The 65,241-nt window shown below is 59.6% G+C and overlaps 7 protein-coding genes across 10 annotated transcripts; 4 read left to right on the plus strand and 3 right to left on the minus strand.

Annotated features, from left to right (window-relative positions):
• Positions 1 to 5,051: 5,051 nt before the first annotated feature.
• On the plus strand, positions 5,052 to 12,538 carry ATP6AP1 (ATPase H+ transporting accessory protein 1). Its single transcript, XM_082864748.1, has 10 exons — positions 5,052 to 5,214; positions 5,462 to 5,588; positions 7,974 to 8,048; positions 8,324 to 8,517; positions 8,946 to 8,986; positions 9,804 to 9,889; positions 10,294 to 10,535; positions 11,021 to 11,068; positions 11,150 to 11,381; positions 11,600 to 12,538. The coding sequence occupies exons 1-10, from the start codon at positions 5,060 to 5,062 to the stop codon at positions 11,807 to 11,809; spliced, it is 1,410 nt and encodes a 469-aa protein (XP_082720874.1). The 5' UTR covers positions 5,052 to 5,059; the 3' UTR covers positions 11,810 to 12,538.
• A 619-nt stretch (positions 12,539 to 13,157) lies between these two features.
• GDI1 (GDP dissociation inhibitor 1) lies at positions 13,158 to 19,027 on the plus strand. 2 transcript variants are annotated; one of them, XM_082865189.1, is made up of 11 exons: positions 13,158 to 13,265; positions 14,452 to 14,559; positions 14,707 to 14,806; positions 14,948 to 15,082; positions 15,539 to 15,737; positions 15,997 to 16,128; positions 16,699 to 16,798; positions 17,133 to 17,304; positions 17,585 to 17,729; positions 17,854 to 17,908; positions 17,999 to 19,027. In XM_082865189.1, exons 1-11 carry the CDS (start codon positions 13,221 to 13,223, stop codon positions 18,149 to 18,151), a joined length of 1,344 nt encoding a protein of 447 aa, XP_082721315.1. In that variant the 5' UTR covers positions 13,158 to 13,220; the 3' UTR covers positions 18,152 to 19,027. The 2 variants fall into 2 exon arrangements, with proteins under 2 accessions (XP_082721315.1, XP_082721314.1); XM_082865188.1 differs by having other exon boundaries at positions 17,854 to 19,027.
• A 708-nt stretch (positions 19,028 to 19,735) lies between these two features.
• On the plus strand, positions 19,736 to 25,773 carry FAM50A (family with sequence similarity 50 member A). 2 transcript variants are annotated; one of them, XM_082864553.1, is made up of 13 exons: positions 19,736 to 19,873; positions 21,079 to 21,163; positions 21,262 to 21,361; positions 21,633 to 21,778; positions 23,834 to 23,910; positions 24,021 to 24,087; positions 24,243 to 24,304; positions 24,530 to 24,606; positions 24,834 to 24,888; positions 25,063 to 25,111; positions 25,204 to 25,274; positions 25,369 to 25,479; positions 25,590 to 25,773. In XM_082864553.1, exons 1-13 carry the CDS (start codon positions 19,763 to 19,765, stop codon positions 25,596 to 25,598), a joined length of 1,020 nt encoding a protein of 339 aa, XP_082720679.1. In that variant the 5' UTR covers positions 19,736 to 19,762; the 3' UTR covers positions 25,599 to 25,773. The 2 variants fall into 2 exon arrangements, with proteins under 2 accessions (XP_082720679.1, XP_082720680.1); XM_082864554.1 differs by having other exon boundaries at positions 24,024 to 24,087.
• Positions 25,774 to 34,587: 8,814 nt separating this feature from the next.
• On the plus strand, positions 34,588 to 46,784 carry PLXNA3 (plexin A3; the record flags this gene model as incomplete). Its single annotated transcript, XM_082864103.1, has 32 exons — positions 34,588 to 35,184; positions 35,515 to 36,054; positions 36,469 to 36,651; positions 37,625 to 37,753; positions 37,822 to 37,922; positions 38,188 to 38,311; positions 38,397 to 38,553; positions 38,630 to 38,729; positions 38,902 to 39,016; positions 39,136 to 39,336; positions 39,539 to 39,635; positions 39,765 to 39,955; positions 40,035 to 40,180; positions 40,267 to 40,387; positions 40,503 to 40,639; positions 40,722 to 40,892; positions 41,040 to 41,133; positions 41,219 to 41,458; positions 41,537 to 41,680; positions 41,758 to 41,992; positions 42,076 to 42,218; positions 42,305 to 42,561; positions 42,644 to 42,710; positions 42,806 to 42,952; positions 43,038 to 43,197; positions 43,359 to 43,462; positions 43,692 to 43,788; positions 44,065 to 44,255; positions 44,533 to 44,702; positions 45,209 to 45,421; positions 45,573 to 45,723; positions 46,689 to 46,784. The coding sequence occupies 32 exons, from the start codon at positions 34,588 to 34,590 to the stop codon at positions 46,782 to 46,784; spliced, it is 5,619 nt and encodes a 1,872-aa protein (XP_082720229.1).
• A 5,132-nt stretch (positions 46,785 to 51,916) lies between these two features.
• On the minus strand, positions 51,917 to 54,171 carry LAGE3 (L antigen family member 3; the record flags this gene model as incomplete). Its single annotated transcript, XM_082864344.1, has 3 exons — positions 51,917 to 53,201; positions 53,457 to 53,585; positions 53,939 to 54,171. The coding sequence occupies 3 exons, from the start codon at positions 54,169 to 54,171 to the stop codon at positions 53,087 to 53,089; spliced, it is 477 nt and encodes a 158-aa protein (XP_082720470.1). The 3' UTR covers positions 51,917 to 53,086.
• Positions 54,172 to 59,750: 5,579 nt separating this feature from the next.
• UBL4A (ubiquitin like 4A) lies at positions 59,751 to 62,365 on the minus strand. Of its 2 annotated transcripts, XM_082864693.1 has the most exons (5): positions 62,235 to 62,365; positions 61,955 to 62,060; positions 61,525 to 61,739; positions 61,304 to 61,410; positions 59,751 to 59,885 (listed from the first exon to the last, which is right to left on the minus strand). In XM_082864693.1, the coding sequence occupies exons 1-5, from the start codon at positions 62,280 to 62,282 to the stop codon at positions 59,774 to 59,776; spliced, it is 588 nt and encodes a 195-aa protein (XP_082720819.1). In that variant the 5' UTR covers positions 62,283 to 62,365; the 3' UTR covers positions 59,751 to 59,773. The 2 variants fall into 2 exon arrangements, with proteins under 2 accessions (XP_082720819.1, XP_082720820.1); XM_082864694.1 differs by lacking the exon at positions 59,751 to 59,885 and having other exon boundaries at positions 61,272 to 61,410.
• A 705-nt stretch (positions 62,366 to 63,070) lies between these two features.
• SLC10A3 (solute carrier family 10 member 3) lies at positions 63,071 to 64,787 on the minus strand. The gene is made up of 2 exons (XM_082864692.1): positions 64,333 to 64,787; positions 63,071 to 64,245 (listed from the first exon to the last, which is right to left on the minus strand). Exons 1-2 carry the CDS (start codon positions 64,666 to 64,668, stop codon positions 63,259 to 63,261), a joined length of 1,323 nt encoding a protein of 440 aa, XP_082720818.1. The 5' UTR covers positions 64,669 to 64,787; the 3' UTR covers positions 63,071 to 63,258.
• Positions 64,788 to 65,241: the final 454 nt, after the last annotated feature.

The following is a 65,241-nucleotide window of genomic DNA, read 5'->3' on the forward strand; positions in this document are numbered from 1 at the left end:
GTGATGGGAGGGGGATGAGGGGGTTTGGGGAGGTAGACATTTGAGTTCTTGACTTTGGTGATGCCAAGGGAGTGTTTTTGTTTGCTTTGCTAAGTCATTGCGCTGTACACCTGGATTTTGCAACTTTTCTTTTTTGGGCCAGTGTAGGGGTGGGGGGCAAGGAGTGTGTGGGGAAGGCAAGCCTGGGAGGGCTGAGAGGTGGTCTGGGTGAGCAGGCTCAGGGTGTGGACTCCACCTTGCCTGGGGACACACTCGAGATGATGTGGGATGCAGGGGTGAGGCGATGGCGCCCTTCCCGCCCCTTCACCTGTCTCACGCCCAGCACAGCATGGAGTTCAGTGTTTCAGCAGCAACGTTCCAGTGCCTAGTCACTTGCTGTGCGGGTGTTGTAACACTCCCACAGGGACCCTGGTGGTCTCCTGATCCCCGGATCCCAGCTACGGTGGGGTGCCCTGGAACCTGTCTCTTCCAGTGTGTCTCCTGCCTGGAAATGGGCAAGGAGGGGTGCTCCTAAGGGAAGGGGGAGACTGAATCACTGTGAACGACGGTGCCGTCTGCCGCGGCCCCTGAGACATCTTGCGTTCGTAGGTCATGAAAAGCCTCCCGGCAAACAGGGACGGTAGGGAGCACTGGCACCTACCAAGGAAAGAGTGAAACCAGGGTCGCGGAAGGCTTACCACCAGACTAGCAAGGATGGCACGATGCTACCCGCGTCCCCCGCGCAGGATGATGCCATTTCGTCAAGCTCAAGGACGAGCAGACTGAGCACTAGACTGTTTAGGGGGACATACTGAAGTGGTCAACCTGTAAGAGAAAAAAAGAGAGAATGATAAACAACAAATTCAGGGTAGCCATTACTTCTGGGCGTGGGGCAGGAAAAAGGGATTGGGGGAGACAGATTCTTGCCCAGGAACTGGCAGCACTCTGTGGAGTCTGGGGTGGGTGATGAGGGCTCCTTTTCTTGTATATTTCACATAAAATAACGCATCATGTGTAACGTGTGTAAGACACAGGCCACAAGTGTCTACGTAACATATGTAATCTACGTAGCACACAGATATTACACATATTTTGGAATGTGTCCAACATTATATTAAAACAATTTAAGCAGACATGGAGTTGATGGGGGCCCAGAAGGGTTTTAATGAAGCACCGGACAGAAGGTGCTCGTGGGCGCTGTCAACAGTTAGCGAGTGACTCAGCTTAGCTGTCACCTTGTGGTCAAAGCAGACTCAGGTGGTGCCCCCCTTTGTGGCTCCCTCCCAGCCCCGTGTCTCCCCCTTTGGAACATCCATCACCCTGGGCTGTGGCTCACTATTCTGCATCTCCTCCGGATCAGATTGTGAACTTGAGGGGCAGGGTCCGAGTCTGACTCAGTGCCTGGCCCATAGCAACCGCTTCAGGAAGCCTCGAGGTCACCACTCCAGGGACCTCCGGGAACTGAGGGAAGAAGAAAAGTAGCCACGGGACTTTCTCCCTTAAGGATGGTCACACTTTTGAGAAAGTCTTTGCCTTGAAACTTTATTTAAATGGTGCCCTTTGTGTTCCTAAGTCTGCCCATGGCCACTGGCTCCTCGTTTTTTTTTTTTTTAATATTTATTTATTTATTTGGCTGCATCGTGTCTTAGTTGCGGCATGTGGGATCTTTAGTTGCAGCATGCGGGATCTTTAGTTGTGGCCTGTGGGATCGAGTTCCCTGACCGGGGTCAAACCTGGGCCCCCTGCATTGGGAGCGCAGAGCCTTAGCTACTGGACCACCACAGAAGTCCCATCGGCTCCTCTTGTCACCCTGTGTCACTGTTCTGATCCCTGGGGCCTCTGTCCCTTCCCTCGACAGCTTTCACTCCTGTGGCATCATTATAGAACTTTCCTCTCAAAACGTGTCCCTTGCCGGGTCTGTCCTGGGCCTGGAGGACTTTGACTTTACTGTGATGCCCCGATTGGGGGTCCTCATTTTGTTTCCCCCCCAGGTGCTGGGCCGAGAAAGATTTCTAGGACTTTGGTGAGTGACGGAATGACAGACTGAGGGGATGCAACTGACCCCCAGGGCAGCGAGTGACAGCAAGAGCAAGGCCAGGGGAGGGCTTGAGCATGAGGGGCTCTGGTTTCCCCACCCCCCGCTGGCTGCCCTGGCTTCGACCTCTCACTTCAGATGCTCCTGGGGCCCTTGCCCCACCATCATGCCACCTGGTCGAACCTTGGTCCTGCACCAACACTGAGGCAGTGACCTCTGCAGTCTCTTTTGCCTTCCCTCTCTGCCCCTCCATTACCCTGGCCAGGCCCCCATCATCTTTCTCCCAGATGATGGCAACAGCCTCCTCCTGGTTTCTGCTGGCACTCCCATCCCTATCATCCGCTCTGCTCCCACAGCCAGATCCGCCTTTTCAAATACAAATCAGATCGTGGCACTAGAACTTCCAACCTCTCCCAGGGTTTTGGGGGCACAGCAAGCTCCAGCACAAACCTCTCCCCCCAGTTGGGGGCCCCACAAACAACCCAGACTTAACTGTCCCCAACTGATCTCATCTCCCAGTCCCCAACTCAGAGACATCCAAGAGCCACCTTCAGCCACTGTCCTCCCTGACCATGCCAAGCCCACCTCCTGTCTTCAGCTCAACTGCCACTGTCTTAGTCAGAGCCACATGTGTGACAACCATGACTACAATCTCATAAGCAGTTTCTCAGACAAGTGCAGGTGATCGATGGTCTGTCAGCTCCATGGGGCTGGGTGGGAGTCATTGTGTACACGGTGCAGCGGCTCCCAGCATCGTCCCCCTTCTCGTGTGCACGCAGATTGAATCCTGCCAGGGAGATGGTGTTTGAGGGGCAGGGGCGGCAGCAGCAGTGGCGGGGCACAGTGTCCCAGTGTCTAGTCACAAGTGCCCACATCTTTGCAACTACAAACGGCGCTGCAGTGGATCTCTTTGTATGTGCATCTTGTGCTTGGCTGAGTGTTTCTGTTGAATGGATCCTAAGAGGGAAACTGCTTGGTTAAAGGTCAGACACGTTTTAGTTTGTTAGATGCTGCCAAATTAGCCTCCAAAACAGTTCTACCAATCGATACTCTCACCACTGTGTAGGTGAGACTCTATTTCCTGACATCCTTGCCAGCAATGGGCCTGATCAAACTTTCCTCTCTCTCTATATATATATGTATATATTTTTAAATAAATTTATTTATTTATCTTTGGCTGCATTGGGTCTTTGTTGCTACGTGTGGGCTTTCTCTAGTTGTGGTGAGCGGGGGCTACTCTTCGTTGTGGTACGCGGGCTTCTCATTGCAGTGGCTTCTCTTGTTGCGGAGCACGGGCTCTAGGTGTGTGGGCTTCAGTAACTGTGGCACGTGGGCTCGGTAGTTGTGGCTTGTGGGCTCTAGAGCGCAGGCTCAGTAGTTGTGGCGCACGGGCTTAGTTGTTCGGCAGCATGTAGGATCTTCCCGGACCAGGGCACGAACCCATGTCCCCTACATTGGCAGACAGATTCTTAACCACTGTGCCACCAGGGAAGTCCTTCCCTGTATGTTTTATTATGAAAAATATCAAACATATAGTGTGTTAGTTTCCCAGGGCTGCCATAACAGATTACCACAAACTGGTAGGTTTAAACCAACGGAAATTTATTCTCTCCCAGTTCTGGAAGCTAGAAGTCCAAAGTCAACAGGGCTGTGCTCCCTCTGAAAGCTCTAGGGAAGAATCTTTCCTTGCCTCTTCCAGCTTCTGGTAGCTCCAGGAGTTCCTCAGTTGGCAGCTGCAAAACTCTGTCTCCATCATCAATTGGCCTTCTTCCCTGTGTGTCTGTGTCTAAATTTCTCTCTTCTTATAAGGACACTAGTCACTGGATTTAAGGCCCACCCTAATCCAGCATGACCTTATTTTGATCACATCTGCAAAGATCCTGTTTCCAAATAAAGTGACATTTACAAGTTCTGGATACACATGACTTTTAGGGGGATACTCTGCAACCCAGTACATGTACCAAGGTCAAAAAAAGCTTACAGTGAACACCCATATACTCACCCGCTAGATTTCAATGGTCACTAATATGAGAAATAAAAAATGGCACAGAAAGGGACTTCCCTGGTGGTGCAGTGGGTAAGAATCCATGCTCCCAATGCAGGGGGCCGGGGTTCGATCCCTGGTCAGGGAACTAGATTCCACATGCATGCCTCAACTGAGAGTTCACATGCCACAGCTAAGGAGCACGCCTGCTGCAACTAAGGCCTGGCGCAACTAAATATGTATTTTTTTAATGGCACAGAAAAAGATGAAAGTCTCCCAATTTATTTGAGGTGGTGTCTCTCATCTTCTGACTCTAGCTGTCACTCTGTCTCTTTCCTCTCTTTAAGGCAAACTTCGAGAAAGGACATCTATACCGTGTCTCCACTTCCTCACACTGACATCGCTCTCACCAAACTGGTGTTGCTAAGTACAAGAAAGTTTTCTGTCCTCATCCTACCTGCTTCCTGGCAGCAGTCGAGAATGACGTTGTTAACCATGGTGTGCTTGAAACTTCCCTGGGTTTCCCCCTCCTCTTTGATGCTCCTTCTCCGATCTCTCTTCTGGATCCTCCTCCCTGCCCATAGTAAGTGCTGGCGTTCCTCTGGACGCTATCCTGGGCGTCCTCTTCTCTCCCTACCTGTATAAAGGAGGGTCCATCTGCAAGAAAAAGAAACCACTCTTGCTACTTTAAGCACTAAGAAGATTAAAACAGGGAAAGGGGAAGCTGTGCGTGTGGGAACCAGCGGAGCCCGCTCCGCCCTGCTCCTTCTGCAGGGTTGGAACCCGCGGCGTCCGCAGAGGGGCAGGAGGCTGTGGGAGCCGGCGGAGCTCGGTTCCGCCCCCTTTCCTACTTGGAGCTTGCGCGCCTGGAGACACGTACAGCCAACCAGTGAAAAGCAGCGGCTGTGAGTGGCATCCACTTCGTCCAATAACCTGAGGGTCTGGAAAGCGGTCTTGCGCCCGGGCCAATGGCGGCTCGAGGCGGAGCTCGGGCGGGGGCGACGGTCACCTGATCTGCGGCGGCCGCGGTGGGTCCAGGCAGTGGAAGCCGAGAGGTTTTGATGGCGGCGACGGCGGTGGATCGAGTGCGGGCGGGGATGCGGCGGTCCCTGGCGCTCTGGCAGATGCCATGGCTGCCGCTGGTGATGGTGGCGGCAGCGGCGGTGGCGGTGGCGTCGGAGCAGCAGGTGCCGCTGGTGCTGTGGTCGAGTGACCGGTGAGCGGGGCGGGCCGGGGCGGGCTGCGCTGCGCGCCGCGTCGGCTGAGGTGCCCTCGCCCGACTCCGGGGCTGTCCTTGGCGAGGGGCGGCGGGGCCCAGAGGGGGACCGTCCCTTGCTCGGCGGCTCCATAGCGAGTGGGCTGGGTCTAAGCTCTGGGCCCCACGCATCAAGCTGGGAGCCCGTGGGTTTCCGATCTCAAGCCATGAGCCTCCGCTTGACAGCACGTCTTCTGTCCCCTGCCAGAGACCTCTGGGCTCCTGCGGCCGACACCCACGAGGGCCATATCACCAGCGACATGCAGCTCTCTACCTACTTAGACCCCGCCCTGGAGCTGGGCCCCCGCAACGTGCTGCTTTTCCTTCAGGACAAGGTGCGCCTGCCACAGCGCTCTCTCCCTCGGTCATCAAGAGGCAGGCAGGCCCCCTCCCCCCCCCCGCCCCAGGACACTGAGGCCCATTCCTCAAGGGAAGCTTCAGTGACCTTGTCCCAACTCTAGGGAGGTGTGGTTCCTCCCTTGGGAAGGCATGTAGGAGAACGTTCAGTGGGAATGGTGAGGGCCTTGAAATGGCACCCACTTGATTGGGGGAAATAAAGGGTCAGAGGCCAGATGCCCAGTGAGTGCCAGACCCTTATCTGATCTACTCTACATGGTGGGGATGATGAACCCTGTTTACAGATCAGGAGAGTGATGCCCAAGGATGGCAAATGACTTGCCCAAGGTCACACAGCTAATGGGTGGCAGAGTCGTGATTCTAACTGTAATCATCGTAAGAGAGAGAATCGAAGAATGATCACTTACTGAGTGCTTCATTCGCACTATGCTGAGCTGATGTCATTATCTCGGTTTTACTGCCAAAGAAGGATTGGCTGAAGTTGTGTGGCTTGTGCAAGCCACAGCTGGTTCCAGCCTGAGTCTGTTGGACACCCCTCCACCCCAGGTTTGTGCTCATATCCAGCACACTGTTTACCCTCCCATCTGGGTCTTTCTGCTCCTAAAGCAGGCACGTAGACCACAAGAAGGTTCTAGGGCAGTGTAGGACTGTCGTTTGGGAGGTTATCGAGCTTCTGCTTGTCGGTTCCTCATTGATGGCCTGTATGGCTCATTCCCCTTTTGGTCTTGCTCTGTCGTTCTGTGGGCAGGTGGTGGTGGCTGTGCTGGCCTGTAGTCTTTCCAGGAGGTGGTAAATAATGTAGTCAGACTGGAACTCAGTTCTAGTTCTACTACTTACTGGCCTTTGGACATGTGAAATACTCTGCAAGTGCCCCTTTCCGCATCTGTAAAATGAAGACACCACTGACATCAGAGGGCTGTGAGGAACATTTCTCACAGTCCGTGTGAAACATGTAGCTGGCATCCCCACCCTGTCTTATGGCATTCCTTCAATTCATTCATTTGTCAAATATGGACTCTGCCTACTGTGTACCAGGTACTAGGTGTTGGGGACACAGCAGTGAGCAGAATAACCCAAGCCCCCCCGGAGATGCTGACATTGTCGTGAGGGTGACAGGTAAATGCTAAGTTGGTGTATGATATAATGTCAGTTCTATAGTCCTTAGAGAAGAAGGAAGCAGACTAAGGGGACAGAGTGACTGGCAATGCCGTTTAAGGTAAGGGTGACCAGGCAAGCGCTCGCTGTGGAGGTGATATCTGAGCAGAGACCTAAGTGGAGGGAGGGATGGAGCTGTGTGGCTGTAGGGGAAGGGCATTCCTGACAGAGGTAACAGCAGGTGCAAAGGCCCTGGGCAAGGAGCGCTCCTGGTGAGCCCGTGGAAGAGCTGGTGTGGCTGGAGTATAGTGAGCGAGAGAAAGGGGTAGGAGATGGTCAGCCAAGGAACCGGGAGACAAGGGGGGAAGACGTTGGTTGCAGTTCTAAATGTGGCAGGAAGCCTTGGGTGATTTCGAGCAGGGAGTGCCATGAGGACACAGCGGTGGTTCCTGGGCTTTCAGAATGAGAGCTTAGGTGGCCAGACAGGGTCAACATTCCTGCCCAGAAGGGAGAGGAGGCCGGGCAAGTATGTATACTAAACAGGAGGAGGTTAGGGAAGCTGATTAAGATCTCCTCTGGGCCTAACCGGGAAAAGCCAGAGGAAGCTGGGAGTTGGGATGGAGGGGCAGAAGCTGAAGGACATCTCTAGGTTGCAGAGGAAAAGGGATGGGGTTGGGGCTACTGTGGCCCAGAGAGCTCAGAAGCCTTCAGTGCTTTTTCCAGCATGTTCTGAGATCCTCACCTCTCTCTCCCCTTCCACCAAAACCAGGCAGGGAGGGGCACTTCTCCCCCTCCTTTGCAAAGGGTCCCATCCAGACCGGAGGGACACGGCTCTACCTGTCGCAGCTGGCGCGCAGGCTCTCCTTGTCTCTGACTTCTGCCCTGGGGGGCGTGCAACCAGTGCTCCTGGCTGCCCCCCAGCTCCTCCCCACAGCTTCCCTCTTCCCTCCGCAGCTCCTCCTGTCTGCTCGCGGGGGGTGGCTGACTCTTACTCCCGAGGTTACCATGAATCAGCTGCCCACAGACTTCCTTCCAACCCCATGACCACCTTCCTTGTTCCCTCACCCTGCCAAGAGGGTGCTGGAGAAGACAGAACCTTCCAGCGCCCCACCCCACCCCTAAAATACACTGTTGCTCACTCTTCGGACCAGATCAAATTTGACTCTAAATGAGATTCTGCTGGCCCTGCAAACGCACAGGGAAGGTGTCTGCCCCCTGCCCTGGCCCTAGCCCAGCGTTCTGAGGCCATCTCCCTGCTTCCCTACTAGCTGAGCATCGAGGACTTCACAGCATATGGTGGCGTGTTTGGAAACAAGCAGGACAGTGCCTTCTCTAACCTGGAGGTAAGGGTCCTCTCCCAGCTGCAGGCCCTGGAGGCCATCCTGCGCCCCCTCTCCCAGCACAGTAAGAACTGTCCCCTCAGGAGCCAGAGATGCTGGCTGAAGGTAGAAAGGCCTTAGTGTCAGGGCCAGGGCCAGGGGTGTGGCGTGTTTTCTTTGTCACCTGGAATGAGAGCCGGTGTGGGTGTGGGCGTGGCTTTCCAGAGAGGTCTGGGAGGCTGGCCCGGGTCCACTGGCCCCTTGCTAACTCATCCTCTCGCCTGCCGCTCTGTCCCCAGAATGCCCTGGACCTGGCCCCCTCCTCTCTGGTGCTTCCTGCCGTTGACTGGTACGCGGTCAGCACTCTGACCACTTACCTGCAGGAGAAGCTCGGGGCCAGCCCCCTGCACGTGGACTTGGCCACCCTCCGGGAGCTGAAGCTCAACGCCAGCCTCCCGGCCCTGCTGCTCATCCGCCTGCCCTACACAGCCAGGTACGGCCCGGCCTCTAGCCTCAGGGCCCAGGCCCCGGTGGCGCAGCTCAGCCAAGGAGAACATCCCTCCCGTTAGCACCTTGAGGCCCTCCCAGAAGGTGCCTGTGTGTCCAGAAGAGGCGGGAAGGACCTCAGCCCGTCGGGCCTCCTGAGACAAGGCAGACGTGGGCCTTGCTGGCGGGGAGCCGGCCCGCCTAGCGGGGACCATACACGGAGCAGGTGGCAGGGACTTGAACTGGACTCCGGAGCTGGGGGAGGAGGGCCGGGGGATTCCAGGCAGGGCTGTGAGGTGAGCAAAGGTACCGGTGGTGGGAGTGGGCCCGCAGCTCGAGTGTGCTAGGTGGCGGGGCTACCAGGCAAGGACGGTGGCCCAGGGCAGCGGAGGCCATTTGGATTTGGGCGTCTCTAATGTTCTGTTTCTTCCCCAGCTCGGGTCTGATGGCACCGAAGGAAGTGCTCACAGGCAACGGTGAGTGGGGTCGGGGCGGTGCACGGTTTCTGTCCTCATCCCACCCTTGGCCGCAAGGAGCTGGCCCGCGCTCCTCAGCCCCTCCGCCCTCCCAGGGTGGCCCGCCTGCATCTTGGCAGCAACTGGCCAGCTGAGCAGGGCCCCGCCGGTCCCCAGGCCTCGGCCCTCTCTGGCTGGGCCCAGCCTGGCAGAGCTGTTGGGTGTCCAGGGGCCTTCCGTGTGCAGCCTGGAGCCAGTTTCCACTCAGGTGGCCTGAATCCTCGGGTTTGGGCTTGAATATACCAGCAACGTTTCAAAAAACAGTTCCAAGGACTGGTCTTCCTTTGGCTGTAAAGGACAGTCATTCCTCCTGGCAAGGTCACTGGACACTTTCCGGGTGTAGAGTTGGAGTTTTCTGTGTCTGTCTGTCTTTCCTCCCTCCACTGAGTTAGGATGTGGCATTAGGGATTCAGTGACTGGGGCCACGGTGGCCGGGGGGAGGCTGGGGCTGGGGGGATGATGAGAAGCGGTTGCTGGAAACAGCAAACACCAGTGAAGGTTGCTGGGACCCGGCTCTGCGAGGGTCTCGGCGTCCCACCAGAGGACGTGCCGGTTGCCGGCGTACGGGGACCGCACAGGGCAGACATCCGGCGCTCCCCAGCTCAACACGGCGATACCGCTGAGCACCGTCAAGAGAAGCCTCCGAGAGGGTGCATGGAAGGCCCCAGCCTCGCCCCTGCCGTGTGACAGTCGGGCGGGTTCTCACGGGCAGTGGCAAGCGTGGCCGCGAGCGGCCGCCTGTGACTTGCTTCTCTGCCCCCCCCCCGTTGCTCCTCAGATGAGGTCATCGGGCAGGTGCTGAGCGTGCTCAAGTCGGAAGACGTTCCGTACACGGCGGCCCTCACGGCAGTCCGCCCTCCTAGGGTACGTGCCCTTGCCCAGGGCTCCGGGATGTGTGGCCAGGGGCCTGGAGGGGGGCCGGCTTCTCCTCCGGGCAGATGTCGGGGCGGGGGGCGTGGGTGAGCCGTGAAGTCCTGCTTCCTCCTTCCAGGCGGCCGCTGCCCATCTCACCCCAACAGCCTTACTGGCTGGCATATTCGGACAGTAAGTCCAAGTGTTCCTAAGGTGCAGAGACGAGAAACATCACAAAGGCTTAGGGGCCACCAGGGGAAGGCTTCCCAAAGGAAGCTTTGAGTATGAGCGTGACTGGTGGGACTTGAGATGGTGGAGAGAGTGCCCAGCGGGGACCGCAAGGGCAGGCCGCTTGGTTCAGGGCCTGCTGAGAGAGCCAGGGCTGTTGAGAGAAGGCTTGTGGGCTCTTTCTGCAGGTGGCCCGCGATGTAGCCTTGGTGGCTGGGGGTCTGGGTCGCCAGCTGCTGCAAAGACAGTCGGCATCGCCTATGATCTTTTCCCCTGTGAGTTACAACGACACTGCCCCCCGGATCCTGTTCTGGGCCCAAAACTTCTCGGTGGCATATAGGGACCACTGGAAGGACCTGACCTCCCTCACCTTTGGGGATGAAGACCGCCTCAACCTGACCGGCTCCTTCTGGAACGAGTCCGTTGCCAGGTAAGGGCGAAGTACGTGCCACTGAGGGGGTATGTGTTGGGGGCTGTCCGCCATGGGGATGCAGGTGGCATTGTGGCGGGGGGGAGGCTGGCGGAGGGCTCCTGAGTGGGCGTTGCTCAGAGCTCTGCCTCCTCACGCCTTCTCGTCCTCGGCCCGACCTCGGTGGTTAATACCTTGGGTCCTGCTACTTCCCCCTTGGGCAGCCTCCGCAATCCCCAGGGGGAGCTGAAGGAGTGGCCATGGGTTCAGGTGAACAAGAGGGAGGAGCTCTCAGCTGGAGGTGGGGAACCTGTGTGCTGGCTGGTTCCTGACTTAGGGTGTGATGGGGCCTCAGTTTTCCTGTTTGTCAAGTGGGGGGCACTGCCTCTTCATGTGGCTGTGAGGACCCCGTACAGCTTAGGTAGAAGGATACCTGAGGAACTTGCTCTAAGATGCTCAAGGCCATCCCAGAACCTGAAAACTCACCTCTTCCTCTGACTCTGCAGGCTTGTGCTGACCTACGAACAGCTCTTTGGTACCACAGTGACATTCAGGTGAGTCCGAGAGGCAGGTGCGGGTGGGCTCGTGCGGCTCCGGCCTCTCCAGCTGCCTGACACCTCCACGGCCTCCCCCAGGTTCATTCTGGCTAACCGCTTCTACCCGGTGTCTGCCCGACACTGGTTTACCCTGGAGCGCCTTGAAATCCACAGCAATGGCTCCGTCGCCTACTTCAATGCCTCCCAGGTCACGGGGCCCAGCATCTATTCCTTCCACTGCGAGTATGTCAGCAGTCTGAACAAGAATGGCAATCTCCTCGTGCCCGGCACACAGCCCTCTCTCTGGCAGATGACTTTTCAGGACTTCCAGGTAGGAAGGGGGAGGGACCGTGCCCGGAGGTGGGGAGCCCAGGGTGGAGGTAGCCCAGTACTGGGAGGGGCTGGGGGAGCAGAGGCCTGAAGAGTCTCAGTGTGCTTTGGGTTGGGGTTGGGGCTTGGGAATGGAGTTGAGAGTCCTGTCGCCTTGGTGCTCCCACGCCCTTACTGGGCCTCCCTGTGCGGGGCCACTCGGTGCTTTCCGTCCCACAGATCCAGGCCTTCAACGTGACGGGTGAGCAGTTCTCCTACGCCAGCGACTGTGCAGGCTTCTTCTCCCCGGGCATCTGGATGGGGCTGCTCACCTCCCTGTTCATGCTCTTCATCTTCACCTACGGCCTGCACATGATCCTCAGCCTCAAGACCATGGACCGCTTTGACGACCACAAGGGCCCCGCCATAGCTCTGACGCAGATCGTGTGACCCTGCGTCTGCGGGGGGGTGAGGGCGTGCTGGTGTCCAGGTCGCCGCGTTCCCACCAGAGGCATGCTGGACGGGAGGGCTTCCCCTCTGCCTACGGTAGCATGACTCCTGGCTCCTCTTAGCCTGTCTGGCTCTCTGTTCAACCTGCTGAGGGTCTTCCCTGGGCTGCCCACTCCCCACCTCTATCACCAAGGTGTATGTATTCTGCGTAGACAGTAGGCAAATTTCCCAGGCTTGGTCATTGTGAAGGAAGGGGCCGTGAGTTCTAGGGCCCGTCCTCCTCCCCCTTTCTCCTTATTTATTCTCATTTCTCCACCTTCGCCCCTTGCTGTTTATAAGTGCTTTAGTGTAGCCACTGCTCCCTCCCCAGGCTCTGTGGGGCTCCTTGTAGCAGCCAGGAGCTGGAAGTTCCCTGAGTTTGGGGGGTGTGGAAGTACTATTTAACTGTCTGTCCTGCTTGGCTGGTGTTATTGTTTTCTGGTGATGTTGTGCTAAGGATAAGCAGTGCACTGGGTTTTTTTTTTTTTTTTGGCCTGAGAAGGAAGGGACCTCCATGGCAGGGGGGCTGGGTGTGATCTCTGGGTGCCTGGCAGGAGCCTGGGGTGCTCGTGGTTTCCTTCCTAATAAAATAAAGACGGGTCGCCATGCTTGGGCCTCTTGTGCCTCATTTCTGCGCTGGGCACAAGGGAGGATGCACTTGGCTGAGGGCTGCCGGAGGAGGCGTGCGAAGGTACCCGTAGCCTAGCGCGACCAAGAGGGAGGCGGGAGGGTCTCGCACGGGTCCGTCCTGCGGGCTGCTTTTCCGGCGGCCAGGGGAGGCCGGGAGGGTTGTTAGCAAGCTGCGTCCCTAACCGACTAAAGGAGGGCGGGGGCGGTCAGCGCCCGGGAAGGGGGTGGAGACGGCCGCGACAATGGCCGCCCCTACGTCCCTAGGGGGCCGCCTCGGGCTGCCGCAGCGGCGCGCACCCAACCCGCGGGGCCGCGCTGAGCTTCCCGGGGGGCGGGGCGCGTGCGGCTCCCGCGCACGGATCCCTCGCGGACCTCAGCACCGGCTGCCGAGCCGCCCCGCCCGCCCCGCCCGTCCCGCCCCGCCCGCTCTCCCCTCAGGGCCGTTGGCGAGCGGACGCTGCCCGCAGAGCCGCGCTGGTGCCGGGGCCCGGACCCCAGCAACCCTCACGGGAGCCAACCCGGGGAGGCGGTGGCCCCGGTCGGCGCGGCGGGGGCGGGGAGGGGCCGGGACTCTTTGACGCGGCGGAGGGGTCGGGCTACGGCCGAAGCGCCGCCATCTTTGGTCCAGTGCGGCGGAGGCGGAGGCGGCGGCGGCGGCGGCGGCGGCGACGGCGGCGGCGGCGGCGGTGGTGAAGGAGGAGGAGGAGGAGGAGCCGACGGGCGCTGACACCGAGGCCTGACCATGGACGAGGAATATGATGTGATCGTGCTGGGGACCGGCCTCACCGTAAGTGCGGCCTTTGGCGTCCGGGGCTCCGCCTCGCCCTCTTCTCCCCGGGATGCTGCAGCCCTCGGCCCCATCCTCCCATCATTGCCATCGTGGCGCTGCCGCCCCCGGCGTTCGTGTCCCCGAAAAGACAGCCCCATGCCCATCCCCCCATGACGTTGCTTCTACCCACTGTCTTGGCCCATCTCCAAGAAGCGGCCCCTCTTCTGGCCGCCCCCCCCAACTCCCCGGGCCCCGACCCCTGGCCCCTCCCGTCCTCCCTATTCCGGCCGGCAGGGCCGGAAAACGCACCCCCGCTCGCCCCATGTCTCCCGTTGCTCCCTGACCCCGCCCACCCGGCCCCCACCCAAGGCCAGCCCAGCATCACCTACCATCTTGCGCTAATTCTGGTGGGGATGTAGTAGTACAAGGACCGCCGGTCAGGTCGGGGAACCTAGCCAGGATGGGCCCTCATCCCGCTTCCCCGGGTTCTTATGGGGCCCGGGGACCCATGGAATGTTCCAGAAGGAGCAGCAGTGGGGGCAGTGACCACATTCCCGTTACCCCACCCCGGTTTCCCGTGGAGACCTCAGGCTGAGTCGTATTTGCAGCCTTTGTCCTTGGGCTGATGACAGTGACTGGTGAGGGTGTTTACCCTCCCCCAAACCCCCTCGGACTGCTGCCTTGAGAGATGCATCGCCTTCAGTCGGGTGCAGAAGCTCCTCCCGTGGCTGGGAAGGCTCACGGTCAGGAGCTCCTCTCTGAGGAAAGAGCAGCCCAGGGTGGGGCCTGGGATTTCAGTACCATGCTAACTAAGCCTTTTTTTGCTTCCCTCTTGGGTCCCTTTGGCTGTGCAGCTAGGTCGTCCCTGAGGTTCATTGTGTTTTATCTGCTTTTCTGTGGGGCTCTACGTAGGTAGATGACTTTCTTGGTATCTGGGTTGCTGGAAGACCCTGCGTGTGTCTGCTGGATACGGTCTTCCTTGTTCACCTTTTTGCCTAGCAAGGTTATGAAAGGAAGCCGTGGTCAAATGAAGCACCACCCCCAATTTTAGGCAAGGCGACCAGCCACGGATGGAAGGAGCTGTCCGTTGGGGCACAGTCCTTCCAGCTTTGCTCTCCTCTCAGGGTTGGGGTGGGGAATACATCAGGGCTGCTGGTGGGAATGTGGGCAGGTAGGAGTGCAGTGAACATCGCCCCTCGCCCAGGAATGTATCCTGTCGGGTATCATGTCCGTGAACGGGAAGAAGGTGCTGCATATGGACCGGAACCCCTACTATGGGGGCGAGAGCTCCTCCATCACCCCCCTGGAGGAGGTAGGGTGCTTGGGGCCCAGGCCCATCCCCTGTTAACCTCTCGTGTGGGGTGCGGAACGAAGCAGCTCCCCAGGTTTTCTGGGCGGGGGGTGGGGGCGGGAGGGGGGGTCCTTGAGGTGCATCTCAGTCTCTCTCTTCTGCCTGCAGCTGTATAAGCGTTTCCAATTGCTGGAGGGGCCCCCTGAGACGATGGGCCGGGGCCGAGACTGGAACGTTGACTTGATCCCCAAATTCCTCATGGCCAACGGTGAGGGAGATGAAGGAGGTATTATGGGGGGTGATTGGATGACCAGAGGAGGGTCAGACTCCAGAGAAGGGCAGCCAGACCAGGTGGAGCTTCTGGAGTGAGCCACGCTGACTCTGTTGCCTTGCCCACACCACCCCGCAGGACAGCTGGTGAAGATGCTACTGTATACAGAGGTGACGCGCTACCTGGACTTCAAGGTGGTGGAGGGCAGCTTTGTCTACAAGGGGGGCAAGATCTACAAAGTACCATCCACCGAGACTGAAGCCTTGGCTTCTAGTGAGTGTGGGTCCCCTGAGCCGGGGAATCGTGGGGCGGGGCAGCTGTTCAGAGCAGGGCGCCCCTTGCCCAAGGTCACGTTCCTCACACCGCACCAGAAGCCCCGTGCTCTGTCACCCCTCTGTGCCCTGGGCCATGCCTCCCGCTGGTTGCCAGGAGGGGAGTCCGCGTGCGGAAGGGATGTGGAGTCCTTGACAGACTTCAGGTTTTGACAGGGGCTTCACCTGATGAGTGAAACGTCCCCAAGTGTCGGAGCCGGGAGGGCCCTCAGAGCCGTCCAGCCCGACTCACTCTCCGTACATATGGGGAAACTGAGGCCAAGAAGCACAGAGGGGTTCATCTGAGGTCGCGTGGGGGTCAGCTGGGGGCCAGGGTGCGCGCGTGCTCCGCCTCCTCGGTGGGGTGGAGAGTTTCATTGTCTGTGGTGCAATGATTGTTTTCACGTTGCCCGCGCAGATCTGATGGGCATGTTTGAGAAACGGCGCTTCCGTAAGTTCCTGGTGTTTGTGGCAAACTTTGATGAGAATGACGCCAAGACCTTCGAGGGCGTTGACCCCCAGAACACCAGCATGCGTGACGTCTACCGGAAGTTTGACTTGGGCCAGGATGTCATTGACTTCACTGGCCATGCCCTGGCGCTCTACCGCACCGATGAGTGAGGGGAAACTGGCATGGCAGACCACCTCTCATCCGGCCCTCACCCTGCCCTACCTGCTCCTGCCTGCTGTTCTCTTGGCCCACGCCTCTCGTACTCAGCCTCGTGCTCGCTTGCCTGTCGCCTTTTCTGTCCCTTCCCTACAGTTGACCCGTGGGCTTCCCCAGGCCATTGAGGGTGGTGGGAAGGCTGGCCTGGTGCCTGGGTGGGGTGAACTGGGGGTCCTGCTGTTGGAGCCTCTTCTGACCCCATCCCCCAGCTACCTGGACCAGCCCTGTCTTGAGACCATCAACCGCATCAAGTTGTACAGCGAGTCCCTGGCCCGGTATGGCAAGAGCCCGTATCTGTACCCACTCTATGGCCTTGGCGAGCTGCCCCAGGGCTTTGCAAGGTAAGGGCGTGGCTTCGGTCGGTTGGCGGTCCCAAGAAGGACTGAGGCCAGCGATGGAAACGGCCCCCTTGGGTACCTCCACAGCATTTTGTACTTTCCCACTGTGGTCCTACTTCATTTCACGCCATCCTTGGGTGGTGACGCCACAGTGGGGTATTGACACCACAGTGGGGTATTGACGTTTAGAGTTGAAGAACCACAGATGGGGGCTTGCTTGGCTCCTGGCCTGAGTCAGGCAGCGCTAGGACTGGGCACGGGGCCTGGAAACCTCGAGTCGGATTCTCCAGAGCCCTTCGTTCTGTTTCCCAGAACATTTCCGTGAGGAGCCACCCTCACGCTAGCCCTTCGCCGAGCATTCTGGCGATAAGCTCCGGAGAGGAAGGAGCACTCCAGGTTCAGTCCTGAGTGTGTGGCTGTGACAGAGTTGGGAAGGGCCGCCAGGTCTCCTGAGCTCTGCCTGCCTGGGGCCGCCTTCTCTGCACCCTCGTGCTGGTAGGGGCAGGTGGCGCAGTATCACTGGTCCCCGTTTGTCCTGGGAGGGCGCCCTCACCATCACTCTCCCCACCACAGGTTGAGTGCCATCTACGGGGGGACCTACATGCTGAACAAACCCGTGGATGACATCATCATGGAGAACGGCAAGGTGGTGGGCGTGAAGTCCGAGGGAGAGGTGAGCCGTCCCCGCCGCGCAGGCACGCTGGTCTGGGCGGGGTTCGCCCCCTCCTTAGAGGTGCTCTTCCCAGTGACCCTGGCTCTGCTGGGTCCGCTGCTCCTCGGCTCTGAGGGCCTCGGGCTGGGGACCGGGGCTCCAGAAGAAGACTATGTAGCCGATCCTGTTGGCAGACGTCTGCATATCAGGGCCCCCCTCCCCGAGGTACAGGAGGAAGCTGCACGTTGTGGGAGTGTCCTGCCTGCCGGAGCTGCCAGCCCTCATCGTGAGTCCAGGCCCTGAAACCCCGAGGGGTGTGATTAGATAGGGACAAGGCCTTTTGGTGTTTTCACAGGTGGCCCGCTGCAAGCAGCTGATCTGTGACCCCAGCTACGTCCCAGACCGCGTGCGGAAGGCTGGCCAGGTTATCCGTATCATCTGTATCCTCAGCCACCCCATCAAGAACACCAATGATGCCAACTCCTGCCAAATCATCATCCCCCAGAACCAGGTCAACAGGAAGTCAGGTAGGACTGGAGGAAGTCACGTGTTCTCTCCGGTGTGGCTCATGCCTTTCCCCTCAGCCTGGGGGCTGGCTCCCTGCCAGATCCCTCCACGGGAGAACAGGGACCCACACTGCAGTCCCCATGACCTGAGGTCCAAGGCATTGGCTGGCTTGGCCTCTTCTCCTCCGTGAGGGTGGCAGCTTGGATGCTGCCCGCTCTGCAGGGCTGGGGAGGGTGGGCGGGCCAAAATTGAGCTTGGCCCCCCACATGCCCATGTTAACCGAGCCCTTCCTGCGGACAGACATCTACGTGTGCATGATCTCCTATGCACACAACGTGGCCGCGCAGGGCAAGTACATTGCCATCGCCAGCACCACGGTGGAGACCGCAGAGCCCGAAAAGGAGGTTGAGCCGGCCCTGGAGCTGCTGGAGCCCATTGACCAGAAGTGAGGGGCTGGGGGGCTGGGGCGGAAGCTGGGGGTGGAAGGGAGCCAAGGAGCCGGAGGGTGGGCATCAGGGAGGGCAAGGCTGGTTGTGAGACCTGTCTCGTCCCTTCCATCTGCCCGTCAGGTTTGTGGCCATCAGTGACTTGTACGAGCCCATCGACGATGGTTCTGAGAGCCAGGTAAGCAGCCTGTCCCGGCCCCGGCTCCTGGCTGCCCGCCCAGGGCCCCTGCCCAGCTCACCTCGGGCCCCGGGCGCTGGCTGTTTCCAGGTGTTCTGTTCCTGCTCCTATGATGCCACTACACACTTTGAGACAACCTGCAACGACATCAAAGACATCTACAAGCGCATGGCAGGCTCCGCTTTTGACTTTGAGAACATGAAGCGCAAACAGAACGATGTCTTTGGAGAAGCTGACCAGTGATTGCCGACCCCGGCCCCAGCCCCTGGTACCCTCTGCCCCAACCTGAGCCTGTTCTCCTCAAGGGCTGGGGAGATGGGCGTGGCTGGGCACCCCCGTTTCCAGCATCTTATGCTTCCCCCACCACATTCCTGTCATCCACCTCATTGATTCACTGACCAAATCCTTAACCTTAGTGATGGTTTGGGAGACGGGGCGGGGGGGGGGGTTGGTTAGTATCCTCTTTCTTGGCCCTTCCTTATTCTGGGAGAAGGGGGTTCCTCTCCTTGTGCGTGTCTCTCCCCCCACCCCTAATTCTTCTGCTCTGTTCGGGAGGAACGTGGAGGAAAAGCTGACTTCTGCCCCCACCGCTCTTACCCTGCTCTAGTGGCCTTTGGAGATGCCCCCTGCCTCCCCCCACCAGCTCTTGTGTGTTGGAGAGAAGGGGCCCTCCCAGCACAAAGTTGCAGTCCTTTCCCTCCCCCACCCCCGTAATTTATTCTAATTTATTAACTTCGGCCCACCCTGTGTGAGAAGGGAGCACTGTGCCCTGCAGCCTCACGGTGCGGCCTGGGGCTGTGGAGCAGCCACCCTGGCCTGGCCTTCCTAACCCTGGTGACCCTGGTGCAGCCTGGGAAGGAAGAGGGCTTGGGTGTGGCCCCATTGGAGGTTGATTTGGTTTTTGTTTCTTGTCTTTGTGTCTGCTGGTACTTGCTGAGAGAGAAAAGACATGTGAGCAAAGCAGAAGGAGGTGGGAAAATGGATCCAAACCCCGTGTGCCCTTCCCTATTCCTTCCCCTTAGTGGTGGGAAACCCTTATCTTGCAAAGTGAATGTGTCCCCTTCCCCAACCTCTAGTGTATTTCACAGAAAACAAAACCTCCCAATAAAACTGTGTTGAAACCTGAGCCCAGATCGTTCGTTTTATTTCCCCAAAGCTGCATCTGGGGAGGGCCTTGGCTCCCTGGGCTGTCCTGCTTTCCTACCCAGGCTTGGGACTGCGTGGGGCTTAGCTTGCTCCTGATGGCTGTAAGAGGTGACTCCATCAGGAAGGAAACGGGTCACATCACGCTGCCCAAGGGGTCAATGTGAGAGGAATCGAGGGAGAGGGGTCTGGCCTGGGGTGGGGGCTGAGGCGGAGGAAGCAGAAGCGCAGGCCCAGCCTCATGGCCTGGGGAAGCGCGGGGCTGGGGCCCAGTCTTGGGAGGGGAGTCAAAGCCAAGGAAGCAGGGGGAACCAGGACGCCCTCAGGCAGGGAGTCAGCGAGGGGATGGGGATCTGCCCTTAGACTGAGATCAACATCGAGGAAGTGAGGGGCCCGGGGGCCCAGCCTTGGGGTCAACAGAGGGAAGCAGGACTGGGAACCCAGCCTCGTACCGGCGGTTATTGTTGAGGAACTGATGGGGAACCTATAAAGAGAGGGACCGCGGCGTCCAGCTTCCGGCGGCCGGCGGGGCGGGGCCGCTAGCGGGGCGGAGCTGGGCGGCACGCAGTCACGTGCCGGGGGCGGGGCGCGGTGGCAGGGAGTTCCCCGGTAGCGACGTCACGGCGCTGGGGTCAGTTGACTGCACGGCCGCCTCCACAGCCGTTGCAGCCCGTGAGACTCGGCCGGGCCGCTGTCGCTGTCGCCGCCGCCATGGCTCAGTACAAGGGTGCCGCGAGCGAGGCGGGCCGCGCCATGCACCTGATGAAGAAGCGGGAGAAGCAGCGCGAGCAGATGGAGCAGATGAAGCAGAGAATCGCGGAGGTGCGGGCTGGGCCGGGGCGCCTCGGCGCATGCGCGCGGCCCGCCGCCCGTGCTCTGCTCCCGCCGCCCGGGGTCGTGCGGGGCTCCGGGGAGCGGGAGCAGAGCGCGGGCGGCGAGTGGGGGTGGGACCCTTGCTCGCCGATCTCTAGCAAGGGGCGGAAATGAGCCGGTGACAGTCTGTTCATGTGTAAAATGGGCGCAGAAGGCTGAGAGGAGGTGGGCTGTGACAAGCCTCCAGCAGGAAGGAGCCGCACTCAATGGTTACATTTTTGGCATTGGGGCTATCCTCGAGGGCACAGGGCATTCTTTCTCTGGCCCTTCAGCCCTGAGAGTCAGGCCCAGATCCAATGGATATCAGGAAGGGTGGGCCCCAGCCAATCCACCGGACTCATTCTGGAGCCCTTTTCATGGGACAGAGGCAGGCAGGAAGGTCTGGGGTGCTCGCGGTTGACTAAGGGCTTCAGTGAGTGGCCAATGGCAGTGGGCCGTCAGGAAGGAAGGAGCCCTCCACTTAGGCCTTTGGGGGAGAGTCAAGAGCAGGGACTCGGCGCAAGGGGAGGGCAGGCCTTAGGTACTGTGGCAGCCGGGCCCAAGGAAGTGGCTGCATGCTGAGGCCCGGTGCTGCCTCGGTTTACACTTGTGTCCCAGCCCCACTGTCTCAGTGCGAACTCAGTGGCGGGACGGAGGTACATTTCTCTGCTGGCCACCTCCTGTGGAGGCTGCTGGCCAGAGAGGGACCTACTTGGTACCAAGTGGGATGGGACTGGGCTGGAGTGAGGAGGCCTCGTGGGACGCTGTTGGCAACATCTGGGGCCAGGAGGGAGCAGCATTGCTCAGTGAGGGACCGGGCCGCCAGCCACTCTCTGCTCCCTCCTGGCACTCCTGGCCTTGGGTCTCCAGAGCTTCAGCTTAAGAGCTGGGCGTGAAGAGCACCAACCACTGAGTGAGCTCTGGTTCCCAGTGGGACCTGTGGAGGGGCCGGAGCAGCACAGATGGCACGGGGAAACAACCCCACTTGGTTCCCTCGGCACTGGAAGAGCCTCTCACAGCCCCGTGGAATCTTCTATCAGTCAAGGGAAGGGGACATGTCTTTCCCAAGGTCACATCATAGTGAGTCTAGGGACACACCTGGGACTAGAACCCAGGTCCCCGCTTGCATGGTGGGGTGGCAGGTGGCCCTCACTGCTGCTTTCCCTCCCGGACAGGAGAACATAATGAAATCCAACATTGACAAGAAGTTCTCTGCGCACTATGACGCCGTGGAGGCGGAGCTCAAGTCCAGCACTGTGGGTGAGCAAAGTGCTTGTGTCCCCACTCCCGGGCTGAGGCCGGCTGCATGGCTGACTCTGGGTGACCGCCTCTTGCCCCCGCGTCTCCTCACCTCGCAGGTCTTGTGACCCTGAACGACATGAAGGCTAAGCAGGAGGCCCTGGTGAAGGAGCGGGAGAAGCAGCTGGCCAAGAAGGAGCAGTCGAAGGAGCTGCAGCTGTGGGTCATCTCCTCCCAGCCAGCGGCCTTCCCCTCTGGATGGAGCTCGTGCTTGGGGGCGGGTCAGGCTGGTCCTGCACGTGGAAGGGGAGGGGGGACCCTTTTTCATCATCAGAGCCCTGCCTGCCCGTGAACTTGAAGTGCCCCGGGCCAGTAGGACTCCTCTGGGCCTGCGCTGAGTGGGACCCGCACTGAGCACACAGGTGGCTCTGGGTCGGGGAAGGGGCCTCGGGGGTGGGAACATGCGTGACGGCCACCCATGCCTCGGCAGGAAGCTGGAGAAGCTGCGAGAGAAGGAGCGCAAGAAGGAGGCCAAGCGGAAGATCTCCAGCCTGTCCTTCACCCTGGAGGAAGAGGACGAGGCAGGCGACGAGGAGGAGGAGGCGACCATGGACGACGACGAGCTGGAGAGGGAAGGTGGGGGCAGGTCCCGCTGGCAGAGCTCTGTCCTGGCATCCAGCTCGCAAGTGAAGAAGCACCTCTGCCAACAGCCTTGACTGCCCGCCGCATTCGGGGTCCCGGACCTCACAAGTTGGGGCAGGAGGGAAAGGGCCAAGCCTTCACCGTGGCAAAGTTGAGTGGGGGGCTCGCTTTTGGTGGCCGATTGAGTGGGAACCAGCTGTGTGGTCCCTGGGCAGCTGTGTGGGGCTCGTGTGGCTGGGCACCAAACTTAATTCTGTTTGAATAATTTCAGTGTAAATTGACCCAACCGCAGAAACTAAGCGGCTGCTCGCTGGACAGTGCAGGACTTGCCCAAGGGAACAAGGGGCCACAGGAACGACTCGGGAAGGCTGAGGTCACCATGGGGCCCCTGTGTGCTGGGCACCCGCTCACGGCCGGGCCAGGGCCGAGGCAGACGGACAGAAGCCGGGTGCCGTCCCTGTCCTGGTGGGAGACACACAGGGAAGCGTGTGTCTCGCTGGGGCCAAGGGAGGGGGGGAAAATTGAGTTGGGTCTTCAGGGTGAGGGGAATCTCATTAGCACCCAGAGAGAGGCGGGTGAGAAGCATGCAGAGTCAAGAGATGAGTGTGCCCAGAAGCAGAGCGGGCAGAAGTGGACGCATTTGAGGACCGGGGAGGATGCAGCACAGGCCTGGCCTGGGTTAGAAAGCGTGATGGCCAGGATGTGGTGGCCTGGGATCAGTGTTGGGGGACCAAGGCAGGGGATGGCACTGGGACAGCTTTGAGGGGAGCGGCCAGTGCTGTCAGGAGGAAGAGCCTGCCAGCCCCCCGGGGGGAAACTCCTGGGGTAGTCTCACTACTGTTTAGTAACAGTAAGTAGTAATATTTGGTATCTAACATATTCCCACGGGCAGGTCAGTTGCATTTGGTGTGAGCTGCCCATCTGTGTGGCAGAGGCCACCTTTGGGACAGCACGGGTCTGGGGGGAGGCTTTCAACCTCTCTGTGTGTCACTGGGGCTTTGTGGGTGGTTCCCTCCCCCTGGAGCTTTGGTTTCCGGGGCCCGGCCATGGGTAGCTGGCGTGGAATTTTTGTAACTTGTCCAGGCGCTGGAACCCCTGCCCTGGAGTATAGGCTTGTCTTCTAGGTCGGCGGTTCTCAAAGAGTGCTCCAGGGACCCCTGGGGGTCTCCGAGACCCTTTCGAGAGGTCTGCGAGGGCAAAACCATTTTCATAATTGTGCTAAGACGTTCTTGGCCTTTTGCACTCTTGTTCTTTCATGAGCGTGCAGTGGATTTTTCCAGAGGTCACGTGACATGGCATGCCGCCCTCCCTCCGACAGCTGATAGAATGCATGCTTTCGTGTTCTCGAGTCTTTGGCACTTCCCAGATTTAATTTGCAGTTTGGTGACTGTCAACGGTTACAACTCCCAGGGACAAGAGCTCTCTGGGGTCCTTGGTGACTTGTAAGACTGTCCAGGGTGCCGAGACCAGCAAGTTAAAGAATCACTGTTCTCGTTCATTTGTGCCCTAATTGGGGAAAGTGAGTTGCAGAGTCCAAGGTGTCAGGCCTGGCCTGAGCCCAAGTGGGGCCTCTCCTTCCCTCCTCCCCGCGGGTTCTGATAGTGGCAACCGTAGGACTTTGGGCTTCAGCTTCGTCTCCTGGTAAAAAGGAATGTCGTAACCTTTTGAGGCTGTCGTGAAGAGTGGATGAGACGTCAGATGTGGATATTCTGCTCCTCTGGTGCAAAGGACCTTCTCTCCCTCTGGCACCGGCACTGAGGCCTTAAGTCCCCCGAGGCACTCCAGGTCACAGCTGATGGGGCAACAATTTGGTACCAGCCTCCTGTTCAGCTGCTGGCAGTGGAGACCAAGGTGAAGGCCCCTTGGCAAGGGCGCTTCTCATAAAGGTTTCCATAGGTGCTGTGAAGAGGGCTGTGCGTCCCGGCCAGGACAGTCCAAGAAGCCTCCAAGGAGGTTGCATTTGAGCTGAGGCCTGGGTGACAAAGGTCTGGGGTGCCCCGGAGGCAAGGGCCATCGTGCCACTGACCCTTGTGTTTCCTTTTGCTCCAGAGATCACCACAAAGAAGAGGAAACTGGGGAAGAACCCAGATGTGGACACGAGCTTCTTGCCTGACCGAGACCGGGAGGTAAAGGCGGCCTGACCCCGACCCTGGCAGAGGCTTTTGCTCAGGAAGTGGGGCCCTGCGTGCCCCCTGGGCAGCCCTGGGCCTCCCTCCTTTGCCTCTTTCTCTTCCAGGAGGAGGAGAATCGGCTCCGGGAGGAGCTGCGGCAGGAGTGGGAAGCCAAGCAGGAGAAGATCAAGAGTGAGGCTCCCGGAGGGGGATGTGCGTGGCCCGGGGCTGGGAGCCGCACCCGCGCTCCTGCCAGCGCTGCTCTGGGCAGCGCCCCAAGCCCCAGGGAGCTGGCAGGGAGTGGGGACACCGGGGTCTGGAGGCCAAGCGGCAATTCTGTTTTGTAGGCGAGGAGATCGAGATCACCTTCAGTTACTGGGATGGCTCTGGGCACCGGCGTACAGTCAAGGTGACGCTGCGGGGCCTGCGCCCCGGGCCCCATGCCCCTCGCCCCTCGGGCCCAGCCTCCTTTGGCCTCGGTGGGAAGGAGCTGTCAATCCCTTGGTATGGGTGGCCCCTGGGGGTTCGGGGGGAGCAGGGAGGAGGGTTCCGGGCTTCCGTCCTCCCTTACCAACTCCTCTGTTGGTTTCCCCGCACGATTTCCCTCTTGCCTCTTCTTGGGTCACTCACGCAGATGAAAAAGGGCAACACGATGCAGCAGTTCCTGCAGAAGGCCCTCGAGATCCTGCGCAAAGACTTCAGCGAGCTCAGGTGGGGCTGCGCGGGCGTGCAGCGGGGTGCACCGGAGTCTGCAGCCTCAGCCCTGGCGCTCGGGACCCCAGGTGGCGGCTGCTGCTCGCGGCACGCCAGGCGCTGTGCTCCTGAGAAGGGGGCCGTGCCCCCTTTCCCATCCCCCTTCCAGCATCGCGGGCCTCTGCCTCCTGGCTCTGGTGCCCCGGTGTCCTTGGCCACCTGCTATCTGGTCCTTTCTCCCTCAGGTCGGCAGGGGTGGAGCAGCTCATGTACATCAAGGAGGACCTAATCATACCCCACGTGAGTCCCTTCTCTGGGGGCTGCGGGGAGGGTCTCGGGCCGTGGCACACCTGGGGGCTTCGAGGGGGGCCCCGCCTGCCCTGGGTCTTCGGCTCGGGTGGGCAGGGCTGGAACCCAGCTTGCAGGCGGCTGAGGTGGCTCACCTGCCGTCGCCTTCCTGCTCTCTGCTCGTAGCACCACAGCTTCTATGACTTCATCGTCACCAAGGCACGAGGGAAGAGCGGTGAGTGCGCCTGGCCCCGCCCCCCGGCCACTTGCCCGTGTCCCGGGGCGGCAGCTGATGGGGCCTGGCCTCTTGTCTCCTTGTCCCTGCAGGGCCCCTCTTCAATTTCGATGTTCACGATGACGTGCGGCTGCTCAGTGATGCCACCGTGGAGAAGGATGAGGTACGGTGGGCAGGGGCACTGCGCGGGTAGGAGGGGTCCAGCCACGTGGCCCTGAGCCCTGAGCCGCAGCGCCCGGCCCTTCTCCCGTCCTCAGTCGCACGCGGGCAAGGTGGTGCTGCGGAGCTGGTACGAGAAGAACAAGCACATCTTCCCCGCCAGCCGCTGGGAGCCCTACGACCCTGAGAAGAAGTGGGACAAGTACACGGTACAGAAGCCCTCGAGCACTGGGTGGGAGCTGGCCTGGCTGCCCGGCGGGAGGCCCGCCCGGCCCTGCTCAGCTCACCTTTCCTTCTCTGTCCCCTCGTCCTGCACCAGATCCGGTGATGTGGCAGCAGCGCAGCCCCAGCCCCTCCGGCTCCCTGCGGCGCCCTCCCTGCGGCCCCAGGATTCCAGGCGCCCGGCTCCCTGCTCCCGAGACGTGACGGGGCCTGCTCAGCCCCTGCCCCTGGTGCTGTGTTTACCGCCTTTTTCTTTTACGACAGAGATACACACGTCAGAGCTAGAGCACCTGTTGTGTATTTTATTTTAAAGATTTTTTTTTATTGAGCTAAAATTCACCGTTGTGACCATTTGAAAGTGTACCATCCAGGGGTGCTTAGTACATTCACAGTGTTGTGAATCACCCCGGAAGGAGACCCCACGTCCACTAGCAGCTGCCCCCCAGCCCCTCGCATCCCCTAGTTTACTCTCTGTCTGTGTGGATCTGTCTGTTCTGGAAGTTCCACATAAATGGGATTATACAGTATCTCTGCTCTGTGTCTTGCAAGAAAGCGTGTGTTTGGCAGGGGTGGGAGGGTGGGAGGGATCCACTGGGGCCTCAGCAGGCCCAGCTCGTCCCCACTGCGGCGCCTACATGGGGAGGAAGGGCGTTCCTCCCCGTGCTTCCCGCCCAGGACTTTGGGCTCCTTTGTGTCTCCTAGCTGCCCGTTCCATGAGGGACACGGCTGGCCTGTGGCTCCCAGCCACCCTGTATCCGTGTCACAGCATCTCTCCCCAGACTGGACACGGGAAGGCCGCTGTGGATGCCCTGTACTCACTGCTTGCCCACCCCACCCACGGCCAGCTCTGCTCGGGCTGCCCTGGGGCTGGTTGCTGTCATGGCCCCAAGGGGGGAACTTGTCTTGGGGATGTGTGCTCCTGCTTCCTGCCCCGCCTTGGCGGCCAGCTCCCCTGGTTCCCCTGGGCCCAGCTCCAGGAGGCTGAGGAAGGTAAGCTCGCCACCCCTGCTCCCCCCTTATTCCCCTTGCCTGAGACCTGGCAGAGGGGACAGGGGACAGACCCCAGCCGGCAGGGAGCATCTCCGCTCTGGGTCCAGCCCCACCTCCCTGGCCAGTGTGCAGATCTGACGCTGGTGGTGGGCTTTGCTGGGTGCACAGGCTCTTGTGCCCTCCTCTGTGGCAGGGCCCTCTGTCCTGTTCAGCCGTGGCCTGAGGAGGCCCATCTGGCAGCTAGGAGCTGTCACTTGGGCTTCCTTACCCTGTGTCTGGGGCGGGGCCATCCAGGGTCACTTGGAGGAGGGAGGAGGGTAGAATAGGCCTGGGCACCCTAAGTCCTGGATGTGGGAAACAACTCTGAGGAAGTCGATGGGGCTTTCTGTTGGGTTCCGGGAACCCTGCGGGGGGATCCTCTGGCCTGCACCAACGCCCTCCTGCCCCCTTTGAGAAGCCACCAGAAGACTGCATGATTTGAGGGAGCCGCCTTTGGCCCGGCAGCTTCTGGAAAACAAGCCCCTTGAGGCCAGTCTTGGGTCCTGTCAGGGAAACAGCCCTAAGTTGCTGGGAAGAAGGGAGACGTCTGGGGTCAGGGTCAAGGGGGCAGGGAGGCTGTCAGGGGAGGAGACCCCCTTCCCTGTGGCCATTGGAGGGATGGAAAAGACACCATGGTTGGTGGGGCCCAAGGGAGGAGCCCCTTATCCTAACTAAGAAAGGGCTGAGAAAGGGCCAGCTTTCTGCTTGGCAGTCTCGGGCTCCCTACTTCCTGCCTGGAGGCCAGTGCAGGCCAGCACTCCTGCCAGGAGGGGCACTGTCGTGCTGGGGGCCCTCTCCTCGGGACCTTGAACTCATGTGAGTGTGGAGTGTAGGGGAGAGGTCCGGGGGCCGCAGAGGAAAGTTGGGGGCTGCTGGGACTGTTGTCTGATGCTCTAGAACTACACGAGGCCACCGAGGCTAGTGAGTGCTCACCAGGGTTTCTGGGGACTAGCGTTTGCCGGGGGTGGGCTAGGCGGTGAGGAGAGCAGGTGTGTCGACGCAGGAAGGCAGGCTGGAGGTGAGTGGGGTGGAAGGGAGGGAAGGAGAGAGGGGAAGGCGAGGAAGGGAGGAAAGGTCAGAGAGGCAGTGCCCAGAATGAGCGGGAGGGGCGGGGTCCAGTTGCCCCAACAAAGCACCCGCGTTTATTGCTTAACAGTACATCCCCCAGTAGCCTACGTGTCTCTCCAGATCTGTGCATACACAGCCTCCTCCGTTTTAAATCTTTTTAAACTTTTGGGCCGCGCCATGCAGCCTGCGGGATCCTAGTTCCCCAGCCAGGGATGGAACCCGTGCCCCGGAAGTGGAAGTGCCAAGTCCTAACCACTGGACGGCCAGGGAAGGCATAATTAATTTTCCAGACAGTGGCAGACTCCCCCCCCCCCGGCCCCTCCCATTTTGCAGCACCACCACCAGGTGAGAGTCCTGGTTCCCAGGCTTCGAGCACAGTGCACTGTCACTCCTCAAGGGGTGGGGGACATATGCAACCTGAGATGGCTTAGAGACCATGTGGTCTCTTAACTGTGGGATTTTGTTTTTTATTTTCAATTTTTTTCAGCTGAGGAAAAATTCACATAACATAAAAATAACCATTAGCCATTTAAAAATGCACATTTCACTGGCATTGAGTATATTCGCAATGTTGTGCAACCATCACCTCTACCTACTCCCAGAATATTTTTATCGTCTTAAAAGGTGAGAAGAGGGCTCCCCTGGTGGCGCAGTGGTTGAGAGTCCGCCTGCCGATGCAGGGGATGCGGGTTCGTGCCCCGGTCTGGGAGGATCCCACATGCCGCGGAGCGGCTGGGCCCTTGAGCCATGGCCGCTGAGCCTGTGCGTCCGGAGCCTGTGCTCCGCAACGGGAGAGGCCACAGCAGTGAGAGGCCCGCGTACCGCAAAAAAAAAAAAAAAAAAAAAAGGTGAGAAGAAATGTCTATTGTTTTAGCTACTCAGTTTGTGGAACTTTGTTACAGCAGCCACAGGAAACTTATACGCCTTACTTAGACCACACAGAAAAATGAACTTGACATGGGTTGTAGACCTAAAAGTAAAAGCTAAAACTGAAACTATATATAAATAAAACATGGGGGAAAACCTTTGTGACCTTGGTCTATGCAAAGTTTTCTTAGACAGGAGACAAAAAACAATCATAAGAGGAAAAACTGATAAATTAGACTTCATCAAAAATCCAAACTTTTGCTCTTTAAAAGATACTATTATGAAAATGAAAAGACAAGCCACTGGCTTGGAGAAAAGAAAATATTTTTATGACAGAGGGCTTGTATCCAGGATATGTTTTGCATGCACGTGCGTGCGCGCGCACACACACACGTAAACTCCTGCAAATCAATAAAAATGAGACAAACATCCTAATTTTAAAAAACGGGCAAAAGGGACTTCCCTGGTGGTCCAGTGGTTAGGACTCTGTGCTTCCACCGCTAGGGGGCACAGGTTCGATCCCCGGTCAGGGAACTAAGATCCTTCATGCCCTGTGCATGTGGCCGAATGAGGAACAAAAAAACAGGCAAAAGATTTGAATACACAATGTCACAAAAGATGAATAAGAATGGCAATAGCAACACAACATTGTAAATCAATTATACTCCAATAATTTTTTTTAAAAAAACGGTAAAAAAAACAAGTGAAAAGATGCTCACCATCTTCATGGTGACAGCAAGCAGATGGGCAGCCACCTGGGGCTGGGCAGAGGGAACCCAGAGGGGCCTCTGGGCTGATGGAAATGGCCTGTATCTTGGCTGGAGGGTGGTTAAAAGGGGTATGTATTTGTCAAAACTCATTGAACTGTACCCTTAAAGTGGGGTCATTTATTGTCTGTAAATTATACCCCAATAAAGCTCATTTTAAAAGAAAACAGGAAAAGAAGGCAACTAATGAAACTGGTCACCTAAAGGGGTAGGAGGGATGCGAGGGAGTGATGCTCCTCTGGGTGTGTCTCTTCTGATGCAGTTTTGACTTCTGGACACATGTTGCTATTTTACATACTAAAAATAAATCAACAGGATGGGGGGAAAAGCTAAAACGGAATACAAACAAATTCTCCCAAGTGTATTTCAAATGAATAACATAGCTATATTAAAAGGAAAGATTTTTCGTTTTTGGCCGTGCTCTTCTTGGCTTGTGGGATCTCGGTTCCCCGACCAGGGATTGAACCCGGGCCACGGCAGTGAAAGCCTAACCACTAGGCCACCAGGGAACTCCCATAAAGGGAAATTTTTTTTTAAAGCTACCCAAGGGACTTCCCTGGTGGTTCAGTGGTTAAGAATCCCATCTTCCAATGCAGGGGATGGGGGTTCGATCCCTGTTTCTGGGAACTAAGATACCATGAGTGGCACGGCCAAAAAAACAAAAACAAAACAAAAAACCAATAATGGCTTACAGTCCATCGAACAAAATCCACATCCCCGAGTCCACACTGATAATGAATATATAGATAGATGAACAGAGGAGCTGTTCCTGACAGGAGAATGCCAATGAATGAATGTAGGAGGGATCATGGAGGGAGAAGAATCACTGTTTTGTAACCATCAGAGTAATCATTGATTTAGGCAAGAATTATCAATGACTGGTAACATTTTGATAAAAACAGAATATTTACCTAGTTTCAAAGTATCTTCCTACAAGCTGCTTTTTAGTTACAAAGGGAAAAATAATAACTGTCCACTTGAGAAACTGGCAGTCACCACCTTAACCAAATGCTTAAAGTTAACATCACAGTGAAGGGACAAAACAATAACACTTGCCTCCTGATAAGAAGCACAGAGAGGGCCTGGTAGCCTCCCAACACCACACAGCCCATATCGCACCCTGAGAAAACATCGGACAAATCCAACCTGAGGACGTTCTGCCAAACACCTGGCCTGCACTCTTCAAAAATGTCCATGTCATGAAAGGCCAAGAAAAGCAGAGGAATGTTCCAGATTAAAGGGAACCAAAGAGACATGAGAACGAATGCCACGTGGGATCCTAGACTGGATCCCGGATCAGAAAAAACATCATGAGGACAATTGGTGAAGTTCGAATGAGACCTTAGATAAAATAGTATTATCGTATTAACATTAACATTTCTGATGTTAATAGTTACACTTTGGTTATGTAAGAGTCTATAATAATTATACAGTAATTATGCTGTGGTTATGAAATACAGAGTGAAGTATTTAGGGGCAAAGGGGTAAGCTGTATGCAGACATAGTTACTTAGACATAGTTGATAAAAATATTATTTTTATATGTAATAAACACATATGCACCCACAAGTGAGAGGGACAGAGAGAGAGAGAGAGAGAGAATGAGAAAGCAAATGGAACAAAATATGAACTCTTGGTGAATGTGGGCTAAGGGTACATGGAAGCTTTCTGTACTATTCTTACAGCTTTTTTGTAAGTCTGAAATAATTTCAAATTATAAAGTTAAAAAGAAAGCTACCGCTTCTATCCAACATTGACTGGAGGGTGTAGCCAGGGCAATTAGGCAACACAATGAAATAAAAGGCGTCCAGATTGGAGAGGAAGAAGTAAAACTATCTCTATTCTCAGATGACATAATCTTGTAGGTGCAAAATCCTAATAATCTTCTAAAAAATATATTAGAACTAATAAATGAGTTCAGCAAAGTTGCAGGATGAAAGATCATTACACAAAAATCAATCGCACTTCTATACCATAGCAATAAACAATTTGGTTTACAGTAGCATTATAAAGAATAAAATCCTTAGGAATGAATTTAACAATAGAAATGTAAGACTTGTACACTGTGAACTAGACAATGTCACTGAAAGACAATAAAGAAAACCTGAATAAATGGAAAACTATTTAGTTAGGGTTCTCCAGAGTAACAGAACAGGACACACACACACACCAAGTTGAAATTAATACACATAAAGTTAATCATTACAGCCCATGCTCATGGATGGAAAGAATCATGTTAAGATGGCAACACTCTCCAATTGATCTACAGATTCAATTCAATCCCTATCAAACTCTTGCTGGCGTTTTTGAAGAAACTGACAAGCTCATCCTCAAATTCATATGGGGCAGACCGGGAGGACTGCTAAGGGGTATATGGGGGCTTGCTTCAAGGGTGATGAGAATGTTTTGGAATCTGGTAGTGGGGATGGTTGCACAACTTTGTGAATATACTAAAAGTCATTGAATGTTACACTTTACATGAGTGACTTACATGACAGATGAATTATAGGTCAATAAATCTGTTTAAAAAGAAAAGGAGGGCTTCCCTGGTGGCGCAGTGGTAGAGAGTCCGCCTGCCGATGCAGGGGACACGGGTTCGTGCCCCGGTCCGGGAGGATCCCACGTGCCGCGGAGCGGCTGGGCCCGTGAGCCATGGCCGCTGAGCCTGCGCGTCCGGAGCCTGTGCTCCACAACGGGAGAGGCCACAACAGTGAGAGGCCCGCGTACCAAAAAAAAAAAAAAAAAAAAAGAAAAGAAAAGAAAAGGAAACCAAGGGAATGAAAACCTCCGATTCAGGGCCGCGGTGGCTGGCTGGGGAAGGGGCCAGGTGTAAATGGCCGACAGCCTCAAGTCCTCGTGCTGAGCATCTGCATGTTATTAGCCGCGGGCCCTCCGGATCAAGGACCGTCGGGGGGAGAGTATCCTGAGCCAGGACCGCGAGTCCCCGGCTGGTGTGCGCCCTAAGGATTGGGACACCGGAGGCCGCGCACCGGCGGCAGGTGGCCCCGGGCGCGCCTCCGAGCACCGGGGCGGGGTCTGCGCGTGCCCCAGGTCCTAGGGGGTGTGTGGCGCGGGCGCGCGCGGGTCCCAGGGTTGCGGGAGGCGGCGGTCCGGGCCGGGGGGTGGCGGGGGAGAGGCGCGCGCCGCGGACGCGGCCATTGCGCGACGGGGGTCGGCTCGCTGGGCGGGGACCCGGGCCGCTCACGGGGGCCCGGGCTAAGCACTGGGCCTCTCCCGGCCCCAGGGAGGGGCGGCCCCCGCCCGCGAGCCCTGCCGCTCGGCCCTCCCTGGACGCCCCCGCCCGGCGCGGTGGTACGGTCCGGGTTTAAAAGGCCCTGGCGGCCGCGGGCCGGCCCAGTGTGTGGGCGGTGGCGGCGGCGCGGGCGCGCGGGGTGTAAGGCGAGGGGTGCGGCGGCGGGGGCGCGCGAGTGGGGCGGTGTGGGGCTCGAGGGCGCGTCCACGTGGCCGACGGGCGGCCACCCGGAGCCAGCGGCGGCGGAGGGACAGGTAGGTGGCCTCCATCCCCCCGCCGCCTGTGCGGGGCCGGCCTGCTCGGCGGCCCTGGGCTCCGGCAGCTCGGGGATTCGGCTCGGCCTTTAAGGGGTCGGGCCCTGCCCCTGCCTCTCGGGCGCCGGCCTGACTGGTCCTTCGTGCCCGGCGCCGGTAGGGACGGTCCGTCCGCGGCTAGCCCCCGGCCCGATGGGGACCCTTTGTGGCGGAGGAGCGGCCCCTGCAAGGACTGCTGCGGCGCCTCCATCCACTAGGGTCCTCGTGGATCTGCCGGGGGGGGGGGCAATCCCTGGTGGGGGCAGGGCGAGCCGGGCAGGCAGCACCGCGCGGGGCGTTGGGGAGCGGGCGCTAGAGCCAGGTCTCTGCGAGGGTCTGTCCCCACCCTCGGGCTCTGCTGGCAGGGCTGTAGCAGAGAGGCTGGGTGTGCCTGTGATGCCCGAGGCTCCCGGTTACAGGCTGAGGTTTGGGATGGGCACTTGGGCTGCAAATTCTGCCTTTCCAGGTCTCCCTCCCGACCTGTCCCATCCCCATTCTTAGGCCTGTATTCTTGTGCGGTGTGAAGGAGGTGAGGGTGGCATGAGGCCTCCCTTCTCCGTCTTCCTTTCTTCTCTGGCTCTTGCATTAAGGATCCAAGATGCGGACCTGACAAAAGAGCCCCAGAGGGATGATCAGCCTGAGCTGAAACTTTGCAGTTCCAAGCTGGGTCTTCTCCTTGTTCTAGCAAATGCATTTTTTCCCCTTTCCTTGGTTGCTGCCTTGGTTTGGTTCCCCGCACCCTCCCCAAGCTGAGTAACTTGGTCTCCCTTGGGGCTTGGGCACTGAGAGGGTATCGCTGAGCCCTGCCCCCTTGGCTGCCACGACACTTCTCTGCTGTCTTTGCTGCCTGGCGCTGGCCGAGGGCTGGGTGTGGCCTAGGGGTGAAGACCCAGCCAAGCCTAGTACTGCTCCTGTGGTCCCCCACCCCGTCTCCCCAAAGTCTCAGCTGTGTTTCAGAATGCTGCTCCCCTTCCATAGGGCTCCTTGGGCCCCCCTGCATCTCCCCTTCCCCAGCTAACGTGTGGATTTGGAGGGAGAGCCGCGCAGGGCTGCCTGGGCATCCGTCTGGCTGTGCCTGAGCAGAGCCTGACTTATGTCTGCCTCTGTGCTTTGCTCTGGGGGCAGGCGACTCGGCTTTGTGTTCCAGCCGGTAGGCTAGGCAGGCTCCTCCTGGACAGCCAGCAGACGGAGGCCCCTGGGGCGAGGAGGCAGCCGGGGCCAGGAAGGTGGAAGTGGCAGCCCTGGTTCCCATCTGGTCTCAGGCTTTGATGCCTCAGACCTCTGTCCTGGGGTGGTGTCCTGACACCAATTTGCGATTGTTCTCTCCCTACCTTTTCTCCTTTCCCCAGCTAGGGTGTGAGGCACGTCTGTGGCCTTGGCTTGCCCACGGTTGGGTTGCTCTTGTGTGCGGCTGGCCACCCTCAGCTCTGGGATCTGGTGTTTGGCTTCTCCTTCCTGGAGGGCCCCCCACCCTGCCTTTCCTAGCATCTGGCTCTGCTGCCCCCTTGGGTGTGGCCCAGCTGAGGCGAGGCCTCCTGGCTCCTTTCCAGCAGTGGGTGGGGGATGATTGATGGCCCCCAAGTCTGCCTGTGCTCTCTGCTCACTCGTGCGCCCTGGCGGAGGCCCCTCCTCTCTCCCAGCCGTGGTCGCCATCTGGGGCTCTGCTATGGTGGTGGGCGACTAGCCTCCGCCCTCTGTGGCGTGGCTCTCGGCCTGCTGGGGGCCCTAGGCCAGGCAGGGCCGGAGGCGGCTGGGCTGGGGGCCTCTGACCGGCACTCTCCGTCTCTCCTCAGGCCCACCCCCGGGGCAGCTGCCGGCCATGCCCGCCATCGGCCTCCTCCTGCTGTTCCTCCTTGCTGTGGGGCGGGCCCTGGGTGGCAGCACGCCCTTCCCTGCCTTCTCAGTGACGGACACCTCACTCACCCATCTGGCCGTGCACCGGGTGACCGGGGAGGTGTTTGTGGGTGCGGTGAATCGCGTCTTCAAGCTGGCCCCCAACCTGACCGAGCTGCGGGTCCACGTCACGGGGCCCGTCGAGGACAACGCTCGCTGCTACCCACCCCCCAGCATGCGTGTCTGTGCCCACCGCCTGGCGCCTGTGGACAACGTGAACAAGCTGCTGCTCATAGACTACGCAGCCCACCGCCTGCTGGCCTGCGGCAGCATCTGGCAGGGCATCTGCCAGTTCCTGCGCCTGGACGACCTCTTCAAGCTGGGCGAGCCGCACCGCCGCAAGGAGCACTACCTGTCGGGGGCCCAGGAGCCGGACTCCATGGCGGGCGTCATCGTGGAGCAGGGCCAGGGGCCCAGCAAGCTGTTCGTGGGCGCCGCCGTGGATGGCAAGTCTGAGTACTTCCCCACGCTGAGCTCCCGAAAGCTCATCGGCGACGAGGACGGTGCCGACATGTTCAGTCTGGTGGGTGAGCCCGCCCACCTGCTCGGGCTCTCGCAGGCTGTCCGGCCCCCAACCCCTCCCCTCCCCTCCCCTCCCTTCTCGCCCCTCTGAAGAGCCAGCTCCCGTGCCCTCCTGCCTTCACTCTGTCCTGGCTCTGCCTCTGGAGCCTTTCTGGCCTGGGGTCCTGTGACCACGTGGGTCGGGGGCAGGGAGATTGTGAGGGAAGACCCCCGGGGGCCATGTTGTGGGCGCAGGGCCAGGCTGGGTGGCGGGGGCCCAGGGGCCACGGTTGGGGAGGTCGAGGGTGGACCTAGGCCTCGTCCCAGGCTGTGTCCTCCACCTGCTCCCCAGGTGTACCAGGACGAGTTCGTCTCCTCTCAGATCAAGATCCCCTCAGACACGCTGTCCTTGTACCCAGCCTTCGACATCTACTACGTCTACGGCTTCGTGAGTGCCTCCTTCGTGTACTTCCTGACACTGCAGCTGGATACCCAGCAGACACTGCTGGACACGGCAGGCGAGAAATTCTTCACGTCCAAGATCGTGCGCATGTGCTCGGGGGACTCGGAGTTCTACTCGTACGTGGAGTTCCCCATCGGCTGCTCCTGGCGCGGCGTGGAGTACCGCCTGGTGCAGAGCGCCCACCTGGCCAAGCCCGGCCTGCTGCTGGCCCAGGCCCTGGGTGTGCCGGCCGACGAGGACGTCCTCTTCACCATCTTCTCTCAGGGCCAGAAGAACCGGGCCAGCCCGCCGCGGCAGACCATCCTCTGCCTCTTTACCCTCAGCAGCATCAACGCCCACATCCGGCGCCGCATCCAGTCCTGCTACCGTGGGGAGGGCACGCTGGCCCTGCCTTGGCTGCTGAACAAGGAGCTGCCCTGTATCAACACCGTGAGCCCTCACCCGCCCCACCCCTGCCCCCGGGCTGGGCCCTCTGCCCCTTCCTGGGTGTGCGGGGCCAGCCCAGGCGGTCGTACGGCAGCTGATGGGCCGCCGCGTGTGCCAGCCTGGGCTCGGTCTTGGGAACGACAGCTTAGCCTGGGGTCCCCCGCCCCCGTCCTCCCCTCCCTGCCTCTGCTGCTACCCACCACCTCTCCGTGTGGACCAGCTTGCTCTCCCCGCTGCTGCCTGCTCACCCCCCTCCTCAGCCCCCGATTTCCCGTGGGGTCCTGGGGCAAACGGTTGGTCTTGGCTGGTAAGGAGCGAGCTCCAGATTCTGCTCCCTCCTAGAACGTGGGCTCTCATTGCCTCTGTCCAGCTGGTGCCCCAGGCTCTTACTCACGCGTCCTCCTCCTGTCTCCCCAGCCCATGCAGATAAACGGAAACTTCTGCGGGCTGGTGTTGAACCAGCCGCTGGGCGGCCTGCACGTGATCGAGGGCCTGCCCCTGCTAGCCGACAGTACTGATGGCATGGCCAGTGTGGCCGCCTACCCCTACCAGCAGCACTCTGTGGTCTTCATCGGCACCCGCAGCGGCAGTCTGAAGAAGGTGAGCCCCGGGACGCTCAGCGTGTGGGCGTCAGGGCGCACTGAGATGCAGACGAGGGCTGGGGTCAAGAACGTGCGGCTGAGCCCTGCAGCACCTTGGATGGGGCCTGGGCCCTGGGGGAAGGGGGACTTCCCAGGCTGGGGCCCAGGAGCCCAGCTGTACTCCACGGGTGGCCTCTCAGCCACCCATGCTTGCAGTGCCACCGCCCGCCGTGGCCTGAATCGCTGGCTTCCTGTGGCTCTGGGGGCAGACCGGGCCCACCTCCAGTCCTCCCTGCTGGGAGAGCAGGAGCCGTCGTTGCTGGGTCCTCAGTCGAATGAACGAGGAGACAAATGTGGACCTAACCCTCCTTGCCCTCTTGTCCCCTCATGGGCACGGGGGCTGCAGTGCCGGCAGGGCCGCAGCTGCTCCTGTTCCAGGGTGTTCTGAAGGGCCAGGAGTCAGGACAACTGCCACATTCCCTTCCTGTTCACCTGGGGGATGCGGGGCTGTCCCTGGGGTAAGGTTTGTGAAGGGAGCCACCGAGCTCTTGGGGCCTGGTCTGCTTCCGTCCTGGTCCCCGTCTTGCATTTGTCACAGCTTTATTGGGGTGTAAGTGCTGTGTCACAACCCCCCCCCCCCCCCGTTTAAAGCATACATCTCAGTGATTTCAGTAAGTCCGCGGAGTTACTCAAGCATAACCGCTATCTCATTCCAGGATGCTGCCATGATCCTAAAAATCCCTTCCCTTTTAGCTTTCACACTTTCCCTGTCCCCCAACTCGGGGCAACGCTCATCTCTGTCTCTATGTCCTGGGAGCCTTTTTGGATTGGCTGTGTCACACCCAAGGGCCTCCAGGGGGCAGCCTTGGCGTCCTCCTTCCCTGGTCTGTGAGAAAGGGGGCGGCGGGCAGGCTGGGTCCCTGGCTCGAGAATAGGACGCCTGGGCGCGTGGGGTGCTGCTGTGGCGTCAGGTGGCTGGTCTCGTGGCCCAGGTACGGGTCGACGGCTCTCAGGAGGCCCACCTGTATGAGACGGTGCCTGTGGTGGATGGCAGCCCCATACTCCGTGACCTGCTCTTCAGCCCCGACCACCGGCACGTCTACCTCCTGAGCGAGAAGCAGGTGGGCCCCGCAGGTGGTGCGGCGGGGTGGGACGGGGGTGGGGCGGGTGCTGACACGGCTGCCCCCAGGTGAGCCAGCTCCCGGTGGAGACCTGCGAGCAGTACCCAAGCTGCGCCGCCTGCCTGGGCTCGGGGGACCCGCACTGTGGGTGGTGTGTGCTGCAGCACAGGTGAGGAGCCGCCCGAGTGCCCGCTCCCCGAGCTGCGCCCCTGTGCCTCCCCCTCCCTGCCCTTCTGCTTTCTCCAGCTAGCGAGTAGAGCCTCTACCCCGAGGGACGTCCCTCGGGCCCCAGGGGGTGAGGCCGAGGCATGCGGCTGCCTGGTGCCGTGGGCTGGGCCGGCTGTCCCCTCCGTCGCCCCCCAGGCCCCCGCTGCACCCCCGCTCCGGGCCTTGCTGGGGCAGCTGTGGGATGGGCCTGGCCTGACCCCGCGCAGATGCTGCCGCCATGGGGCCTGTCCAGGCGCCTCGGCCCCGCGTGGCTTCGCCGAGGAGCTGAGCAAGTGTGTCCAGGTGCGGGTCCGGCCCAACAATGTGTCGGTGACATCGCCTGGGGTGCAGGTGAGTGGTGCGGAGCGTGAGGGTGTAGAGGCCCGTGCACACGTGTTGGGGGCGCTCCCAGCTCTGGGCCCTCTGCTTCCCCCAGCTGACCGTGGCCATAAGCAACGTGCCGGACCTCAGTGCGGGCGTGAGCTGTGCCTTCGAGGAGGTGACCGAGAGCGAGGCCGTCCTGCTGCCCTCTGGAGAGTTACACTGTCCCTCGCCTTCCCTGCAGGAGCTCCGGGCTCTCACCCGGGGGCACGGTCAGTGGCTGGGCCGCGGGGGGCAGGGCTGCTCTCCGTCCACGGCTCACGTGTGGCTCCCCTGGGCTCGCTGCAGGGGCCGCGCGCACCGTGCAGCTGCAGCTGCTCTCCAAGGAGAGCGGCGTGAGCTTTGCTGGGGCTGACTTCGTCTTCTACAACTGCAGCGCCCTCCAGTCGTGAGTACCGGCCCCCCCGACCCCTGTCCCCGTCTCTGTTGCTCGCGGTGTCGTGTAGGCCTCAGGCGGGCCCCGGTGCCTTTTGCCTTTGGCTCCCCGTGTGTCCCGCAGGTGGGACGGTGAGGGGCCAGGCCCGATCTTCCCCGTGATTTCTGAAGCCTCTCCCCTCTAGGTGCATGTCCTGCGTCGGCAGCCCTTACCCCTGCCACTGGTGTAAGTACCGCCACGTGTGTACCAGCCACCCCCACGAGTGCTCCTTCCAGGAGGGCAGGGTCCACAGCCCCGAGGTGAGGCGCGCGCCACACGCGAGGGGGCTGGGCTCTTTTCTGCCTTCGGTCTTGGGGTTTTCTTGGAGCCCCCCTAACCGGGGGCCAGCCCAGCTGGCTGATGGGCGTTCTCCTCTCAGGGCTGCCCTGAGATCCTGCCCAGCGGGGACCTCCTGATCCCAGCAGGCGTCACGCAGCCTCTCACCCTGCGGGCCAAGAACCTGCCGCAGCCCCAGTCGGGCCAGAAGAACTACGAGTGTGTGGTCCGGGTGCAGGGGAGGCAGCAGCGGGTGCCTGCCGTCCGCTTCAACAGCAGCAGCGTGCAGTGCCAGAACGCCTCGGTGAGGCCCACCCGCCCCACCTCCCTCGGGGGTCCAGGCTGTGCGGGGCTGGGCGTGGTGCAGATCTGTGCCCAGCAGACTCTTCTAGAAGCCTCAGCTGACAGTGGTCAGGGACCTTCTGAGTCTCCTGCTGGGGATTTCTGAGCTGGGGGAGGGGCGGTCTGTCACCTTCACTGGGGTCACGCGGGTCCCTCTCCCCCAGTACTCCTATGAAGGTGATGAGTATGGTGACACCGAGCTGGACTTCTCCGTGGTCTGGGATGGAGATTTCCCCATCGACAAGCCCGCTACCTTCCGAGGTGACCGGCGGGATGGGGCCGAGGAGCTCGCCTCCTGGGGCGGAGAAGGCACGTGCTGGGGCCGGGCCCACAGGGGACCCTTCGTCGGGGCCCGTAGCTGCCCCCCAGCGGCGCCTTCTGTGCCCACAGCCCTCCTGTACAAGTGCTGGGCGCAGCGGCCCAGCTGTGGCCTCTGCCTCAAGGCTGACCCTCGCTTCAACTGTGGCTGGTGCATCTCGGAGCATAGGTGCCAGCTGCGGGCCCACTGCCCGGCCCCCAAGACCAACTGGGTGCACCCAAACCAGAAGGGCGCTCGCTGCAGCCACCCCCGCATTGCCCAGGTGGGCCTCCCCACCCCCCGCCGCCCTCTGGGTACCCACTGCCTCGGCTCACCCTCCCGCCTCCCCTCCTGCTCCGCAGATCCACCCGCTCATGGGGCCCAAGGAGGGAGGCACCCGGATCACCATCGTGGGCGAGAACCTGGGCCTCACCTCCCGAGACGTGGGCCTGCGGGTGGCCGGCGTGCGCTGCAACTCCATCCCCGCCGAGTACGTCAGTGCCGAGAGGTGAGTGCGGCTGTGCGGGCGCTGGGCCTCCCCGCAGCCTGTGGCCGGGCGCCCGGGCCTGACCTCCGACCTGACCCGACCCCTAGGATCGTGTGTGAGATGGAGGAGTCGCTGGTGCCCAGCCCGCCACCAGGGCCTGCGGAGCTCTGCATCAGCGACTGCTCGGCTGACTTCCGCACGCAGTCTGAGCAGCTCTACAGTTTCGTGGTACGTGGGCTGCCCGCCCCCTTCCCTCTCCCACTCCTTCCTGGCAGGGGCTGTGGCCTGGCCCTGTTGGGCGCCCGCCGTCTCCCCGCTCCCCTCAGGGCTGCTTCTCCCGTAGACGCCCACGTTCGACCGCGTGAGTCCCAGTCGGGGCCCAGCCTCGGGGGGCACGCGGATCACCATTTCCGGTCATTCTCTGGACGCCGGCAGCAGAGTCACAGTGACCGTGAGAGACGGCGAGTGCCAGTTCGTGAGGTGAGCGTTGCAGGCGGGGGCCATGGCGCCGGCAGGTGGCAGCCCTGGGCAGCCTGCTCCAAGTCCCCGCTTGCTGGCATAGGAGGGATGCGGAAGCGATCGTGTGCATCTCGCCTGTCTCCACCCTGGGCCCGAGCCAGGCCTCCATCACCCTGGCCATCGACCGTGCCAACATCTCCAGTCCCGGCGTCCTCTACACCTACACCCAGGACCCCACCGTCACTCGCCTCGAGCCCACCTGGAGCATCACCAAGTAAGGCCCTCGGGCCAGGCCTCGCCTGGCGACCAGGTGACCCAGGGCTGGGGAGGCCCTGGGCTCCCATGGCAGCCTCGATAACACTCCAGGGCTGGGCTCAGGGTGGTGGGGAGGAAGCCTGAGGCCCCTCACCCCCATACCTAGTGGAAGCACCTCCATCACCGTGAGTGGGACCCACCTGCTGACGGTCCAGGAGCCCCGGGTCCGGGCCAAGTACCGAGGCATCGAGACCACCAACGTGAGTGCCAGCTGCCGCCATCCCACCCCTGACCCTCTGCCCGCTGTGGCCTCACGTGCTGGGCTGCCCACCTTTGTCCCCACAGACGTGCCAGGTGATCAACGACACCGCCATGCTGTGTAAGGCCCCTGGCATCTTCCTGGGGCGGCCCCAGCCGCAGGCCCAGGGTGAGCACCCTGACGAGTTCGGCTTCCTGCTGGACCACGTGCAGACGGCCCGTTCCCTCAACCGGTCCTCCTTCACCTACTACCCCGACCCCAGCTTCGAGCCACTTGGGCCCTCTGGGGTCCTGGATGTCAAACCTGGCTCCCACGTAGTGCTGAAGGTGCCAGTGTGGTGGGCGCCTAGGGCGGGAGGGGCGGGGCGGTGGGGAGCCCTGGCCAGCAGCGCTCTCCACCTGCAGGGCAAGAATCTCATCCCTGCGGCGGCCGGCAGCTCCCGCCTCAACTACACGGTGCTGATCGGGGGCCAGCCGTGCACGCTCACCGTCTCGGACACGCAACTCCTGTGCGACTCCCCCAGCCAGACGGGCCGGCAGCCGGTCATGGTGGGTAGGGGGCAGGGAGGCTGCCAGAGCAGCCTGGGGCGGGGGTGCGGGTCAGCTTACGGCGCCTGTCCCTGCAGGTGCTGGTGGGCGGCCTGGAGTTCTGGCTGGGCACCCTGCACATCACGGCCGACCGGGCGCTGAGCCTGCCGGCCGTGGTGGGGCTGGCGGCGGGGGGCGCGCTTCTGCTGCTGGCCATCACCGCCGTGCTGGTCGCCTACAAACGCAAGACTCAGGATGCCGACCGCACGCTCAAGCGCCTCCAGCTCCAGATGGACAACTTGGAGTCCCGGGTGGCCCTGGAATGCAAGGAAGGTGCCTGCATGAGGGTGGGGGGGGCAGGTGGCAGGGGCTCCCTCCTCCCTCCCTGCTCACTGTCTCTCACCGGCCCTCCCCAGCCTTCGCTGAGCTGCAGACAGACATCAACGAGCTGACGAACCACATGGATGGCGTGCAGATCCCCTTCCTGGACTACCGGACCTACGCCGTGCGTGTGCTCTTCCCGGGCATCGAGGCCCACCCAGTGCTCAAGGAGCTGGATGTGAGCGCCCCCTGCTGCCTGCCCATGCCCTGTCACCCCCAGGGCCACCTCCACCGTCTGAGATGCCCTGTCCCCCCCGCCCCCAGACACCCCCCAATGTCGAGAAGGCCCTGCGTCTCTTTGGGCAGCTGCTGCACAGCCGCGCCTTCGTGCTCACCTTTATCCACACTCTGGAGGCTCAGAGCAGCTTCTCCATGCGCGACCGTGGCACTGTGGCCTCGCTCACTATGGTGGCCCTGCAGAGCCGCCTCGATTATGCCACGGGGCTGCTCAAGCAACTGCTGGCGGACCTCATCGAGAAGAACCTCGAGAGCAAGAGCCACCCGAAGCTGCTCCTGCGCAGGTACTGGGCCCCGCCAGCCCTGCCCCTGCCCTGGGAAGCCCAGCCCTGCCCGGCCGGGGCCCCAGCACCCCTTTCACCCTAGGACCGAGTCTGTGGCTGAGAAGATGCTCACCAACTGGTTCACCTTCCTGCTCCATAAGTTTCTGAAGGTGCGTGCGCTCAAAGGGCAAGCGGGGGGCGAGGGGATGAGAGGAAGCGGTCGGCCGCAGGCGGGCGGCAAGCTGTGTCCCGGCCCTGGCTGCAGGAGTGCGCCGGGGAGCCGCTCTTCCTGCTGTTCTGCGCCATCAAGCAGCAGATGGAGAAGGGCCCCATCGACGCCATCACGGGCGAGGCGCGCTACTCCCTGAGCGAGGACAAGCTCATCCGCCAGCAGATCGACTACAAGACGCTGGTGAGCGGGGGTCCAGGTGCGCAGGGTATCGGGCCTGAGGGGAAGCCTCACCCAGGACCCACCCTGTGGTCCCCCTCGCCCCCAGACCCTGCACTGTGTGTGCCCGGAGAGCGAGGGCAGCGCTCAGGTCCCGGTGAAGGTTCTCAATTGTGACAGTATCACCCAGGCCAAAGACAAGCTGCTAGATGCTGTGTACAAGGGCATCCCCTACTCTCAGCGTCCCAGAGCTGAGGACATGGACCTAGGTGAGGCCCCTTCCCTCTCCTCCTGGGCCCCCCCACCTCCTGTGGCCACGTTACCTTGGCTGGCGTTCACTCTCCCCACCTGAGCTCTGTCCTCTGAGGGCAGTGGGCCCAGGGTCCCAGGGCTCGTGGAGCAGGACCTCAGAGCTGCCTGTGGCCCGCAGAGTGGCGCCAGGGCCGCATGGCCCGCATCATTCTCCAGGACGAGGATGTCACCACCAAAATCGAGTGTGACTGGAAGAGGGTCAACTCACTGGCCCACTACCAGGTGAGGAGCCGGAGGTCGCCTCACGCCCAGGGCCCTTGTGAGCCGTGGCCCTGCCCTGAGGCCACAGGAGTAGGGGTCCCGGCCCCTCCCCTCTCTGGCCCCCGCGCCACAGGCCCCCCTTGGGTAGCCGCCCCACACGTGCCCTGCCGGGCCAGGGTAGGCGGTGGCTCAGGCCCCTTGGCTTCTCGGCCTCCTGCATTGCCCCCCTCTCTGTCTCTGGGATTTGCAGGTAACAGACGGCTCCTTGGTGGCACTGGTGCCCAAACAAGTGTCAGCCTACAACATGGCCAACTCCTTCACCTTCACCCGCTCTCTCAGCCGTTATGGTAGGCGTCCTCGGTGTGGGGTCTCTGCTGGCCCCGTGCCCTGCAAGGCTGTGTCGGCCATCGTGGGGAACCCCCAGCCCCACCCCGTCTGAGCAGCCAGCCTGGCTCTGGCGGCCCCCCTGGACCCTGCTCTCAGGAGGTCTCTAGTTCCTTAGAGCCTAGAAGTGCAGTGGGCCCGTGGGAGCAGGCGGGCCCCCTCGGCCTGCAGGGCTCCCGGGGTGGCGGGGAGCGAGCGCCACGGCGATGGCCTAAGGGGCACGCCACCCTCTGCCCCAGAGAGCTTACTCCGCACGGCCAGCAGCCCCGACAGCCTCCGCTCTCGGGCACCCATGATCACGCCCGACCAGGAGACGGGCACCAAGCTGTGGCACCTGGTGAAGAACCACGACCACGCCGACCACCGAGAGGGAGACCGGGGCAGCAAGATGGTCTCGGAGATCTACCTGACGCGGCTGCTGGCCACCAAGGTGTGGGCCTGCCCCGCGCCACCCTGGCCTTAGTGCACGTGCCTTGCAGCCTGGCCTTGGCCCTGGGGCCACCGGATTGTTCCAATCCCAAGGGACTTGCTCAGCGCTTTTGCCACGGGAACCGCCACCCTGAGGTCGAGGCCAAGCTTGTCCGAGGGGTGGTGGCTGAGCAGGGAAGCCCTGCTCGTTGTCAAGCCTCCCCGTCCCCATCTGTCCTGCCGTGGGGACGTCCCGCCCTGGCTCCCCGTCAGCTGGTGTCCTTGCTGCGCCCCTGCAGGGCACACTGCAGAAGTTCGTGGACGACCTCTTCGAGACCGTGTTCAGCACGGCGCACCGGGGCTCGGCCCTGCCCCTGGCCATCAAGTACATGTTCGACTTCCTGGACGAGCAGGCCGACCAGCGGCAGATCGGCGATCCCGACGTGCGCCACACCTGGAAGAGCAACTGGTACTGCCGTGCACCGGCCCGCGGGCGGGGGCGTGAGGAGGCTTGGCTGGGGCTCGGGGACCACGGTCAGGATGCCGGCGGGGGCTTGGCTGGTCACCCTGGCAGGAGAGGACAGCGGCCTGGCACTGATGGTGCCGCCGAGCACAGAGAGCAAATGCGTGTGATTCCGCAGGGCTTTGGGCGTCTGGGATGTGGGTAGTGTGGCCAGCGCCCAGAAGTGCCCTTGGCCCTGCTGCTCACCTGGTGATACCGCTGACACAGGGCAGAGGTAACCAGAAGCCCGGTCCCGGGGTTAGCCGTGCGAGGGGGGCGCGTTGAAACTCACTGAGGACGGAAGACCGTCCACTCTGACTTCCCACTGCTTGAAGTCAGGCAGAAAATTAAAGAAGAGGCCGCCAGCTCTCCGTGTGTCACTCTCGCTGCCTGTGGGCCTGCGGAGGTGAGCGCGGATGGGAGGGTGTGTGCAGGGAGATCGCGGAGCTGCGGGCCTTTGTCCCTCTGTCCAGCCTGCCCCTGCGCTTCTGGGTGAACGTGATCAAGAACCCGCAGTTCGTGTTCGACATCCACAAGAGCAGCATCACGGACGCCTGCCTGTCGGTGGTGGCCCAGACCTTCATGGACTCCTGCTCGACGTCCGAGCACCGCCTGGGCAAGGACTCGCCCTCCAACAAGCTGCTCTACGCCAAGGACATCCCCAGCTACAAGAGCTGGGTGGAGAGGTGGGCCCCAGTGTGTGGGGAGGCGGGGCCGGGACCCCAGGGGACGCGGCTGCTGGCGAGGGAAGAAGGCCCGGAGGCTGGCCTGGCAGCCGGGGCGGGGGCTTTGGCTTCTGTGGCGCCTGCTGGCACGACCTCCTCGGGGCCCCAACAGGTACTACCGGGACATCGCCAAGATGGCGTCCATCAGTGACCAGGACATGGACGCGTACCTGGTGGAGCAGTCCCGTCTCCATGCCAGTGACTTCAACGTCCTGAGCGCGCTCAGTGAGCTCTATTTCTACGTTACCAAGTACCGCCAGGAGGTGCGTGCCACCCCCTCGGGCCCCTGCTCTTTGGCTCTGAGGGTACAGCTGGTGGCAAAGGCAGGGGCGTGGTGGGGGTCAGCGAGCCCAGCTCTTGGACTCCTCACAGTTCCTCCCCCAACCAGGCCCTTAAGGTGGCACAGGTGACACGCTCTGTAGATGCTGGGATTTGAGGGACCCAGTAGAGAAGCCACTGGCTGGAGCGCAAAGTTCTGGTCCGGCAGAAGTTAGGGGCCGGGAGCACACAGAGGGCTGGGTTGACGGGCTGGGGCCAAAGGTAGGCGCGGTCAGCCCACCTGCCCGGTTTGTGGCTGGAGAGTCAGGGAAGACAGATGCGCCGGCTCCAGGGTTGGATTCCTGGCTGGAGACGAGAATGGGTGGGCCCGGACAGGGCCCCGAGCCTGGATGAGCTCCCCAAGGCGGGGGCCATGGGCAGCTGGAGAGGGAGACGTGGCCCAAGAACTTGAGTGGCCCTGGGACATTCAAGAGGTGGCAGAGAAGAGGGGGGACCGGCTGCAGAGTCTGAGGCGGCTCGGGAGGGGCCCCCGAGTGCCAGACGGGTCCTGGAACACGCGTGAGGACCCCCCCCCCCACCCCCGCCCTGGGCGTCAGGGAGGAGGGAGCGACGGGCTCTGTCGGGTGCTGCCCACGGTCACGGAAGGTGAGGCCCGAGATCGCGGAGACCTGGGTGAGAGAGGTCTGGGGTGGGGTGGGGGTTAGGAGGGACGGGAAAGGGGGGCCTCCAGTCCAGATTACCCTGTGGGAGGGGCTGTGTGCTGGCTGTTGGAAGGCGGGAAGAGGTTGTGCAGTCGGAGGAGGGGTTGGGGTCAAGGAGGAGCTGCAGGCCCTTTCGGAGGCCAGACGCTGGGCCCCTCCCACGTGGGAGGGGCGGGGGGCATCGGGGCTGGGGCTTGGCCAGGAGGAGCCCGCCCCTCAAGAGCCCGGCTCTGGGCCTCTTCCCGCAGGTTCTCACCGCTCTGGACCGAGATGCCTCTTGCCGGAAGCAGAAGCTGCGCCAGAAGTTGGAACATATCATCGGCCTCGCATCCAGCAACAGCTAAGGGAGGTGGACCTCGTGAGGAGGGGGCTTCTCAGTCCTGAGCCGTACTCCCGTGCAGAGGGGCGTCTCCCGCCTGGGTCCCGGGGCTGAGCCCTGGATCGGGTGGCATGAGGTCACCGGGCCAAGATGCCCCTGGCACAGCCGGGCCCCCGTCATTAGTGCCTTGCTTTGGGCCCTGCATGGGGAGGGGGTGACCGGACCAAGCCCCCCACCCCGGCAGCAGCAATACCCCCGCCCTCCTGCCCTCGTGCCGGGGGTTGTGGTTGCCCCTGCCCTCCTTGCTATTTATACCCCAACCACCTATTTATTTAATTTATCTCCACCTCACCGTCGTCTCCATCTGTAAATACGCGCTCCCTCCTCCCCCGGACCCCCTACCCCCCCCCCCCCCCCCCCAGGTTGCCAGCCTCGCTCACCTTCTCTCCTTGAGCCCTCCCGGCTCCCCTGTGACACGGTCAGCCTTGGCCTAGCCTCTGGCCCCGCCCCTTGCCCTGGCTGGCCCCACCCATGCCGAGGACGGGGCCTCGGCACCAGCAGTCCTTGGGGCCGGTGAGGCAGCGAAGTTGCCCTGGGACGGTGGCTCGGCCCCTGCGGCCACTGCAGCAGCCCCTCCAGACTTCTCGGGCTGGGACTGTACCCCCTCCCGGGGCGCCGTTCTCTCTGAGCGCCTGGAGAGCTCGAACCAGGCTCCTGCCAGGGCGTGAGCGGGGCCTGGGAGCACCGAACCTCCCTTCTCCGGGCCCTGCTGCTAAGCCCCCTCAGTGTGGTCTGCGCGTCCGGACCCCTCATCCTCCGCTGCCCTGTCCTGCGCCCGCCCCGAGGGGCAGAGGCAGCAGTGCCTTACTCCTTTGTCCTTCTGCCTCCTCAGAGGAACCTGGCCCCGGCCCGCGCTCCTGGAAACCCAATTGGCCCCTTTTTCTCTTTTTTGCATGAGGTTTTCTTTGTCCCTGTAATGTTTTTTCCTAATTAAATGTTGAGAAATGGATGCAGTGTGTGGCTTTGTCCTCGGGCAGGTGGGGAGGCTGTCGGACTCTGCATGAGCTGCTCGCCCTTGATGGGGGGAAGGGTGACTCGTTGCAGGGTTTCTGAGGACTTGAGGCGCTCTAGGGCGACGTCCAATCCATCAGTGAGTCCTGGTGGCTCCACCTTCAAGACACACGCAGAATCCGCCCCCTTCTCCCCACCTCCACTGCCCGCAACTGGTCCAAGCCGCCCTTGTCGCTTGCCTGGATGCCAGGGTCCCCATTTCTGCCCTGGCCGCCCTCAGGCTCTTCTCAGCTTGGGAGGCACTGGGACCCTCCCTCTTAACATACACGGTGGACCTTGTCCCACTCTGTTCAGAACCATCCAGGGCTTCATGGCCCCCAAACGCCTTCATATCTGACAACTCTACTGTCCCAAGTGCACTGCAATCACTGTGCTCCTACCTCCCTCCTGCCTCTCACCCTCTTGTGCCTGTTCAAGTAAGCCGGGTGGGGAGAAAGCAGGATGCGATTTTAAATAGAGTGGTCAGGAATGATTTCCGGGTGAGCCAGAGGGATCCCCAGAGGAAGAGGGTTCCAGACTGAAGAGAACCAGTGCAAAGGCCTTGAGGCAGTAGCCAGCCTGGCATGTTTTGTTTTTTTTTTTTTTTTAATAAACTTACTTGAGGGCTTCCCTGGTGGCGCAGTGGTTGAGAGTCCGCCTGCCGATGCAGGGCACGCGGGTTCGTGCCCCGGTCCGGGAAGATCCCACATGCCGCGGAGCGGCCGGGCCCGTGAGCCGTGGCCGCTGAGCCTGCGCGTCCGGGAGAGGCCACAGCAGTGAGAGGCCCGCGTACCGCAAAAAAAAAAAACAACAAAAAAACCCCAATAAACTTACTTGAGGCAGGAGCCAGCCTGGCATGTTTTTGTTTTTTTTTAATAAACTTATTTATTTATATTTTTGGCTGCATTGGGTCTTCGTTGCTGCTCACGGGCTTTCTCTACTTGCGGCGAGCGGGGGCTACTCTTCCTTGCGGTGCGCGGGCTTCTCATTGCGGTGGCTTCTCTTGTCGCGGAGCACAGGCTCTAGGCGTGCGGGCTTCAGTAGTTGTGGCTCACAGGCTCTAGAGCGCAGGCTCAGTAGTTGTGGCGCACGGGCTTAGTTGCTCCGCGGCACGTGCGATCTTCCCGGACCAGGGCTCGAACCCATGTCCCCGGCATTGGCAGGCGGATTCTTAACCACTGCGCCACCAGGGAGGCCCCTGGCCTGGCATGTTTGAACGGCTAAGGAAGCCAGTGAGGCTGAACCACGATGAGCAAGCGAAAGGGTGGTAGTGGAGAATATTGGAGAGGAAACGGGCTGGATTACATCTGGCTTTTTTTTTTTTTTTTTTTGGCTGCACTGGGTCCTCGTTGTTGGGTCTTCGTTGCTGTGCGCAGGCTTTCTCTAGTTGTGGCGAGCGGAAGCTACTCTTCGTTGCAGCGCACGGGCTTTTCATTGCGGTGGCTTCTCTTGCAGAGCTTGGGCTCTAGGCGTGCAGACTTCAGTAGTTGTGGCGCACGGGCTCAGTAGTTGTGGCACATGGGCTTAGCTGCTCCGTGGCATGTGGGATGTTCCTGGACCACGGATCGAACCCGTGTCCCCTGCATTGGCAGGTGGATTCTCAACCGCTGCGCCACCAGGGAAGTCCCTCACATCTGGCTTTTCAGGCCACTGTAAGTTCTTTGGCTTTGTCCCTAAGAGTCCCTTTTGGAGATTCTTTTTAACAGAAGAGTGACGCAATCTGACTTATGTTTTAAAGCAACCTGGCAGCTTCACCAGTTCACCTGTCAGGCCAAGGCAGTAGGCTGATTCTGGGCTTTGCTGGGTGAGGGAGGGAGAATCAGACTGACGTCGGGCCCTAGAGCCTGGGGTACTGTAGCTCGGGAGCTGCCGGCAGAGAGGATCCTGGGGATCTGCAGAGGGTCCCCCTGGAGTATCACGGGGTGCTGAGGAAGCCGCCCCGGGCATGGGAAAGGGCTGCCAGGAAGGATTACAGGGAACTATGCTCAGGGCTCAAGCAGGCCCTGGATGAGCACCTGTCCCCACTGGCCAGGATGGAAACCTCGGAATTCAAGAGGCCTGAGGGAGGGCACTCAGAAGGGTCTTGCCTCAGTAGCGGGAAAACAATTAATTCTACAGTAGAAGCTGCTCTAGCGCCATGTAGCAAATCTTAGAAGCAAGATTCTAAAGAATCAAATTGTCTCCGAGTAACCGCAGCACCTGAGAACAAAGTTCGAGTATGTTTACGGACACAAAAGTAGCCAGCACCCAAGGGAAAGCACACAAGGTCTGCTATCCAAGCAAAACACCTGGCATGAAAAGAGTAAGTAAAGACCAGCCCATTAGAAGGGGATAGATAGAGCAATCAATAAAAGGCAACCAGATTGGAAAGGAAGAGTAAAACTCCCATGATCGCAGGGTATTTTAGAGGGAGCTAACTCCCCCTGCCCAGACCCTGAGCCAGGTGCGCCAGCAGTTTTCTTCACTGATCTGAAACAAAGCCAGTAAACTACAAAATTCCTAGCCTAGTGCTTCTGGGTTGTTTGCTCTTCTCACACACGCTCGGTTTTTAATTTTTGCGGGACACTAACCTAATGGTGACATAGATGTGGGGAAACCAGAATTGTGGTGGGAGGGCACAGTTTCTGGAGTGAGTAGAATAGAACCATTTGGGGAGGAGGCAGAGGGACAGTGGCGTGAAAGTGCTCAATTCTCATCTCCCCATCGATAATTAAAGTCTTAAAAATGGTTTTTAAAAAGGGAAGAAAGAAAAAGACCCTTGCTGTAGCCACCAGAGCTGCTGCGTGCTGGCGGGGGAGACGCTCCATCATCACCGTCTTCGCCACGCCCACCGCCACCATCCCCAGCACCAGCATCTCCCTCCCTCCAGCCCACGCTGCCAGAGCTCTCTGGGTTCTGTGCCGGCAGACTCCGTTCACGCACATGCAGGAACAGGGACCGGATCTCCCCCGCACTGGCTTGAAAGAATCCCCTAAATGCAGCCAAAATATATGAAACACAGGCTGTGAAGAAACTGGGCCTCAGGTGAGGGAGGACCGTCAGGGATCTCTGGGAGCCGAGACCCCGAAGAGGTGAGCCGCGCAGCTTCCCCAGCTTGCTGTCTACACGGACTGTCCGGACCGAGTCCAGCCGCCTCCCCGGGTCTCGGGGGTGGATCGCAGAGCGCACGCAGCCGGAGTTGGCGGGTGGAGGACCGGAGAGGACACAGCGGCACAGGGAGAGGACCGTGCCCAAGGGCGGAGGGTCCATTGGAGCGCGCCGAGGACCACTGAGCGAGGCGGGGGACAGGGCCACCCAAAGGATGGAAGGTGAGTCTGCCCAGCGCTCGAGCAGGACAGGGACTGGCGGTCCCATTCTGGCGGTCCGCACCGGCCAGAATGCAAACCTCATAATTGGGGAGGCATCCTGAAGGGGGCTCAGAAGGCTCGCGCCTCAGTAGTGTGGGAAAAAAATGAATCCTATGGGACTTGCCCGGCGGTCCAGTGGTTAGAACTCCACACTTCCAATGCAGGAGGTGCGGGTTTGATCCCTGGTCGGGGTACTGAGATTCCACATGCCACGGGGTGCGGCCAAAAACTAAAAAAAAAAAAAAAAAAAAAAAAAAATGTGAACCCTACACTGAAAGCTGCTCTGGTCCCACACAGCACATCTTCAAAGCAAGACTCAAAAGGATCTGTCCCCAGTAACCTAACAGCATCCCAGAAGAGAGCTCAAAAAATATGTCTAGGAATACAAAGATACCCAGCACCCAGGGAAAAAGGCCCAACGTCTGACACTGAAGAAGAAACTACCAGGGATACAGAGTCAGCCAGATCCAATCCTTAACCAGGAGAAAAGTTCATCACTGAAAGGCACGCAGATTGGAAAGGAAGAAGCAAAACTGCCTTTATTCTGAGAAAACGTGATCAACGATGAAAATCCAACGGCATCTACCAAAGAGCTACTAGAATATAAGTGAGCTTAGAAAGGCTGCGGGATACAACACCTTTTACAGGAAGCTAACTCCTTCTAACTGAAGGCTTGAATGACTGTCCTAGCACTTTTTCTTCACTGATCTGAGACAAGGCCAGTAAGCCACAAAGTTCCTATTCGAGTGTTTCTCGGTTGTTTGCTCTTGTCATACAAACCCAGTTTTTAAAAAAATTTTACCGAGGAGACCCAGTAGTGACAAGGATGTGAGAAACCAGCGTTCTGGTGGGAGGGTACACTTTCTGTACAATTTGGAGAGCAATTTCACACACTGCAGCGCGAGAGCTTCACATATTTAACCAATTTACCTCTTGTAGTCTATCTTAAGAAAACAATCACTCAGGCAAAGCTCTACATACCAGCATTCCACTGAAGCATTACCTATATAATATGGCAAAAATTGAAAATAATTCAAACATTCAATAATGTATCTTTTATGTATCCATTCAATAATGCTTTTGAAGAATTTTTAGAAAAAGGTTCATGTTAGATGAAAAATATGAGGAAAAATGCTAAACTTGCAAAATATTATTACTGTTACACATTTACTACATAAATACCACTATAAAACTAAGAAAATATTCCAAAATGTTGACAGTAGTTAATACTGAATGACAGACAGGACCTATCCTCTTCCATTTCTTAAACTGTCTTCAGTTGCGTTGTACTACTTGAATATCTGAATCACAGAACCTCCCCTCCAATTTAAGGACAGAGGCAAGAATATTTAAAGGTGCTGTAGTTGAAAATAAAGTCAGACATAGCATCGTAGCTCAGTTTTTGTTTTTTTTTTTAAAGATGTTGGGGGTAGGAGTTTTATTAATTAATTTATTTATTTTTGCTGTGTTGGGTCTTCGTTTCTGTGCCAGGGCTTTCTCTAGCTGTGGTGAGCGGGGGCCGCTCTTCATCGTGGTGCACGGGCCTCTCACTATCGCGGCCTCTCTTGTTGTGGAGCACAGGCTCCAGATGTGCAGGCTCAGTAGTTGTGGCTCACGGGCCCAGTTGCTCCGCGGCATGTGGGATCTTCCCAGACCAGGACTGGAACCCGTGTCCCCTGCATTAGCAGGCAGATTCTCAACCACTGCGCCACTAGGGAAGCCCCATAGCTCAGTTTTATTTTCAGTAGTTAAGAAACATTTAAGCACCAAACAAAGTAAGTGAACCCTCAGCACGCAAGGGCCAGTAGAGGCAAAAGATGAGGCCCCCATAATAAAGTGGCAACTACTACAGAAATCACTGCCCTAGGAGGGATGCACTGTCTAGGAAGGGACACAAGTTTAGACCTTAATCCCCTTCTCTAGCCCTGGCTTAGCGTGCAACAGGGGGCCCAAAGCGCTGCATGGTCCGTATCACCAGAGAAAGCTGGTCAAGAAAGTTGACGATGGAAATTTGGAGGAGGTGGGAATCTTCAGCTCTCCAGTGGCTAAAAGTGATGGAAAAAGAAAATCAAGGTGATGGTAGCAACCCCTCCAGTCCCTCTCTGGCTCTGCCCCTCTATGACACCGAAGCCGCTGCCATCTCCATTGGAGTGCCCGCTGGGGCGGAGATGGGTCCAGTGCACCGTGTCACCTCCCTAGATCCAACCCTGGAGTATCTCCGAGTCTCCAATAGAGCGCCCTTGGGGGAGACTGGCCCGGCCACCTGCTGCCACTCCCAAGCAGCCCTTTCTAGAACTTACACCGCCAGGACGCTGCCGCTTACTGTGAGCTCCTTCCCAACAGCCCCATGGTGCAGTTCGGCATCTGGGGCCAGGGACCCACGGGCGATCTCCGCCTCCAAGGTGGACGGGAAAGGCACACTTAGGGCGCTGATGGAGATTCGGTTAAGGCAACATCCACACGGATCTGGTGCTTTGGGCCCTGTCTCAGGGCACCCTGACCAGCCTCACCCCTTTCAGAACTGCTTCCAGCCCCCCAGACCACGCCTGGCCCTAATCCACCCCAGACGCCCCGCTGCCCCGTGCTCTCATTTCTTCGCCCCCAGGCGCCCCGGCTTTCCTTCTGCTCTTATTTCTCCCCCTCAAGACCACCCCGCAGCAGCCCCTGACTCCCCCTTCTCCCCTTCGCTCCCAGGCTGCCCCTGACTCGTGCGTCCCTCTGTCCCACCTCCCACCGCACGCAGCCTGCAGCCCATTTCCCACTCCGCCCTCGGGTAGGATACAATACGTGTGGCCGGCTTCCCGGCCTTCTGGCTGTGGACGCGGGGTGTCCGCCCGGCCCCGGAGAGTGCTGTGCCGGCGCGGCACACAGAACTCCGTCGTTTGCAGCGGCAGCAGCACCCCCGCTGCGAGGGCCGCCCCGGTCCCCCCTGCCCCCGCTGCCCCCCTGGCTGTCCAGGCCTTCAGCGCCGCCCGCCATCCTGCCTGCGCCTGCGTCCGCCTCTGCCGCCTGCATGGCTGCAGCGCGCTCTGCCTCCGACTCTGTCTTCGGGCCGCTGGTCTCCCCATCCGCTCTCTCCGATGTCGGCTAAGAGACAACGGCTCTTTCCTGAAGCTCCGCCCCTCGCGCTGACTCCGCCCCGTGCGCCTGCGCAAACAGGCCCCGCTGAGGTCGAGGGGGTGCGTGGTGGCTTCCCGCGGAACCGGCCTGGCTGGGCGTCCTCCAAGACTCCCTTGGCCGCAGAGGAACTGAGGCTCCCTCCCAAAGCCCTGGCCCTTCGCAAACTGTGTGACGCGATTTTAACTTCCTTTTTCTGTTTTCCTGCAAGTTTTTGACAGTGACCTTATACGACTTTTTTTTTTTTTTTTTGCGGTACGCGGGCCTCTCACTGCTGCGGCCTCTCCCGTTGCGGAGCACAGGCTCCGGACGCGCAGGCTCAGCGGCCATGGCTCACGGGCCCAGCCGCTCCGCGGCATGTGGGATCTTCCCGGACCGGGGCACGAACCCGTGTCCCCTGCATCGGCAGGCGGACTCTCAACCGCTGCGCCACCAGGGAAGCCCTTATACGACATTTTTAATCAAAAACAAGTTTTTAAACTGCCGTGAAATTTCCGATGGTGATAGTCCTGTTAGTTTTCTATTTTCCTACTTTGTAATCATAAGGAAGGGCAAAAAGCTGAACTGGATCACCGAAGCCTGTTGGATCTCCCCGAAAATAAATCCTAAATCACCCCACTTCTCTCCACACAGTAGAATCAGTTCTTAATTTTTGATATAAATCACATCATATCATGTCCTTGCTTAAAATCCTAAAACAGTTTCCCATTGCCTTTGGAATCAAAACCAAACTCCTTCCTGTGTGACCTGGCTCCCGGCTCCTCCACTCTCTGCCCCCACCTGCCTACTTCCTCACTCTGTGCAGCCTCTAGGGTCTTTCTTTTCTCTGCTCCTGACCAAGGGTGGCCTGCCCCCGTCCCCCTTTGCACTTACTCTTCCTCTTTGGAAGACTCTGTCCCCAGACTCGCATGGCTGGCTCCTTCTTGTCGTTAAGATGTTAAGATCTTCGCTCCAGTGTCACCTCTGAGAGGCCTTCGGGATCACCAATCTAACATACTACCTCCAGGCACCCTTCATCACATTTGCCCATTTCAGTCTGTTGCCTTTCTAATAATCTGAAATTGTAACTTTGTTTTGTTCACTTCTGTTGATGTACTGTCTCTGGTACACTTTCACTGCAGTTTATGCAGTAGGCGCTTTGCTGCTTGTCGGATGAAACAGTGTATTAAGCAAGTACAAAACTCAGTGTCTAGAGCCTAGCAATGCCACATGTAGGAAGTTACTTCACAAATATGAAACAACATATTTATAAAATTACTCACTGTAATATAACTGGTAACAGAAAACTATTGGACACAACGCACATATCCATCAGCAGGGAACTGGTGAAATCAATTGTGGTTCATTCATACAATAGTCCTTTTTTTTGTTTGTTTCTTTTTTTCTAACTTAATTTTATTTATTTATTTTTAACATCTTTATTGGAGTATAATTGCTTTACAATGGTGTGTTAGTTTCTGCTTTATAACAAAGTGAATCAGTTATACATATACATATGTTCCCATATCTCTTCCCTCTTGCGTCTCCCTCCCTCCCACCCTCCCTATCCACCCCTCTAGGTGGTCACAAAGCACCGGGCTGACCTCCCTGTGCCATGCGGCTGCTTCCCACTAGGTATCTGTTTTTCGTTTGGTAGTGTATATATGTGCATGCCACTCTCTCACTTTGTCACAGCTTACCCTTCCCCCTCCCCATATCCTCCAGTCCATTCTCTAGTAGGTCTGCGTCTTTATTCCCGTCTTACCCCTAGGTTCTTCATACAATAGTCCTAAGCAGCAGTAAAAAGAATGAAAATCTCTAATGAAAAATGAAATGATTTCCAGGATATATTGTTATATGAAAATATGTAAAAAGCAGGGTGCAAATGACAACTGCACACACGCTCACAGACACACATGCTTATTGGGGAAAAAAATGTAAGGAGGATGGAAAACCCTGAAACTAGTGAAAATTATCACCTATAGGGGGTTGAGATGGGTATGAGATTTCTTGTAATATATCCTTTTGTATAGTTTTGACTTTGAACCATGCAAATATTTTATATGTTCAAAAATACATTTGAGGGACTTCTCTGGTGGTCCAGTGGTTAAGACTCCGCGCTCCCAATGCAGGGAGCCGGGGTTCGATCCCTGGTCAGGGAACTAAGATCCTGCACGCTGCAGCTGAGACCCAGCACAGCCAAATAAATAAATAAATAATTTAAAATATATATATATTTGAAAGAGTGAAAAAAAGCCAAAATTGAATATAAACTAAAGCAAATAAGCCTAACTGCATATCCAGTTGATAACAGAACCACACAGAGAAAATAAGTCAGGTACCTTCCAAATTCAGCCCTCTGACTGTGCTCCCTTCATGGGATATATTCTAAGGACAGAAAGACTCTGCTCTATTCCCAGTATGTATGTTGTTGGCAATGATAGTGTTGAGGTGATTGTGGAGCTAGAGTCTAAGGTAGACTGTATCTGGTAGAGGACATGAGTAAATATATCCGTACATGGATGTTGACAGGAACATCACTGTGGAATGAGGGAAAAGAACTGTACTGCCAGACTGGAATTGGGGACTGCAGTATGAACTCTTAAAAATAGATTTCCTAGTTTTGTCCAGTGAAAGAGTCTAGAAGCAGTGAAACTCCAGTAGCAATGAACACACCCTGTACCCAGACCTTGGTTTCTCAATACCATTCTCCACTAAAAGGAACCAGAGGTCCTTGGAGAGGTGGAAGATTCTAGGTATGGGGCAGGAAAAAATACAAGATGAGCCTGGAGCACCTTGTGGTGCCAGAAAGTAAGGACATGCTTGAAAAGCAAAAGGATGAGGTATGTCAAAAGGACATGGGAGCCAACCAGAAAGAACCAAAGCTAGAATATCTGAGCATCCAAAAGGCTATTAAAGCTTTTGGAGGAGGCACCAGGGAAGGTAGCATACATGTATTCACTTTAAAATTCCATTGAGCTGCACATGGACGATTTATGCACATTACTCTATGCATGCTATAGTCCAAAAAAAAAAAAACAATGCAGGGACTTCCCTGGTGGCGCAGTGGTTAAGAATCCGCCTGCCAACGCAGGGGACACGGGTTTGAGCCCTGGTCCGGGAAGATCCCACATGCTGCAGAGCAACTAAGCCTGTGTGCCACAACTACTGGGGCCGCACATTGCAACTACTGAAGCCCGCGCGCCTAGAGCCTGTGCTCCGCAACAAGAGAAGCCACCGCGGTGAGAAGGCCGCGCACCGCAGTGAAGAGTAGCCACCACTCGCCGCAACTGGAGAAAGCCCGCGCGCAGCAACGAAGACCCAACGCAGCCAAAAATAAATAAATCAATAAATTTATTTATTTAAAAAACAAAGAAACGATGCGTCCACCATGACAATTGTGAAAAGGGAAAGCTCTTTATAGAGAAATGCCAACTAAAAATTGTAGAAAGAAGGAAAGCATGAGAAAACCACCATTTTGCAGCCACCAATGCAATTCATCCAGTTGGGGATCATCCTTGGATGGTAAAACCATTAGATAAAGCTTGCTGGGGAAAAGATAGTCACTGGGTCTCAAGGTGTCACCCAGATTACTTGTGCATTGGGGAGGGAAAATGCAACTTTACAAGGGAGTCACAGCCCAGAGCTGTGGCCTGAAGCTCAGAGACAGGGCTGGGATGAGCCACAGACACGGGTGCAAAACTCAGAAATGGTGATGAAGGTGGACAGGCTCCCCAGGGAGTGACATGGAGAAGGGGTCCGGGGACAGAGTCTCGGGGCCCCCCGACAGTAAGAGATGGGGGTGTGGGGGGAGAACCAGCAAAGGAGCCAGAGGAGTGAGCCACCAAGTGGAAGGGAAAGCAGAGAGGGCGGCAGCAGAGGTGGCCAGGGGCAGGTCCCCAGGAACTAGGGGAGGCTGCTCTGGCTGGGCCCTGGAGGGGGACAGGGGCGACTGTCTCTCCTGCAGGCTTTTCAAGGCCCGGAGGGCTGAGGCCGCCACGGCTGTCGCGTCTGCTGCTGGCAGGGCCTGGCACGGCTGAACAGCGCCTGTCCCACCTACTGGAGCTGGTGAGGCCCGGTCTCGTCCAGGCCTGTGGGGAAAGCCTGCAAGGCGCCAGCAAATTGTGGGCACGGCTGATCTGTCGCCTGGGTGCTTCCAATTCCATGAGCCCCACCCCCAAAGAAACGCTGCTTTCCTCTGAGTCTGCCCCTCCTCCTGTGTGCCCGTGGGAAATGGCATCACAGGCATCTCATCCCAGGTGCCACAGCCCATTTGTCTGCGAGGCCACTTCAGCTGGGCCCTTCACTCATCCTGCCGTCTCCTAGCGGCACTGTGGTCACCACAGGGCTGTGAGCTGCACCCCACGGCCCTGGGGATCAGCGACTGGCTCGAGGCCCCTCCGTGAGGAGCGGACAGCGGGTCTCGGGGCCGCACAGCGGCCAGGGGCCAGGGGGTAACAGGTGGGTCAGCACCCACCTCCGGGGCGGACACTTGGCCCAAGGGGTGCAGTGCCCACGATAGACATTCCGGCCCCTGTGGAAGGATCTCAGCATTTGGGGCCACCCCGAGGATCTAAGGGCAAAGGCGGGATGCAGCCTGCGGCCATTCTGTCTTCACGTGCGGTCGCCCGTCTCCTCTCACGATGGCATGGGCCTTCCCACCCGGGCCTCCCATCTCTCATGCCGGCAGCATCTCCTCCCTCTCCATGTTCCCGCCCCGGCCCTGCCCCTCCACAGCTACACCCTGCTGCGCAGACAAGCTTCCGGAAGCAGGGGTCCGCGGTCACCGTCACGGCCCCTTCCCCACGGCGCTGCCGACGACCTTCTTGCTACCGAGGCGAGAGGAGGCTCTGCCATGCCCTCCCTGTGCTTCTCGGCACCACTAGACAACTCCCCCCCACCACATCTTCCTGGAGGGGCGTTCTTGGCCTCTGACACCGAGCTCTCCCTGCAGCCTCCACAGCGTCTCCAGTTGGTGAAGTCCCTCATGGCCCAGTCCTCTCCCCTCTTTTTATGCCACGCTCCCAAGGAAGCCGTCTCATCCGTCCTTACGGCATCTAGGACATCGTGTCCACAGGCCGCTCCCGAACGTCAAGGAAGGCTGCACGGGGCTGTGGAATCAGACCGGGTCCAGATCCCAAGTCAGTTCTGTCAGCGAGGCGCCTACCATACACCCTGAAGACGCCACTCCTGTCTCCCTGTCCAGCCTGATCTACCCGCCGCCGACTTCCTGACACCTCCGTCCAACTGCCCAGCAGATGGCTTTGTCACCCCCAAGCCGGGAGGCACTGGCACAAGGGACTCAACAACCGCCTCTAGGGTCTGTCTGCAACATGCGTCTGCGTGTGTCACTCCCCTGCACTGCACCGGTCAGCCCTCCCCGAGGACCTGGCTTTCGCTGAGAATCCCCCTCTCCCGCCCAACCCCCCCCCCCCCCCCCCCGCCAAAATGATGGAGGCACCACCCGGTTCTGACCAACGAAAGGACAGCGTTTATTTGCCGGGGGCATCTGAGACAGAAGCTACGCTACAGGTCGGGAAGGTGCTCCTTGCGGGCTGTGATCGAGGGATTTGGTGGAAGCTGCAGGCAACCATCTTCTGATCCTGAGGCAGAGGCCTGGGATGAAGCAGACGCTGCAGAGTGCAGAGGGGAGGTAGGAAGAAACTGGGTATTTGGTGAAACTGTTTATCTGCTGCCAATACCCCTGGACTTCTCAGTTTCGTAAACCAATACATTTCTTTTATTGCTTAAACCAACTTCCTCTACGGTTAAATCAATTACTGGAAACCAAAAGCCGCCCAGCTAATACAGTTCCTTTCAGATCAAAGTCTCACATTCACCTCTAGTGCGACTGGAAGTGTCAGTATAAACCTTCCTGAGGGAAGCGAAATGAGAGTGCAGGCAAGTCTGTCACACGGGCCCTGCTGCGGGGCGGGGCCAGGGCCTTCCATCTGTTCTTCAAAGCCTTTGCCCGTCAGGCCTCTGTCCGTCCTCCCAGCCCGGGGACCCGGCGCTTACCCCACGAGGCCCAGGCAGGAGGGCGGCCCAGGCACCCTCCTCCAAGGAGCAGGTGCCTCGATGATCTCTAGGGCCCACCCGCCAGCGGCTTCTGCCCCTCCCTGGTCCCCCAAGGTTCCTTGTCAGGCAGTGAGTGGTGTGCACAGTGAAAGTCCCTGTACACACGCGGCAGGGGAAGGGTCTACTTTCAGGCTGTGGGTGAGCGCAGGGTGTAGGGGCCTGGCTGAGTAACCTCGAGCCCATCACCTGTCATCTCTAAGGGTCGAGGACCGCCCGTGTCCAGGAGGAGACAAGCAGAGGGGGTGCCCAGAGAAAAGCTGTGACACTAAGGGCCAGGGCACCCCATCTCTGGGCCACGCTTGGCCATCACTCAGCTTTTGGCCTCACTTTGTATCTGGGACACAAGGGGGAGAATGGCTGCAGACTCCCGACCCCGGGGGAGTTGGGGGTAAAGGAAACTGACTGAGGTCTAAGGAGTGGCCCTCACTGTGCAGAGTCAATGGCTGGGGACCAACATGGCACAGGGACTTGCCTAAGGTAACACTCCAGAGCTGGGTGACGTCCCAGACCCCCCAACACGCTTTCCCTTCATCGAGTGCACACTGGTGGCAGCAGCTTGAGGGGGCCCAAGGCTGGCTGTCACTTGACCTGCCAATGTCAGACCTGCCAGAGGCGAGGTGACAGGACTGGGCAGCAGGGGCCAGCTGCTTCCCCTTTCAGGCCTGGAAAGGTATTGCTCGAGGGTTCATCCTCAGTGGGCTGAACACGGAATGCCAAAGCCCACCCCTCAGAACCCTCCTAAACAACCCTCTCACCCTGAGGCACTTCTAGAAGCTGGCTGGACTCAGATTGTGGCTCTCCCACTTCAGCACTAGCGCCAAACGTGGGAGCAAACCCAGGTCAAGAGCCGGATACAGGTACCCGCGTACCCGCCAGCTAGTATTATGAGCCGAATTGCAACATGAGAACACATTTAATGCTACATGCAGCTTGTGGCCTGGCCCGGCTCCTCCCCACACTCCGAGAATCCTACTTGGAGAACCCCTTCTCCATAGCTTCAGTCACTTCAGGGTGCAGGAAGCGGCCAGCCAAGCGTTCGATGTCATCCAGCGTCAGGCGGCTCAGGGACCTCTCATAATCCTGAGGAGAGAAGGCCAGGAGGATTCAGCGGCGCGGGTCGGGGGGACACTGGGATAGGGGCAGGGGCTGCGAGCGGCTGGGTGGGACGGGGAAGTCCCGGGCGACCCTGCTCACCCTCTGGAGTTGGTCCAGGACTCTGCTGGCATCTGCGGCGCTGAAGTGACGGGCCAGGACTTTGGAGATTAGAGGCCAGGTGGCCGGGGGTGGGGGCGGGGCCTCGGCCACTGTCCGCGCGCTGCTTTCTTCCAGTAACACCTTCTCCAGAGGTTTGACCACTAGGTTGAGCTTGGAATTGGGCCCAATGCTGTAATCGGAGAGTCTTTTCCCATCTGCCCGAGAGAGATTGATGGAGCTGTGGCCCGCGGTGGTGGGAAAGGCCTCGGGGAGGCCAGGCGGAGCGCCGCGGCATCCGGCTGAGGATGCAGCCTCCCCGGGGGTCAAGTGGCCAGAGCCCCCTCCACTCCACTGCCGCCCGGGATCGGCCCGGACGCCCCATCCCCTGACTTCCCGCGGGGCTCCCCGGGCGTCTCCTCTCCCCGGTTACCTGCCAGGGCCTTGCCCTTGAACAGCAGCCGCTGCTGGCGGACGGGGACGTTCAGCCTCTCGGAGACCAGATGTTTCAGCGTGGACACCAGCTCGTCCTCCGACACCTGGCCGGGCCGAGGGTGAGAGGCAGGCGGTGAGGCCGCAGCCCCCGCGGAGGGCGGCTCTCCTGGCTTCCCCTGAGCGGCCAGCCCGCCCGGTTCGTCCCCGCCCTCGGCCCGGCCCTGCGCCCAGGGGCCAACCGCGTGAGCCGGCACGGCGGCGGGGACCGGCGGCGCTACCTGCAGGTTGCACTCGCGGCCCTGGAGCGCCTTCACTGTTAGATGCATGGCGGCCGCGGCGGCGTCCACTCCGGCCGGCGCGAAGCCCTACAGACCCCCGCCGCGCGCCGCCGCCGCCCCGGGCGCGCGCCAGAACCAGCTGCCGCTGCCGGAAGTCGCGCGAGGGGCGCGCCTGGCGTCGCGGCCCCGCCCCCCGTGTCGCGTTCCCCAGCGCCCCCGCAACCCCCCCCCCGCACCCCGGAGCACGGGGACCGGCCCGGACCCGGGCCCCGCGGCGACTGAGCCGGGAAGCCCGCGGGGATGAGAAGGGGCGGAGGAACTAGTCGGGCCCGGTCGGCGGAGTCGGGGAGCTGGGACTCTGGGGAGAAGGCGGGCCAGGGGTTCGCTCGCCCCCGCTCACTGCCCGAGGGCGGAACAGGTCGGCGCTGAGGCCGATTCCCTGCCTCTCAGGAGTCCGCTGATGACCCGGCCCTGCAGAGCTCGCCCCGCGGCCCTCCTGCTGCCTCCTTTCTAGTCGGCCTATGGAAAATCAGCTGAGCTTGGGAGCGGGCGGGGGAGCCAGTCCTCCGCTCTCATCTTCCCACCGCTCCTTCTGGAACAGAGAGACCCAACTCTCAGAGGGGATGCATGGGTAAGAAGGGCTGAGAGAGAAAGTCTGGGCAGAGGTCACCGTGTCACCCAAGCCAGCCCTCCACCCTGGCCCACACTTACCCAGCCACACCCTCCCCCCCCCCCACGCCCCCCGCCGCCCGCCGGCCTCAGAGGGCAAAGACTGGAAGGGACCCAAGCTTGCTTCTCTCTTTTATTGAAATATATTTTCTAGGCAGTGCCCACCTACTGAACTCAGCATGGCCTCTTTGGCACTGAAAGCTGGAGAATAAAAAACGAGTAAAAAAAATAAGCCTGGATTTTTCTGAGTGCATAGAGTGCATGAGAACTAAAGGCCTTTGGTACACAGAACTGTGGGGGCCGTGGGTGGAGGAGGCTGGGGGCTAGGGGTGGCGAAAGCTTGACCCGGGGGGCCTCAGGGAACTGCACACACACTGCTATAGATGAAGTGGCCAGTAACTAAGGCCAGCATCTCTGAGGTGCCACTCAGTGCCACAAGGAAGGGGGCCTGGGAGGCATAGTCAGCCTGAAGGCGGCGGAGGGACAGCTGCAGCATGGCCAAGGCCAGCAGGCTGTTCTGCACCCCGACCTCGATGCTGACAGTCCGACGCTGGGCCACTGGCAGCTTCAGGCACGTGGCCAGGCAGTAACCCACCAGGAGGCCGACCGGGGGCACTGTGAGGCCCACCAGCACAATGGGCAGCCTGACGCCCGCCAGGATGAAGACCCCCATGTGGCAGGCCAGGAAGAGGCCGCCCAGGAGCAGCACGAAGCTGAAGGGCTTGATGACCTGCAGCAGCAGCTGCGAGAACCTGGGGAGCTTCGACCTGATCAGCACGCCCGCTGCTATGGGGATGGCGATGAACAGCAGGGTCCCCAGGATCTTGGAAATGGGCACGTGGAGTGTTTCGTGGCTGCTGAGCAGGCGGCTGTAGATGGCCGAGGACAGCGGCAGGAAGCCGGTGGCAGCCACTGTTGAGATGAAGGTCATGGAGATGGCCAGGGTGACATCCCCCCCAAGGAGGAGGCTGAAGAGGTAGCTCCCCCCGCCGCCGGGCGACGAGCAAGTGATGATGAGGCCCAGAGCCAGGGCCTTGGGCAGCATGAAGACCTTAGCCATCAGAAAAGCATAGAAGGGCATAACCAGAAACTGGCCCAGGAGGCCCAGCAGCATGGGCTGGGGGCTCTGCAGGAGCCCCTTCAGAACTTCGAGCTCTACTTTGCACCCAAATGAACACTTGTTGACAAAGATAAGAGGCAGGAGCAGGTAGAGTACTGGGTTCTCTGAGAAGTGGGCCAAGTCAGTGCCAAGGGCGGCAGGGTCTTCAGCACGTGAGACCTTGATGCAGAAATCTCTCCGCTCCTCAACCAGCGTGGGCGGGGCCTCACAGGGGTCCAGGAGCTGGAGGTGGAGTGGCGCTAGCCCAGGCAGGCCCGAGTGGATGCTCACCACGAAGCCGCCCCCACCAGCCCAGGCTATGGCACTCACGTTCCTGATGGTCAGCAGCTCTGTGTCCAGGGAGGTGACCCTCAGCACGGGGCTGGGCCCCGTCCCATTGCCCTGGCCTGGGTACTGGCTTGAGACCACGATGATGCCCTCGCTCTCCTCTGGGAACTCAAACTCCGTCACGGAGCCATCCCCAATGCTCAGGTAGCGGCGCCCTGTCAGGGGCACGGTACGGCCCACAGCCGCGCTGAGACTGGCGCTGGCTGTGCCCCGCGCCCCCCAGAGCAGGCTGAGAAGCAGCAGGCTGGCCCTGAGCATGCCTCGGGGGCCCGTGCAGACACTGCCACCCCCCAGGCCCAGCCACCTTCTAAACACCATGGCTCCTCCCAAAAGGTGGGGAGCCCGGGCCCCCTGCGGCTTAGGAGAGCAGCTCTGCGGGTGCCGTCGGGTTGTCCTGAGAAGGGTCCATGGGCAAGGCCTGGCCCTGTGCTGCCTTCCTTGATGGCAGAGCTCTTCCTGAGGAGAGAAGGGACACAGAGAGGTAGGTGGCTGGTGAAGGCGAGCAGCTGTGAGCCCAGGAGCGCAGGATCTGGAAGCCCACTGTTCGGACACTTGGCAGCGCCCCTTGCCGCGAGCCTGGGGATGGAAACGGAAGGCCTGGTGCTGGCCCTTGAGTGCCATTCGGCTGCCCCCATCCCAGTCACAACTGCCTCAAGCTTCCCATCCCTCACCCAGAGGGGCCACCTACAGGTCGGAGTTCGCCTTCAGCCCGCTGATACGCGCTGATTTCCCTGGGTTTGCCCACCACAGTGACCATCTGGAGATGTCCCGATACCAGAGGATCTGGGAGAGCCATCCTCAGTCCTGTCATCACTAGCCTGTGCCCCACCTGCTTTGAGACGCAGCTGCAGCAGTACCACCACTGGGACGAAATCTCTGAAGGACTGCCCA

The sequence above is a fragment of the Leucopleurus acutus genome (assembly GCF_964270905.1).
Source record: "Leucopleurus acutus genome assembly, chromosome: X".
In the NCBI taxonomy this organism is placed as follows: domain Eukaryota; kingdom Metazoa; phylum Chordata; class Mammalia; order Artiodactyla; family Delphinidae; genus Leucopleurus; species Leucopleurus acutus.

Bases quoted from the DNA above. Each gene is read 5' to 3' on its own strand.
- ATP6AP1 (XM_082864748.1), top strand. From the start codon at position 5,060: ATGGCGGCGACGGCGGTGGATCGAGTGCGGGCGGGGATGCGGCGGTCC. The intron at 10,536-11,020 runs GTAAGGGCGAAG...CTGACTCTGCAG, and splicing joins TGGAACGAGTCCGTTGCCAG to GCTTGTGCTGACCTACGAAC. The intron at 11,382-11,599 runs GTAGGAAGGGGG...TCCGTCCCACAG, and splicing joins TGACTTTTCAGGACTTCCAG to ATCCAGGCCTTCAACGTGAC.
- GDI1 (XM_082865188.1), top strand. From the start codon at position 13,221: ATGGACGAGGAATATGATGTGATCGTGCTGGGGACCGGCCTCACC. The intron at 13,266-14,451 runs GTAAGTGCGGCC...CCCCTCGCCCAG, and splicing joins TGCTGGGGACCGGCCTCACC to GAATGTATCCTGTCGGGTAT. The intron at 14,560-14,706 runs GTAGGGTGCTTG...TTCTGCCTGCAG, and splicing joins CCATCACCCCCCTGGAGGAG to CTGTATAAGCGTTTCCAATT.
- FAM50A (XM_082864553.1), top strand. From the start codon at position 19,763: ATGGCTCAGTACAAGGGTGCCGCGAGCGAGGCGGGCCGCGCCATGCAC. The intron at 21,362-21,632 runs GTGGGTCATCTC...ATGCCTCGGCAG, and splicing joins CAGTCGAAGGAGCTGCAGCT to GAAGCTGGAGAAGCTGCGAG. The intron at 25,275-25,368 runs GTACGGTGGGCA...TCCCGTCCTCAG, and splicing joins CCACCGTGGAGAAGGATGAG to TCGCACGCGGGCAAGGTGGT.
- UBL4A (XM_082864693.1), bottom strand. From the start codon at position 62,282: ATGCATCTAACAGTGAAGGCGCTCCAGGGCCGCGAGTGCAACCTGCAG. The intron at 61,740-61,954 runs GTAACCGGGGAG...TCTCTCGGGCAG, and splicing joins CAAGGGCAAGGCCCTGGCAG to ATGGGAAAAGACTCTCCGAT. The intron at 59,886-61,303 runs GTAGGATTCTCG...TGCACTCTGCAG, and splicing joins ATGGAGAAGGGGTTCTCCAA to CGTCTGCTTCATCCCAGGCC.
- SLC10A3 (XM_082864692.1), bottom strand. From the start codon at position 64,668: ATGGTGTTTAGAAGGTGGCTGGGCCTGGGGGGTGGCAGTGTCTGCACG. The intron at 64,246-64,332 runs GTGAGTGCCATA...CTCCACCTCCAG, and splicing joins AGCTGCTGACCATCAGGAAC to CTCCTGGACCCCTGTGAGGC.